Genomic DNA, 72089 nt, shown 5'->3' with positions numbered 1-72089 from the left:
CAATTGAAATTAATATTAAAGAAGTTGGTGATCTGTGTAGACAAGCTAAAACATATGATGGTCACCCACAATTTTCGATATGCCTTAATAAACTGTCAAAGGAATTGCTTTTGTTTGAAAAACAGACTAAAGAAAAAAAGATTAAAAAATTCAACAGAGATATTACTGACTATCAGAGGGGCAAACCCTTTGAGGCCACCAAAAATGTTAGGTTCATGGAAACTGGCCAGAGGACTGGTAGATATACCAACCCCAAAAAAAGACCTAGATCTATACCCAAGGGGTCTCAGACATATAGTAGCACCTCAGGAGATGATTCTTCGACAACTGATTCGGAGGGTATTTGTTCTGGTGAGTCTCTAACTCCCAAAAAGACTAAAAGCCAAACGCATTCTTTAAACTCACTAGGAGGAGGGGTGGGGGAAAGCATAGGAAACACCAAGATAGATACAACTGAAGCACTTATGCAAACATTCATGACACGATAGATGACAATATTTTGAATATTTCCCAAATCGTCTTGACAGAAGATCAAAAGAAAGTGTTAAATAAAGGTTTAAACTTTGTTCCAGGGTTTTTTGTGGATGAATTTCATATTGTCAAAGATGTTAACGATTTTTGTCGCAGAATCAACCTTAAATTGTTTTTTGGATCCAGGTCTGATTCTCAAAGATCCACAGAATTCAAATTCCATAAATCCAATTTTGTTCCACCTATGAATCGGAATGTGGCTATCATTCAGCAAGCTGTACTCAAGGACATACATTTTAAACTAGATCACTTTAAACCTCTGAAACATAATCTCTCTACCCCTGAACTACAGGCTTTACAACAGCTCAGGGACAACAAAAATATTGTTATTATTCAGGCTGGCAAGGGTGGGGCAATAGTAATCATGGATACAGATTATTATCTGGGGGAGGGAAATGGACAGTTAGCCAACCCATCCCACTACATGAAAATGCCTTTTGACCCCACCCCAAACTTTAAAAGAGAAATTGACAATTTTCTTGAGTTAGCAGTTTCGGAGGGCATTATATGAGACACAGTTAAATCATAATTAACGGTACGGGACCCACAACACCAGATTCTTTATTTACTACCTAAGATACACAAGTGCCTGAACAAACCACCTGGTAGACCCACTGTGTCTGGTATGGGGTCATTGACAGAACCCCTGTCTGAGTTTTTGACTTCATACTTGAAACCACTACTAAATTTGATTCGAGCAAGGATACAAGACACCACCCAATTCTTATTCATTATAGATGATGACCAATTAGAACCTGAGTGGTTACTTTGTACATTAGATGTCAAGGATTTATACACCAATATACCACATTGGGCTGGACTTGAGGCCCTCAAGTTTTGGTTAGATAGAGCCAAATTATATCCAGTTGGTTTCAATATGCTTTTGATTTGTATGGCGGAACATGTTTTGAATAAAAATATTTTCTATTTTCAAGGTGAATGCTATTGGCAGTTGAAGGATACCGCTATGGGAGCCTCTTTTGCTCCTATATATGCAGACTTATTCATGGGCTACATTGAGGAGCAACTCATTTATGATCAAACACATAACATCTATCTTGAGGAGCTGGATATTTGGCGATGTTATCTTGATGATTGTTGGTTAGCTTGGCATTCCGATGAAGACTATTTGGCTGATTTTGTGTCATACCTCAACAATAACAAATGGGGTATTGAATTTACTTCAACTTATCACCAAAATCAAATCAACTTTTTGGATGTAACAGTCATCAGGAACCCAGATGGTATTTTACGAAGCAAAACATTTCGTAAATACCTGCAATACAATACTTTATTACATGCAACTAGTATGCACCCTAGCCACATCATCCGGAATATACCCAAATCCCAGTTCCTCAGGATACGCAGGATTTGTTCCACAAAAAATGACTTTGAAGAATCACAACAAGATCTAACCAACAGATTTAGAACCAGGGGATACAAGGAGCCTGACATTCAGTTGGCACGTCACTTTGCAACCAATTCCACCAGAACTTCCCTTCTCAAATATTGTGACAAAAATAGGGATGCACAGGATGGAGGATTACGGTTTATTACTACCTATGGGTGTAACATCAATTTGATTAGAAATACCGTGATGAAACATTGGAACATCCTCACTGCCAATGAGGATATTGCCTCCTTAGTCGGTAACACTTGTCAATATGGTTACCGTAGAGGGAGAACACTAAGTTCATTTTTTTCACATTATAAGAGGATAGGTTCAGGTGACATTATACATCAACAACTTACAATGACTGGTGACAAACTTTGGGGCACTTATCAATGCGGCCATTGTTCATCATGTTCATTTATATTCATATCCAAACAATTTTCCAGTAAAAACACTGACAGGATTTTTAACATGAAATTTTTTGGCAACTGTAATAGTGATTGGGTGGTATATCTTGCGACTTGCACATGTGGTTCATTTTATGTGGGTCAGACATCACGGGCGTTGAGATTACGCATGTCGGAACATCGTAGTGACATTCGAACCAAAAGAGAAACCAACGCTCTGTTCAGGCACCACACATAACATCATACCACTAGATTTCAATTTTGTATTGTAGATAGAATTTTGGGTGACAGATCCAACAAACAGGGATGGCATTCCATTCTCAACCAAAAAGAGAAATACTGGATTATCAAGCTAGGGGCTCTATTTTCTCCTGGTTTAAATGATCATTTATAACCAATTAATATATCCAATATTGAATGTATTATCATACTTATGTTTTATTTCCATATTTGCTATTTGGATCATCTATTTTTCACTTGTTATTTTTTATTTTCTAGTTTGTATTTTTCCTTCCAGTTTTTCTTTCAGGCAGTATTATGGGCATGCCTAAAATCCTTTGGAAGCACATCATTGGTCTATGGACCTTATTTAAACCTGCATTTGTGCATCATTTCCTGTTTGTACTTTTTTTGTTCCACTGAGGAAAGCCATGTTAGGCTGAAACCGGTCTGGATTATTGAATTGTTCGATATGTATTAAAACACTTAAGTTTTACCTTAGTGTTGCTGTAGTTTTGTTGCTGATATATACTGAGTTTTGTGCTGGCATTTTTTCAGTTACTGATAGTTTGTTTTGCCTTGCACTTGGATCCTACTTGCAGGGCTTTTCTCTTTTTCCTTTCTATTACAAGCCTTAGCCTTGTACTGAAACCTGGTGCAATCCCCCTGTGGCAGCCTATGGCTGTAACACTTCACAAGGAGTGCCACAAAAATCCTGGACTCCTCAATACCCCACCTGTGTGCTCTAAATTTAGTAACATTTTCTCAATTTCCAGTAATAAACATTTTCTCCATTTCCAGCAATGTCTTCAGAAGTCACACTAACAATACATGTCTGCATTGTTGTCCATCTTGCAAATTGTTCACAAGGACATACAGCCTTGCTAACTACATTTGTACAATTGGAAGCATATGGATTCTTTGGAAGGCACATTGGCAGTACTTACATTAAATAGCAAAAAGGTGTGAAACATGACAGTGAAATTTGCCATGTATGATGCTCAACCTATTGGCATATGTTGCATCGTTCAACAATGAAATGCTCAATTGCTTGGCTTGTAATCCTTGATGTTTGGAAGGATTAATAGGATGAATTGTGACATATTTTGATATTGGGACTTGCACACTGTTAAAACTGTATTTTACTGTCTGGGAACTGAACCCGTGGGACAAGGAATGCCAAAATCAAAACTTAGCTTATTAATTCTCACTGCCCTAGGGGTATTTCATTTTAGGTATGGTAATTAGAGATATAGTAATTTCAGAATGAACAGACATATACTTTAAGGAAGTCTGTATATGTGTGTGTATTCTTATATAAATGGAAGTTTTTTTCTGTTTATAAGCATATTTCAGATGGATGGACTTGCAAAACTTGAGTAATACAGGTTTGGGTATGCTACTACATGCTTCATAATGCATACTGTCCTAAACACATAGTTAGTCATGATGATTATAATAGCACTATTATGCCCATCATAGATATGCAAGTACACTTTTAATGAAATATAATGCTTGTCGTGTTTAACAAATTGTGCAGACATTATCTTGAGTTTATATGTTAAGCGTTAATTGAAAAGTTAAATGTAGATGTACAGATGCTGCTGCTTGCTGAAACCAGTCTGGTTAATGCACTGAAGTTTGCAGACTATAACATTTTCAGCACTATATTATGCGCAGTACTAATAAAGTAACTTGTCTATATAACAGACAAGTACGATATTGTCACAGTTTATAGCTTTTACTGTACCAGATTTATCTTCTCAATGCAAATATGAATGATACCTCAGAACAAACATGTTCTTACATGTACCAGATCTAACATCATACACTTTTAATGTCCTTTATATACATTTTCTTGTGCCATTCGGATCTTGACCATGAAATAGTCTGTTGATGTTAATAATTTTGGAATTCTTCTGATGTCATGCAATTTGTTGATAAGCTACTTTGTGTTCTGTTTCAGGGTGAATTATGTGACAACTTTAAACTTTTAGGGAGTCTTTTCTGCTGTGAATGTTTCTGTATGAAAGCAGTCTTCCCATACTCCCAGCACCTGGTTTCTTACCTGTTTGTACCAAGTACCGGACATTCTGTAATACATTCAGTTGTATGCCATTCAACTAAGAGAAGTTTGACCCTTTAATGTATACATGCTAGCAAACAGAAATGCACATGCATCTAAGTGACTATATTTTCTTACATATGCTCTAGCAAACAGAAGTGTACATGCTTTGTTATATTTTACTACATATATATTTTAATAAACAGAAGTGTATTTGCACTGTTATATTTGTCTAAATATATATTTAACATTAATGACATATGCTTAATAGAAAAGTTTAGTTATGTAAGTATTACTGATACATTTCTTGCAATAAACATATTTATCATTCTCATTTGTTTTACACTCCTAATCAAATTGCTGTGACAAATAGAATTCTGACACCATTTGTACAGGTGTCTATTAGCTGGATTCAATTGTTTATCACCTATGTTTGTTATCTCTACTCTCTGCTCTTATACCTTGTATCACAGAGCTAGTTATGTGACAAGTGAAATTTCTCCACTCAGTTCTGGCCAGAGTACTGACAAAAGTATGCCGTTAACAGGTTTGTTTACAGTATAGAAGACAGCCTAAATTACATGTTTTCCTTTTTTTTTTTTCCTTAGGAAGACTGCAAGGCAGAGAGCAAATGCAAAATGCATTAAATATAACATTTAAAATATGGCACAGAAAAGAAAAACTTAACTCAAGCACAGGGTATACCTAGCAATTACCAGAGCAAGAAATGCATCACAGTGACACATTCATCATTCCCACAGCACCTTACAACATCAGAAATGCAGTTTATGTAACACATTATCAGACAAAGTTAATGACAAATAATATGAAAGTGGACAGAAAACAGCTCACATGCTAACAATACAGAGAATAGTTGAGTTTTACACAATAACTCAGTGATTAAAAATGTAAATATGTATTCTGATCCCCTATGTAAAAATTAAATAAACAGCAACACAGTTCTATCACAAAACATGGGTAAATATGTATTCAGATCCCTCCTTTTTAAGATTTGCACATCACTGGATTAGAACCCTGCATCAGCTGTTTTCTTTTTCTAAGTTCACTGCACTTATACCTTTTGCCATAGAGAAAGTTACCATATAGGTGCATTTTCTTCACTGAGTACTATCCAGGCTTCTGATATCTGCACACCACTGTCAGGTTTGCTGTCCAACAGAAGGCAGCCTAAATTAAATTTTTCACTTTTTTCTTGAGGTATAGAACTGTAGTTCACTGCTAGGATCATTAACAGTCTAGAGTGTGCAATGCCAAAATGTGCACAAAGGAGGTAAAGAGAGAAAGAGAGATAAAAGTATTGAAATAGAGGAAACATTATGAAAAATAGCTAAAGTGTATAGTTTGATATTTCCTCAACTTGGTTGTTTTTCAACATGAATATATTCTCATTAAACATCATTTATGTTCACAGAAGCACTCCTGTCTCTAAATTAGAACTCCAGGACATTCACAAGACAGAATTCAGATTCTTATCACTATATGCCACACATATATGTGAAGATAAAAAGACTTTACTTATACTCAGTATGTGACATAGTATCAACTGATGTTACTGAACGTGTCCTGTGCAATTTGTAATTACTATGTGGCTGACTGTGATACTGGTAGCAGGGCAGATAATTTTCCACTCCGCAAAGTCTGCTCTTCAATTTTTCCCTTAGAACTAGTCTAACTCTCAAAGTAAGCACTCTACCTTCCTTCTACAGCCCAGCACTTGCTCAAATTCCTCAGTAAGCACTAAACAAATTATAGCACTACACTCCCTTATATTATCCAGAAGTACAAGGCTCCCTATTCGTCCATTCCGGACAATCAATAAATCAGTTCTTTAAACTATCCAGGCATGTCCAAAGTGCAGTTTCAGGTATACTCTCCAGTCCAGCTGGTGAATCTGGGAATCTTGAGGCAACATAACAATTGCCTTATGTACACAGACAACCCTCTCCTCCTTTCAACAAACTCAAATGTATGTGAGAGATGCAACTATACAGCCAAACTGGAGGCTGAGCTCTCTCAACCCAAGACTGACACAGTTAGTCAGGAGGAGAAGGAAACCACTCGCACCACACAATCAGTCTCACATAGACCAATCGTATCAGCAAACAAGACACATAAACTCACAAAAACATACTCGGAGGCTCTAAATAAAAATCTGCCAAAGAAGCAGAGACCTCCAAAGCAGACATCCAAGCAACTGCTACCCCACAACAACTTTCACGTATCACATACTTCACAAAGTCAGTGTGCCACACAGTTGCAGCCCTAAAGGCTAAATAACACACCTAATACACTAGTAATAGGAGACTCTATTGTCAGGCACACTGATGTCCCGCTCACCAGACTGAACAAGGAAAAGGTCACTGTAAGCTGCCTGTCGGGTGCCAGGATCCGGCACATAACACAAGCACTCAGGTCACTCCACAGCAGGTACAAATATGACTCTGTCATTGTCCATGTTGGTGTGAATTACCTGAGACGTGCCTCCCTGGACTACATGAAAAGAGACATAGAGGAGCTCTCTGATCATGTAGCCCAGGCCGGTATGACCCTGACCCTGAGTAGCATCTTGCCCTCACCAAGAATGATGCCACAGTATAAAGACAAAATGATAAATTTTAACGATTGGCTAAGCTATTGGTGTCATTCAAAGGGGATCCATTGTCTGTCAGCCTGGGACTACATGCTCAACAAGCTACGTTGCTTCACCAGGAATGGCTTGCACCAGTCACCCTTAGGCTTTTGAATACTGGCTAAGGCTCTTGCCAGCCCCATAGTGCCTTTTTTAGGAAAGACTCAAAAGACAAATCCACCTCCATAGACAATACCAGATACAAAAAAACGAAGGGTAATGCTACTCAACTCCAGAAGTCTAAACCTCAAGATGCACGCACTCGAGGCACTCCTCAGTATGGAGAAAATAGATATCTGTACAGTAACAGAAACCTGGTTCAAGGCTCCAGAGAGCACTCCAGCACTACCAGGATTCAACTCATACAATACTTTTCAGCCCCAGAACTTGGACCGAAATACTAAAGGAGGGGGAGTATCCATCTTCATCAAGGATACCCACATCTCCAGGTTAGTGGCACTGCACGAGGCATCGTAGACCATCCATGTGCAACTAACAGTGGGCAAAACTGCTTTTCAGTTTGTAGCCTGCTACAGATCACTCACTTTGTCTCAGGACCCCCACTCAGCATTCCTGAGAACATTGGAGAATATGAAGGTCTCACCAAACACCATGATATTGGGGGATTTCAACTACCCGAACATTGACTGGGAAAACTACTCAAGTCCCAACTCTTTTGCCCAACGGTTCCTGGAGTTTATAAACTCAAACACCATGAAACAACTGGTCACCACTCCCACAAGAGGGGACAACATATTGGACCTGGTCATCACCAACATGGGGGCTCAATGTTCCACACCAGAGGTAAACCTCTCATTGGTAAGATCAGACCATAAACTAATCACAATGGGCATCCACATCCCGACCCCACCCCCAGCCAAGGAAACCACTGTGAAAAATCTCTCAAAAGCAAACTTCACAGTTCTCAAGACCGAGGTGGAAAGTTTCAAAGCCCCCAGGCTAATGGAAAATGCTACCCAAACCGCAGAATCCTTTACAAATGCACTCTATGAGCACCTACAGGAATGCATGGATCGTGCCATCCCAAGTAAAACCAAGACTCACTCCTCCAAAAACAGGAGACCAGTCTGGTGGACCCCAGCCATAAATAAGCTGTACAACAGAAGAAGGAAACTATTAAATGATAGGGCAAAATCCCAAAAAGGGAAGGCTTCCCTGATCAGTATTAGCATGAAACTTCACTCCCTCATAAAATCATCAAAGGCTAGCTTCGAAAGAAAAATCATCAAAGACTCTAAAGATAATCACAAGGCGTTCTTTAGCTACATCAAGAATCTGGGTGGCAACTCTCTGATCTGCTCTGAGCTGGTGCAAAATGGCACAAAATGCACTGAACCCACTGACATTGCCAACATCCTGGTGGACAGGTTCAGTGCAAACTTTACCACCCCCCCCCCCACAAAAGGGCCAGTGTCTATCCCAGAAGAATGCAGTCCCCCAGACATCACAGACACACAGGTGAAAGTAGCCCTTTCCAAAGTAAAAAACACAGTATCAATGGGACCAGATGGTATCCCGGGCTGTGTCTTACATGAGCTAATGAGCTCCAAAAAGAACTAAACCCTCACATAAACTCACTGTTCCAACTCAGCCTCACCACAGGTTATGTACCCAAAGAATGGCGTACAGCAACAGTAATCCCTCTCCACAAAGGTGGCTCCACAACAGATCCTGGGAACTATCACCCTATAAGCCTGATGAGCCTGGTCTGCAAGGCTATGGAGCACATCATCATGGATCTCACAAACAAAGACATTGGGAACCTCCAGACACTGGACCCTACCCAATTCAGCTTTGTTAAAGGCAGATCTTGCCTCTTAAACCTAGTTGACTTCTTTGAAACAACTACCAAAGCCATAGATGAGGGAAAGGTAGTCCACACAGCCTACCTGGACCTTGCAAAGGCTTTCAACACAATACCCCACACTGGCATCATAAATAAGCTTACCAGCCTAAATATCAACCCATATGTCACCAGATGGGTTGCAAACTGGCTCAGGGATAGAACACACATGGTCAGAGTTGCGGGTGCCATGTCCGACTCTAAACTGGTTACAAGTGGTGTCCCACAGGGCTCAGTCCTGGGACCCCTCTTGTTCGGTATATACTTCTATGAGGTACAGGCAAGCAAGCATGGGAGGACTGTGGCTGACAAAGTTCGCAGATGATTGCAAACTGGGAGCCATAATCGACTCTCCAGCTGACACAAGCATCCTCCAGAAGGATCTTACGGACCATGATACCTGGTGTCAGAACCATGGCCTCAAGCTAAATGCCAAAAAGTGCATAGTCATCCCCTTTGGGAAAAACAAAGTGCCCACAAACGACCACATAGGAGGTAATCCACTAAGTACGGAAGACGTAATTAGGGATCTGGGGACCCAAGTAGATAGTAACCTCTTCTTTGACAATCACATTGCCAAAGAGGTTAGAAAAACCTTCTATATAGCCCACCTAATCACAAAAGAGTTCACATCTAGATCAAGAGAGGCCATTGTGCCCCTCTACTCATCGCTCATCAGGCCCTTAATTGAGTACAATGCCCCATTTGTCTTACCCAACACCTGCAACAGCTGGGGAGACCTCAAAAGTGCCTCACCAAGAGGATCGTGGGCCTCAAACAGATGCCCTATGCAGCTCGACTAAAGAAACTCCAGCTCTACTCAGTTGCCTACCGCCTACTCAAAGTTGATCTCTGCCTGATGTACAAGGCCATGTCTATATATACTTGATGGACATTATTGTGCAAAGTCCATAGGTGGATATTGTAGACATCACAGCCGTACATTATTATTAACATTACTGTATACAGGACAGAGATGCCATTATAGGGACATATAAATACTTGCATATGGAACTAAGCAGTTAGGTGAGTTTTTTTCCAAGTTCCACTCTTAACTTAGGCCTCAGATGTGGGTGGAATATATTGCATATTTACTATACAATTTCTATGTCTAGCTGGTTTTGCCGTACAATTTTCTATGTTATTCAGTCTATAAGTCAAACAGGGTCTAAACATGCTTCTTACTCTTGACTAAGGTCTGGCAGTAACAACAGCAGTACCCTGATTTAAAGCCTGTTGCACATACAGCATAATAGCAGCAGCAGCCCCTAACATTTTTCCTAGCTATAATTGTGCCTATATTCCAAAGGGTTTTAGAGTTCAAGGCAAAAGTGAGCAGTGACTGTACATGATTGCTTTATAGCTTCCTGAATAGCTTCACCATGCTGGATTGTTAATTAGCATGTAATTCAGCTCATTATGCTTTCATTAGCATATTCTGCTATTTCTCTTTGTTTTGATGCTCTACACCACATGTAGGGCCATTTAATGAACACAAAATAACACTCTATTGCCACCAACATGATAGCAGCACTTAATGTAGCTATTAATAAATCAGGTCATTGGTCTTGATAAATGTGTGAAAACAGCATATAAGGAAAGCAGCACCATCAAGACAATATCAACCTGGTACAGGAATTGAAAAGAACATGAGCAGGAGGGAGAGTATAAATATTTGGGAATTGATGAAGGACCATCAGTAAAGTGTAAACAAATACAAACAAAGGTCAGTAAGGATTACATTGGAAGACTAAAGCTGATATTGAAAATTGCCTTGAGTCTAGGAATAATGTCAAAACTATAAATTAATGTGCTCTTCCTGTTCTAACTTACAGTTTTGGGATGAATGACTGGTCACAAAACGTATTGCATCAACTGGGCACGACAAAAAGAAAAACACTTCATGGTTATCAGATGCTATATCAAAATCACTATATTCCAAGATTATATATTCCTCACTCTGAAGAAGGTATGGAACTCCTCAAAATTGATGACGTACATAGATAGGCAATTGTGGGGTTACATACATATCTGCTGACTTCATAAGATCCAAACATAGTGAAAGTTTTAAAACATGAGAAGAACAAGTCTAAGATGACCTCTTTGCTTAGTTTAGCAAAAGCATTTCAGTACCGAGCAAGAATGGAAATCTAACCAGAAGCAGACAGCAACTGAATGTACTGTTGAAAAAACACAAACAGCACCACAAACTGCAGAAAAGATAAACCAAAGCAGGAACAAGCAGAACCCCAAAAGTCTTCAGCTCTTCAGCTCTTTATTAAAAATAACTTCAGTATAAAACTGGTAGCAAATCGCAAGTAGAGTTAAGCGCTTTTCAAATAGTTTAGTAACTACACTTCTTCAGACAACAAACAGCAGCTCAAATTCACTTAAATACACTCCCCCCTTCTTTCTCCTATTAACTTAATGACTAGTGGTGTATATATGGTTTAGTGCAGGGTTTTGTGAAGTGTGTGTGGATTATTTATTTTGGTGTGCTTGTGTTGTGTGTATGTTTGTCGGAACAGCAGATTTTTTCCCTGGGAAAAAATTTGCTATTCTGACTGTTCGGCTCTCTGGTGTTTCGCTCTACTGGGCTCGATATTATAACATTCGAAGTTGTAAGACTTCAATGTTATAATATAGACCCCTCACTTCAGGTTTAAAGTTATTGATCATATCCCAAAAGATGTAAGGGGTGGACCAAGATCTCTAATTTTAGAGAAAAAGGAATTAATGTGGCAGATCCGGTTGGATGTTTGCCACTATCCTGGCATCAATGACAGTTGTTCCATTCAGTACCTCTTGAGACTTAAGAGCTTGAACAGGTAGTTTAAAATGTAATGTAATATGTAAAATACAACAGCATTATTAAGAAAGGATGTAGGTAGGTTATTTTTATTTTTACCCTTATGCCTATCTTACTATTTCTTCTTAATATTCTTTATTTAATTATTTATTTTTACTTATTATAAGATAAAATACTTTGTTAGGGTTTGTAAATCTCCTTTGTACAAGAAATTGACTAATTATAAACACTTAAGGTTAACAATTACTGCATGTTAGTTTTGTATTTAACTAGCATGCTGGAATGTAAAGGCTGAGTATGATTTATTTTGCCTATCCTTGTAAGTACAGTGGTTTATTTTATTTTATTTCATTCTATTTTATGTTATTGTATTACATTTGTATGATGCACTAACTAGTAGCATTGATTGTTAAGTTATGCTGCAAAGTTTAAGATCATTTATTATGTTTAATTTGTATATATTAAGTAATTAAGTTAATAGGAGAAAGAGGGGGGAAGTGTATTTAAGTGAATTTGAGCTGCTGTTTGTTGTCTGAAGAAGTCTAGTTACTCAACTACATGAAAAGTGCTTTACTCTACTTGTGATGTGCTACCAGTTTTATACTCAAGTTATTTTTAATAAAGAGCTGAAGACCTGAAGACTTTGGGGTACTGTTTGTTTGCTTTGGTTTGTCTTTTCAGTAACTGAATGTACTAAAAAAAAAAAAAAAAAAAAAAAAGAATATAATAAGAAAGATCAGATGAGAAGGAAAGAAATGTGGAACATCCATAAATATAGTAGCAAGCATAGAGATCTCTTGGAGCAACTGCATGTGGATCAAAATTTGACAAAGGAGTAGTTAAAGAGAGATGAATTGCAACGAAAAGATGAAAGGTTAATAATGGAGGCCCAGGGCAGTGGACTACGTACTCATTAATTTACAAAATCCATTGAAAATGTGGGAGAAACAGACAAATGCAGGTTCTGTAAACAAGAACTGGGAACAGTGGTACATCTTATTGCTGGGTATGATAAATTCAAATCAGAGGCCTATATGCTGAAAGGTACAATGATGACGTAAACTGTTGCATTGCGGATTGTGAAACCACTGCAATACAGAAGTAGATGAGAACCATTATTATAAAGAATTATGAAGTATATATCACATGGGATCACCCATTAATAATAGTTCAAAACTAGATATGAGTAAACCAGATGTAGTAGTCAATGAAAAAAGGCAAAAGTAGTATTGCTCACTGAAATTACTACACTCAGTGATTATAGTGTCTTACATAGAAAGAGACGGAAAGCCATAAAATACCAGGATTTGCAGACAGTAACAAGAGCAGCTTGGAAGAAAGCTACTCAGACAGTTCCAATGGTAGTAAGAGCAATGGGTCGAATAACCAGACTTTACAACTGTACTTAGATATGTTATTAATACAAGTAAGCCTGTATGAATTATAGAAGGAAACAATTTAGTTTACATTACAGGTGCTGGAAAGAGCCCTCTTGGCTAATATCAAAGACAGAGACAATACAAATTTCATGAACTCTATCCTTGCTTAGGAAATGGGATCTATTCCTGTCATGGTGTTAGAAACCTAAAAGCGCTGAAGAAATTAAACCTGAAGAGAAAGAAGGAGGAAATATAAGGAAAAGAGTTCGGACATGGAAAGAGTACTGGCTGATATCCAGGGGGATATGAAGTTACATATCAAGCCTGTTGTAAAATGCTCCCAGAGATGTGCTTTGAATACTTAGTAGTTTTTTATCTGTTTACAGTTGTTGGGAGGGCATTACAGAGCTTTACTACATAGCTGGAGAAAAGTGAGTCTCCATCTCAGTTCTGTGATTTTATGAATGGAAGCATTAATTTATCTTTTGAGTGGAAAGCTCTTATGGTGGTACTGTTGGACCATGTCTTTTGATGCCTAATATATTCCAGGGCTATATATTAGATTATGGGCCAGCAAGAGTTGGTTATAGCAGAGATGATAAGGGAGTTCTGTCCAGTTTAGACTGTATATGTTCTTAAAGATGTGGCATATATATACTACATTTTTCTTTCTATACGGCTATAACATAATAAATAGCAGTATATTAACTTCCTATTTCTTTGGACGCAGTTACTTTTTTTGTAGAATGTTTTTAGCCATTTTTATTTCCTTCATATGATTGAAGACGGGAGGTTTACGTCATGTGAATTTGGCAAAACAGTGCTTCTTTAAAAATGTAGTTTTATACCATGGCTTTCATGATGTATTCTTGGCAGTGACTCTCTTAAAACAAGAAGGTGGACCACACTGTTTCTGCATTGCTTTGGGAAAGACTATCTACCGGGTCCTTTTTGCATTTCCTAGGAACGTTCTGCTGTGGGATTAATTCAACTATTGATGCATTGCTGCATAATGCTTTTCATGTCATTACCATTGCAGACTACTACAACAAGGTTTTTAGCATCTAGATCAGACTGTACCCTTCTCTGTGTATAAACTGTGAGTTTACATACTTTGGGTATATGTTTCTTTCTTTCTGCTTACCAAATAGGACCATTTTAGCCCTTTCCTGCAATTATGTTATTAAATACTGCAAGAAAAAGCTAGCCAAGCTACAGTTTTCACTGTGTGATACATTAAACCTCCTGTAATCCCATGAAATTTATACAAATAATCCCATAAGGTCATCAGGTATTTCACCTATATACTTTCTGAATGTCTTTTTACTTTGCTTTTTAAGTCTTTGTGGATACTTTCAGGGGAAAAAAAAAACTCACTAGCTGTGGCCGTGCATGTTTCAGCTTTCCTATGACCTTGTCAACACAGCATAAGTGGACTGTTTGGCTATACTTTAGAAACACAGGCTGTTTATAACCCAGCTGATGTTCATAACCATTAAGGTGTCTGCAAAATATTCCAACTATCATCCAAACCAAAGAGTAAAAATGTCATACAGACACACCAATTAGTAAAAATTACAAGAAAAACCTAGCCAAGCTAGAGTTTTCACTTCAATTATTAGTTATGAAATTGTTATTAGGTGGACTGGCAAGAAAGGACGCTATTTCTCCTTATTTGATATCCAGCTACATTCATTGTATGCTTCACTTTACCTCTAAAAATACATTCTGTCCAGTCATATATCTGACCTAAAATTATTCCATGTACAAATCATCACATTTATAAATAAATGTTGTCTTACACTCTTAATATACAGGTCATATCCAAGTAATCAATCCAATCTGTTCCTTACTGACTCTTCTAAAGTCTTATACATCTTTCCACATAATAATGCATTTTAAACAATTAATATATCTGTACTCTTATAGCTGGGTCTGTATTTGAGACTTACAAATTCTCTTCACAAATAGTATGGAATAGTTTTGGAATGATTCTGGTTGCTTCCTCTGAATAGCCTCGGTATTAGTATGCATGTTCTAAGGTTGAAGTACTTCCAGTCTCCTCTGTATGCTACTGAGTTGTTTTCTGTGCATGCCCCTTCTGATTGTAGAGGTTTGGATCTCTATGATGATCACTATCATATCCCTTTCACATATAGGGATTATTATGGCATGCTATTTTAGGTCTTTACAAATAAATTGTCCACTTTACATATATTTTTAATTTTTCAGCCCTTAGTCAGAGTTGCAGATCAGTCTACTAATATAGCCTCCCCCATCCCCCCCCCCCCAAATTTCATTCTTAAGACCTCCTACAAGAGTATCCAGCTTGTTAAGAGCTTTTGTATAACCACAGTAAATTCTTGTAAATTCTGAATTGGCACATACCTTAAATGTTAGGAGAACTTCAGTCAGAACAGAACTCCACAGGTGTGCCAAACAGCCCTTATAAGGTGCAGATTAATGATAAAATGTCTCCTTAATCCTAGAGCTCTTGTCAAGGACCAGCAGAAAAATGGAACAAAAGAAGGTTCCTAAGGAGCAAATGTGAAGAAATTAACAAGACACTGAATAGAAAAAAACAGAAAGCAAGATGGCAACATTCAAATATGCACCTCAAGAGGACTACACATTTCATTCAAAGCACCAATGGCAGCCATTGAGGACATAGGTACAGTGAAAAAACACAACAGGCAGTCAGCAAATTGAAGTGGAAAAGCTAAAGGAAAAACAAAATCCAAAATCTGAAGGGTGATACGACAGTGTTGACATCAGAAGTGAGGGAAAACAGCAATGAAGCACCAGATAGATGCAGCATATGATACACTAGTACTAGTGAGACACTGGGTAGGTGCAGTGTGCAATGCACTTCTAACAGTGAGATGCCTGGTGTGAGCAGTGTATGATGCACTGGCAGCAGTGAGATACCAGGTGGGTGCAGTGTATGATGCACTAATAGCAATGACATGCCCTGTGGGTACATAGATGATGCACTAGTTGCAGTGAGATACCAGGTGGGTACAGTGTGTGTGTTGCAGTAATAGCAGAGAGACACTAGGTGGGTGCAATGTATGATGCACTAACAGCTGTGAGACACCAGGTGGGTACAGTGTGTGTTGTACTAATAGCAGTGAGACACTTGGTGGATGGAATGTATGATGCACCAACTGCAGTGAGATACCAGATGGGTGCAGTGTATGATGCACTAGTAGCAATGAGATATCCTGTGGATACATTAGATGATGCACTAGTTACAGTGAGATACTGGGTGGGTACAGTGTGTGTTGCACTAATAGCAGTGAGACACTAGGTGGGTGCAATGTATGATGCACAAACAGCAGTGAAATACCAGTTGGATGTAGCGTATGATGCACAAGTAACTGTGAGATACCAAGTGGGTGCAGAGTATGATGCATTAGTGGCAGAGAGATACCGGGTGGGTGCAGTATATGATGCACTAATAGCTTTACGATGCCAGGTAGGTGTAGTGTATGATGCCCTAGCAGTAGTGAGATACCAGGTGAGTGCAGAGTATGATGACTAGTAGCACTGAGATACCTGGTTTGTACAGTGCATGATTCACTAGCCATAGGAGATACCAGATTGGTGCAGTATATGATACACTAGAAGCTGAGAGACACCATATGGGTGCAGGGTATGATGCACTAATGGCAGTAAGAAACCAGATGATTCTAGTGTGTGATGCACTACTAACAGTGAGATACAGTGTAGGTAAAGTGTAAAATGTACTGTTAGTAATGAAATACCAGGCACTGGTGCAGTGTGTGATGCATTAGCAGCAGTGAGATACCAGGTGGGTACAATATATTATGCATTAACAGGAATGAGATACCAGGTAGGTGCAGTGTATAATACACTACTAGCAGTGGGATGCCAGGCGGGTGGTATATATGATGCACTAGTTGCAGTGAGATACCAGGATGATGTTCAGTATGATGCACTAATAGCAGTAGGATGCCAAGTTTGTTCAGTGTGAGATACACAGGCAGATGAAGCAGTTATTAAAGGTAAAGACCCCAAGGTATTATCTGTAGAAGGATCATTAAGTAATGTTGTGAAATGTCCAAAGTTTATGATATTCTGTGAAGAATAGCTATGTAAGTTCACTATTCCAGAGTTCTTCCACAGAAATAGGTCATTGAAGGTTTTTAATTGAGTCCTGGGGCATTGGGTTTGAAAAGGCAAAAGTGACTGGTAAAAAGCTAGTGGATGAATTAGATGTTGAACAAAGTGCGAAACAGAAAGAGCAAGAAGCTCTTCAGTTATGAGACAGGCACATAAATTTAAAGTTGAATTGTTCAATATAGTAATTGCTGCTTTGCTGTCACCAGCACAGCGTTTACAGAACTTGCTGCTGATAGTGTTGTGTTTGGTTTCTATAACTACACATCTGAAATAGTATCAGTTAATGCTGAAACACTAATATTCATATTAATATTCAACAATATTCCTGAAAATGCATCCCTTGGTTAGGGATCTGGGAGACTATGTCAACAATAAACTGCCCTTTGATCATCACATATCTGCAGTTGTACGAAAGTTCTTTTTCCTTTCATACCTTATATTTAATGATATGACATCCAGATCCAGGCATGTAATGTTTTCACTGTACTCAGCACTCATTAAACCGATCATTGACTATAATCCCTCTTTCAGTATATACCCAACCGTACACTTGTCTTAGCTGGAATGAATAAAATGCTTTCCCTCTAAAAAGATCCAGGGTCTAAATTGTAAGAAATATGTAGACCATCTCAAAGCCTAGTGTCTCTTGTCAGTATTTACCTTGTACATAGAGCTACAATAGGCCCTGTCCTGTCAGACATATTACACATAGCAAGTCCAGTGGTATCATAACCACTCATTCATGTGATCTCAATCTCTTTTGCAAAATCAATAGAATGTGCTGGAGTGATAGCTTTGTATCAGAGAGAATGCAGTTTCTGTGGAATTGCCTTGTGCTCCACATAAAGGAAAGAACTTATCTTACCCTACTTGGATGATTGGATGGGTAGCCACAAATTCACCCCCATTTTAGCACCCCTGTCCCTCACGGAGAGGGGAAACATGTAAATGTCCCAACATATCCTTGCTTTGCCTAACTCTGAATTATTTATATATAAAATACAAAAGCTAGAAACTACAGTGGCAATGTACCTAAGTCTAGGCTTCTTATGATCCTGATAGATCAGTAGTCTAAAAGTACCTATAAATATATAATAAAGTTCTGTACAACTTTACTGATCATGTTAATTCATAATGAATCTGATGACATTGATGGAGCTTACCTCTTTTTTTTTTCTCTGAGTTGTTTTTATTGAAAAGTTTAACAGCAAAACATTAATATATGATAATAGAAACATTATAAAGCAAATATAGATATCTAAAAGAACAATAATAAACATCTAAAATAACTATTTACAATGGTGTCTACTATAAAACAAAGCTTTTTAAGCAGAAAAAGAAACGTGATAAGCATAGTTGTCAGTTAATTATTAAAGTCTGTTTATCCAGCACTTCTTTGAATTTCAACCATATATTATATGAATAAGAAAGACAAACCAAGGCAGATGGATGAAAACTGATTAAACACAAGCCAAACAATACAAATAGGAGAATAACCAGTCAACACAGCTGAATCCAATAAAGTTGCAGTTCCAAAGTTAAAAAAAAAACAGCATAGAAATGTTAAATAAAACAGCATAAAAATACTAAAACATCCAAGAGAAAGACAAGCGCTTTTACACCTATCCAGATGCTTCTCCAGATCTAATAAAACAGGTAAAAATGCTTTCGGGTCTACCTCAAGATCACATGACCTGAGCAGTGGTCTTAAAGGAACATAGTCATTTAGACCCATCCTCTATTACTTTGTAATTCTAACATCCATTTAATTTCAATACATTCTGTTTCAGTGCTGATGTCAGCAAACTGTGAAACTGTGTATTTAAACAGCATTTTATACCTGTTTTATTAGATCTGAAGAAGCACCTGGATAGGTGTGAAAGCACTTGTCTTTCTCTTGGACATTTTTAGTATTTTTTATGCTGTTGTATTTAACATTTTTATGCCATTTTATTAAACTTTGGAACTGCAACTTTATTGGATTCAGCCATGTTGACTGGTTATTCTTCTATTTGGATATTATATGAAGAGGTGATTCTAAATATTCTTGTCTTGATCATGATCAGTTCAAGATGACAGACTTCAGTTTCCAAGGGTACAAATTCCCTCATAGTAGAAGTAGTCTGATTCTGCCATGTCTTGGTGATTACTTTTCTTGCTAATGTTAAGATACTCCATAAAAGGGGGTATTCTACCTTTTTGAAGAGGTTGCAATCTTTATTATATTATTTCAAATGACTTGGTAGTGCTGGATGTATTAAATTTCATGCAGAAGAAGATTTAACAGAGATATTGCCACAAGCACCGGTGGGAGTATAGATTTTATTAGCTTTCACAGTAACACCTCAAGAGAGAAGCTTCTATAAATTCTAATTAATAAAGCATGCCTAAAGGAGCACCATGCTTCAAGAAAGACACTGATTTAGCTATGATTTCAGTTTCTAATAAAATGTCTTCTGTGCTATAGTATTCTGATACAATGATTCAATCTGTAGAGTGCAAGGCATGACAAGTAAGATTGTAATTGGTACCTATTCAGTACACAGTAGAAAAGATGACGACTTAATGGTAAGATTGCAATTGGTACGTATTCAGTACACAGTAGAAAAGATGATGACTTAATGGTAAGATTGTAATTGGTACGTATTCAGTACACAGTAGAAAAGATGGCGACTTAATGGTAAGATTGTAATTGGTACGTATTCAGTACACAGTAGAAAAGATGACGACTTAATGGTAAGATTGTAATTGGTACGTATTCAGTACACAGTAGAAAAGATGACTTAATGGTAAGATTGTAATTGGTACGTATTCAGTACACAGTAGAAAAGATGATGACTTAATGGTAAGATTGTAATTGGTACGTATTCAGTACACAGTAGAAAAGATGATGACTTAATGGTAAGATTGTAATTGGTACATATTCAGTACACAGTAGAAAAGATGACGACTTAATGGTAAGATTGTAATTGGTACGTATTCAGTACACAGTAGAAAAGATAACGACTTAATGGTAAGATTGTAATTGGTACATATTCAGTACACAGTAGAAAAGATGACAACTTAATGGACATTAAAGCAGAATTCTAAAACATTGCGCCATGTTATTTGAAAAGATTCATCAGTTAAATTTCCTAACAGGCAATGACTTATAGGTATTTTACTCTCAGTTTTTAGCAAGATACATGCCCTGTCACATAGTATATGAAGAAGGAAACTCCTGAAAGGTACCTAAGGAGCACTGTGCAACTGGCAACATTTAAGTAGCAGTGCACTTCAGCTTGCTTGTGGATTTTTTAATTCTTATTTGCATCTATGTAGTCCTGCTCTAATTTAATTTTGTGTACAGCAACACTGACAGTCAAACATTATTGGTATATAATCGACTAGCAACAGGACTCTGGTTGCTCTGTCCACTCAGTGTGCTTATTTTTGAATAGCAATGAACCTTTACTGTATAATTTGCATACGTTTACATTCCAAACATTTACTTTGCATTAGCTTCAGATTCAGTTCACCCCACACATATATGCTTGTTCAGCCATGGTTATGTCTTTGTTTTTCTCAGTGGACTTTTAGCAGGTCACTGTTAACATTGTCAACTTGTTGTCATTGTCATATGAAATGGTGGATTGCATCATCATCTTCTTTTGGCTGTTCCTGTTAGGGTTCGCCACAGTGGATCTTCTGTCTCCATTTCTTCCTGTCCTCTGCATCATGCTCTTTCACACCAGCCACCTGCATGTCCTCTCTCACCACATCCATAAACCTTATTTTAGGCAGCTCCATCCTTAGCATCCTTTTCCCAATATACCCAGCATCCCTCCTCAGCACATGTCCAAACCAACGCAATCTCGCCTCTCTTGCTTTGTCTCCAAACTGTCCAACCTGAGCTGACCCTCTAATATATTGATTCCTAATCCTGTCTATCCTAGTCACACCCAGTGCAAATCTTAACATCTTTAACTCTGCCACATCCAGCTCTGACTCCTGCCTTTTTGTCAATGCCACTGTCTCCAACCCATATAACATAGATGGTCTCACTACCCTCTTGTAGACCTTCCCTTTCACTCTTACTGGTACCCGTCTGTCATAAATCACTCCTGACACTCTTCTCCATCCATTCCACCCTGCCTGTACTCTCTTCTTCACCCCTCTTCCACACTCACCATTACTCTGAACTGTTGATTCCAAGTACTTAAACTTATCCAGCTTTACCAGCTCTACTCCCTGCATCCTCACCATTCCTCTACCCTCCCTGTCATTTACACACATATATTCTGTTTTAGCCCTGCTGACCTTCATTCCACTCCTCTCTAAAGTATATCGCCACCTCTCCAGGGTCTCCTCAACCTGGTCCCTACTCTCACTACATATCATAATGTCATCTGCAAACATCATAGTCCACGGGGCCTCCTGTCTGATCTCATTTGTCAACCTGTCTATCACTACTGCAAATAAGAAAGGGCTCAGAGCTGATCCTTGATGTAATCCCACCTCCATCTTAAACGTATCTGTCACTCCCACCACAGTCCTTACCAATGTCACACTACCCTTGTACATATCCTGTACCACTCTTACATACTTCTCTGCCACTCCTGACTTCCTCATACAATACCACAACTCCTCTCTAGGGAGCCTGTCATATGCTTTCTCTAAGTCCACAAAGACACAATGCAACTCCTTCTGACCTTCTCTGTATTTCTCCAACAGCACTCTCAGAGCAAATATTGCATCTGTAGTGCTCTTTCCTGGCATGAAACCATACTGCTGATCACTAATCATCACCTCCCTTCTTAACCTAGCTTCCACTACTCTTTCCCATAACTTCAAGCTGTGACTGATCAATTTTATCCCTCTGTAGTTACTGCAACTCTGCACATCACCCTTATTCTTATAGATAGGTACAAAAACACTTTTTCTCCACTCCTCAGGCATCCTCTGACTTTCCAAAATTTCATTAAACAATCTGGATAAAAATTCCACTGCCATTTCACCTAAGCACCTCCATGCTTCCACTGGTATGTCATCTGGGCCAACAGCCTTTCCATTCTTCATCCTCTTCATAGCTGACCTTACTTCCCCCTTGCTAATCTGTTTCACTTCCTGATTCACTATCCCCACATCATCCAACCTTCTTTCTCTCTCATTCTCTTCATTCATCAGCCCTTCAAAGTACTCTGTCCATCTACTCAACACCCTCTCCTCACTTGTGAGTACGTTTCCCTCACTATCCTTTATCACCCTTACTTGCTGCACATGGTGGATTGTATAATATTATCAAACTGCCTAGTTTTTTTTTGACACCAGAAAGGGTAGCCTGCATAACATTAGAAAAAGTGCGCACTGTATATTTTTCAGTTCATTAGTTCACCACATATATTGTCTTTACACCTATGGTAACTCAAATTTGTGTCACTGAATGCAACTTAGCAGAGGTAATCTAAAATGCATATTGTTGTAAGAATACCCAGGATTTTGCAAAATGAAGATGTACTGCATAATGGGTGGAAGTTATCCATATGTAGATATAAGTTATGTAAACAAAGTGACCAGGCAATACATTGTTTGCAGCGTTTATGATTTAACATGCATAATATGTTGGGAATTTTGTAATGGATAAAATCCATGATAAATGCAAAAAGTATGTAAAGTGTCTGCTTCAAGATTATATTAAAAACATTAAAATGTAAACTGGCAGACACAAACATTAAATGGTTTGGCAATATTTCAGATTTGGAATTTGAACAGATGTATAACATAATGTGGGACATTAGAATGTTGACTGCTGGGTAAAATCCATGATAAGTGCACATAGTATATACATTTTCTGTTGTGTAATGAGTAAAATCCATGATAAATGCAAGAAGCATGTAAACTGGCTTCCACAAAAGTTTGTTTTAAAAGTTTTAAAATATAAATTGCTTGCTAATGTATTTTGAAGTCTTTGTTACATGAGCATATATATAATGTGATGGAAAAAATCCAAATAAATAAACACTTTTAATTTTCAGAGCTTTCAGATGCAAAGCAGCTGCCACACAAAATCTTTATTTAAAAAATATCATTTTAAAATGCATCCTGATTTTACTTATTATTATGGTATTCATTTTGACTTTAAGGTTGCACTGTTAGCTTTAATTGCAGTATAGAATTACTCACATGGAATTTAAAAAAGGTTTAAGATACAGCTTAAATAATTATTTGGGATTCTTAATCTAACATTTGACAGTTTTCCACCATAGAAAAGTCTACAACAATGTAACAGGAGCAGCAGTACCTGAGACAAGAAGTGTAAAGATCATCTTTTGTCCATAACTGATGGCAGGCACTAAAATATAATGAACTAGACTTCTGAGATTTTTGGGAAGAAGAATTAAGGTACACATCTGATATGTACTTTATAAATTATATTTCAGCTTCAGAAATAGAAAGAAATGACCTTAAACATATGTCAAGATACATGTGTACTATCAGCAATGCTGTTGCATTCTGCTAAGACACTTTCCCCTGTGTTTCCTGTGTGGCGTCAATCTGTACAACACATACAAGGGAGTGTGGAACATATTTGTAGAAAAGGAGTGATGTGACCAGAATAGGAAATGCTTTGTGGTACAGAAGAACACATAAGGGCATGCAGCTTAACTGCTAAAGCTGGCATGGGACAATGGTGGGAATGAGTGAAGAGTAGGGGAAAAGGGTGGGTAGAAGGAGCAGGGGGAACTTTGAAATCTGTCACTTAGGGTTCCACTTCACCTAAGGCTGATCTTGAAACTAAAGTACTGGGCATGCAACCCATCAAGCTACATCGACACAAACACCTATAGCCTGTTGTCCAAAAGAAATATCTTCAAATGCAACAATCTAGGATGCATTTCTGCTTCTTTCCCTATATCAGGATAGATAGCACAAAATCAAGATCTGTCCTGGGTCATTAAAAACATGCATAATGAGGTTTTTCACTTAGGATACTTTAACATTGACTAGAATCAATCTACAGATGAGCATTTACTTCCAGCTGCACAGCTGCACACCACGAACAGTACAACAGATAATTCATCAAACAGAGAAGTACACCAGAGGCCATAATAGTTTCTGAGCCTAGCACCTTTACCACATCAGATTCTGTGTTGGACACTCTCAGTTTTTATTCTCCCATACTTTTCTGTAGAAGCAAAATGAATACAATAAATAACATCCCCATTTCTTCCATGACATGAACAAAAAAAAAAAAAAACAGGGAATATTCATTACTACACTGTATCTAATAAACTAGAAGCATCTTTGGTCATTTGAGATAGATTCCACAACCAAATTCCTTAGTGTCACTTTTTTCATCTTACTCTTTCCATGGTAACTGCATGATAAAAAACAGATACATCAGAAAGCCTGGGATAACACTAGGCAGAAAGACAAAAAATGAAAACTACAATACCTAAGAAAAATGTCTGCAATTCATATTCCTTCTAAGCAGTTACACTGCATGGCAACAGAAACAGCAGTTGATAGTAAGAAAACATATTTTAGTTTCCAATTGCTAAGATGTAAATAACATGCTAGGCAATTGTAGTACATCATTAATTCCTGCTTTTTCACCTTGATTCATGCACCTTCCAAATCTATGTCCCTCCTCTACCTTAATTCCAAACACAACTAAGCTTTGTTTTTTTTTTGTCTTTCATAATCATTCAGATAAGTCTTCGCTTCCTATCACTAAAAGCAACCACCATAATACCTACAATATTTCAATTAAAGCTACAACAAATCTCCCCACTGGAAACATCAGTTGCACAGAGACTGCTTACGATGCTGATGTCATTATTCTTATTCAACAATGAACTCCCACCAAAGTTCATTAACCATATTCGGCAATGAACCACCATCAAAGTATATCATACTCAATACAGCTGAAGTAATTAATGTTGTTCCCAAATTACAATGAGATCTACAAGAGAAGGTTATATGACAAAAACAAAATCATTATTAATAGTGCCCCAGCATAAAGGTGGCACACCCAACAACCTCAAGTCAATTTTGCCCTGTAGCATTATTACCAGCCTTCTCTAAAATTTAGCAAAACCATGTTCCTAAGCAGTTCATGAAAGACCTGAAAAACAATGACCTAGTGACTCATATTCAACATTGGTTCAGACTGGGACATGGAGAAGAAGCTGACATTCTCATTCATTAACCACATCAGTAACAAATAGACAGCATTACTTCAAATGCTTGTGCCTTGTGTCATTATTAGCAATTCAGGATAATGTGGCTAGGTAATCTTAAATATGCACCATGGGTGGCATTTTGTCAGAAATGGCATCTCTTTTACATAAAAATAATCATGGGAAAAAAAATGCCATTCAGACCAGAAAACTGCACCAAATCACCACGAAGAAGACATAGAACTCACAGTAACCTATTGTAAGAGAAAATAGCTGTTTTATTTCTAAATAAAATCATTTCGATGAATATCAGCCACACAGCCTGAAGTAACTGAACGTTTATTGAAAATGTCCAAATTTAGCTCAAAAGAACTGTGCAGTAAAGTGAAGCCATTTGTGTTACCATCAATGAGGCAGATGTTTGCACATTTTCAAATTGTAGCCAGACTTGATAAAGAAAGTGAAGAGATCAAGGGTTATAAGTTCATAGGTAAGTGCTAAGCTAACTGCCCTTGAAGGCCATTGTATGCCTAGCCAGATTTCCTTTTTGTGCTTGAAATAATCTATCCCATTTAGTTATAGAATGGCCTTACCCATTCCATGGTTGATAATTATATATTACCAGAGATAACTCGAGGGGACTCATGTATGTACCGTATACTACTCTCAAAGAGATGGAATCCACTTACCATTTATTTTAATTTTCTGAGGGGTCAGAGTGTTACATAGCAGTCAGTAATTACTAAGATCAATGATCATTTTGTGTCAAAAAGAAATATTATCCATGAAAGGACACAATTCCACATATGTGTCCAAGAAAAAAGTTTGTTGAAGGTTTTGTAAGGTATTTTTATGAAATATCTGAAAATTGTGTATTAGATCAGACTAAGGATGGATACATTAGAAACAGAATTGTAATTGGGCTGACTGATATCGAAGTATCTCAAAAGTTCCAGCTGGATGTGACTTTACTTTTCGGAAAGGGAATTAAGATTGTTAGACAAATTGAACTAGTAAAGAGATAAAAAGCTAATAGGAGTACTGCAAATGTGTGTCTGGTAAAATACAAAGAATTTGAAACTGTAGTAAAAAGTTTGATACAGGTCAATGTAACAATGTTATACCTAAGAGTTGATTCATTAGTCCATGATCTGGGAACATGTGTAGATAGCAACCAAAATGTTTCCGAGGTAATAAGGAAATCCTTAAATGTTGCTCAACGTATAAGTAAGGGCATGACATGTAGGTCCAGGGAAATTATTGTACCACTGCACTCAGCCCTCATCAGACCCATCATTGAGTTTAATGACCCCTTCAGTAAGTACCTGGCCAGACACATACAGCAAATAAAACTTCTGCAATGGTTCCTTACAAACAGAATCCAGGGTGTAAACAAAATGTCTTATGGGTATCATCTCAAAGACCTATCTCTATACTTGGTCTCCCACAGATTATAAAGAGGTGATCAATGCCTGGCATACAAGGCATCCTTGAACCAAGCACTGATGAACCTTTTGCATATCACCAAAACAGACAACATTAGAACTACCAGATCTAAAAACTTACATTTTGCTTGCATGTTGAAGAGCAAGTGATACATGTATCTCAGAGAATTCCCATTTCCTGGAAAAGGCTCTCCATCCAAGTGAAACAAGGTCCATCCCTAACCCCTATTTAAGTGTAACTTGGACTACTGGATGGGAAATCAAAAATACATCACTGGTCTGGTGCCTATGTCTCTGATGGACAGAGATCAAAAGATATGCAAGTGATGGATTAACTTCTGGACACAGAGCAAGCAACTGTATCTATATATATATATTTCTATATCAATCTATACCTGGTGGGAGGTTGGCATAAAGGTTAAGGTGTTCCCCTTATAAACAAAAGGTCCAAGGGTTTGATTCTCACATGGGGTAATTGGCTAGGCTTAAAATGGCTTACAAGAGCAATTGACCTACTACTAATCTACTAATCTGTGGATATACACACACACACACACACACACATATATATATATATATATATATATATATATATATATATATATTCTATACATACTCTACAGGGTCTAAAGATTACCCCAGAATAGGCTAAACCAAAAAGCATTGTTTTTCATGGGACATCTGGTCTTCCTACAAGGGGATGACTAAGGCACACAGAATGAGAACACTGGGTTAATTCAGGCTGGTGTGGATACCAGTACTTTGTTACACTTTCACCATCCACACACAGGTGGTGCAGACATTCAATATTTTCCTGCCATTTGCAGTATTAGGGCATGTATACCTTCATATGGTAAACGTCTTTCTATATGTTTGAAATGTTTCCTTATCAGGTACTTTGTCGATATCCACTGTGCTACCCTCAGACCACACAGCACATGGTAAGTGTGGACATCATAACTATAATACTAATTCATATGTATTTAACAAAATGAGTTACTCAGATAATTATGTATTTTCTCAAAGGTTCAGACACCCCCACCCCCCCAAAAAAAAAAAAACTAACATGTTATGCTGCAGTGCTACTACTAGTAAAGTCAGGACAGTGACACAGCTGAAAAGTTTACTGTCCGGGACCTGCACCTCTAAGTAGGTTGATAACTCCATAATCTGTTATGAAGGCTCACACATTGTGCATAATGAGGCAATGTCGTTAACAGAAGGGAGTGAATCACTTCAAAGCTCATCACCACATTCATCTGGACATCCTGAATCTCTGGAAGAAGACACAGTGATGTCTGAGGTTTTGTTATCCACTGTGCAACCTGCACACAGGTGTACCAACTGAAGACATTACTTACTAGCTAGCTCCACAGGCATAGAGGACTTTGTACAACAAGAAAACTGAGTATCTTCATGGACTGAAAGTGACTAAAAAAGGCACAGATTCACTTTTTATTATGCAAATGTGAACTTTGTACTTGCATACCAAAAAAGAATTCTGACTTCCAAAACGCAGTAAAAAAGCTCACCACAACTTATCAGAGAGTCGGGATGCATGGCTAAGCTTAAAAAGGGCCTTGTGATCATTAGCTCAGTAAACGCTTATTGAACACACCTGTTTTCCTAGCTATATTACATGTTTTACACTCATTTCTCAGTTGCATCTTATTATGTACTCATTTACCCATGAAGCTCTAAAGAAGTGCAACCTCTTTCTCTGAATCAGTCCTCGTTTGTATTTTTTGCAAGGAACACACATGCCCTCTGCACTCTTGTATAATGGATATGAGTACCACCCATAGTGCACAAAGGGGTTTCACTCCTCTCTGCACTATATGGCTGTGAATACCAGGGCCCATTTGTAGCCAACGTGTGCACTTTAATACTGAAATACTTTCATAAACATTTGCCTCTTTATTGCCCCTAAGACAGCGGAGTTGATTCAGCACTATTTTCATTCTTTCATGTGAACTGTCATTAATTTAAGAAGCTTGTATCATTATTTTCCACTGTTTTGCCCTAACTGCCCCTATTATAAATGGGACAATTAAACCACAACATTTTCAGCTGCCTGCATTCAATCTAGTAAGCATAGGATGCTAGATGAAAAAAATCTGATACTACCCATGTAACATAAATTGACATTAAATCCCATTTCAGAAAAAAATACAAGATCAAGGGAAATAATCTCTCCTCCTGTTTCAGGTACAGACTATTAATTTTAAATTAAGTTCCACTGTAGTCTGGGGCAGAGCAGGTTACCTTTAGATAAAGCTGTCTTTCTTATTATGTTGCTTAAACATTTCAGTTAAATCTTGTTGGCAAACAATCATCTGTCATGCAGTTAAAGATTCTCTGGGTTTAGCTACACATCTGTTGCTGTCTAAGGTAATGCATTTCATTGTCAGCTTGGCTGGAAATCACCTGACTATGTTAGCATGATGTAGCCAAACTCCTGCTGAAACAGATTAAGTCTTATCCTGGTGCACATAAAGATTAAATTCAATGTCAGTAAAAAAAATAATGAATTTTTGCATCTTTAACTAGTTTGTCCAATGCAGAACATTTCTGGAACAGCAACCATCTCAGATAAGAAAAGCAAGTTACATCCCAGTATTGGTACAAGAGCTGAAATAGTTCCTTGGTCTGGCAGTTAGTGCAGAGGATTCAGGCTATGAGCTCGTTCCTGTAGCCCATATTTGCATTCTTTGTGATGCTGAGTAAGTTGCATAACTATACAGTGCTACAGGGAAATTGGTCTAGGCTCCTCATTTGCACAAGCTCCTTGTTTATTGTGTCTGTTCTGACATTTTTGTACTACAAATGCAGGTGGTATAAATGTACAAAATCTTCTACCTAAGCAGAAATGAAGCTGTGTGATTGATGATGATTATTATTATTATTATTATTATTATTATTACTGTCTTGAAACAGAGAACTCATTAAAATCGTGTTTACATTTGAGCCATCTGGAAAAATAATTTCATTCAATTCTACTTTAGAGACTAACTGTTTCTCCTAAAAAGAAATTGGTCAGAACCTGTCTGACTGTTAGTATGCTGGTGTCCCAGCTTTTATGGTTATTTCAGATAAGTCTGAAACATCAATAAGTGTCTGTTAAAAATCACTTATATTTGAACAGGAGCATGAAATGAAGTGAAACCAAATCTCAGAAAAATACATAAAGCATAGACAGAGGTAAAATAGGCCTTGTTGAATTGTGCTGTGCAAAATAATTCTGGCTTTGCTTGCTCTCATGACTTTGACAAATAGTACTAGCTATAGTTCTAATCAGCTCTTTGAAATGTTCCTACTGATACTTGAATGGTATTCTAAGAAAGATGTCATACAAGATCTGCATAAATGCTAATTCTCTGTGATCCTCTGATTGCTAAAGCACTTGCTCATGCTCGGTGTAATTGCTGAAATAATTTTGCAAGTTAGTTCATTTAAAATAAATGACTTGAGAATACCCAGTTGGAATGCAAATAGGCACATAAATTTAAATATTTTGAAGAGTTAATACCAATAGCTGCCTCTAACTGAGGGCCAGTGAAATCTAAATGGATGTTCTGTACTACAATGTATGCTTATGATTGATTAAAGACAGCAAAACAAATTCCCTGATATAACTCATGCAGTCTGGTAAGTGATATAAATCTGAACCATTGTTCAGTCGATCATTTCAAAGTTCTTTGGTTTCCAACTTAACACAGTTGGATAATCAATGTCATTTAAATAAGAAGATAAGAGTGAACGCTGCACGTATATGTATATTGTTTTTAATTACATGTTGTTAGCATTAAGAATTTTAAAGATGCATTACAGCCAAGACTCAACATATGAGACCTATTTTTCAAGTTAGGTTTATTGCTATTTAATAAATTGGTCAGGGAAAATAAACATTTTTAAATGGAAAAATCATATCTACATTTACTTTAATAATAAAAACTATGAAATTATCTCAGCTGTCAACTATTTCTGGTGGGATGTAGACATCTCTTTTTTTTAAGTCATTCAGTTTGCAAATTGTGAAAAAAATATACATTCCCAAAGTGGAAATGTTTGTTTATACAGGAAATTTAGAAAAAAAAGGTCTATGACCTAACAGTGACAGTTACATAATTATTGTAGAATAATAGAAAGATAATAGATCTTCCAAAGGTGGCAAGGCCTAGACGCAATCTGTTCTATTTTGTCCACCTTATCAGACAGTATTGTTTACATAGATTGAAGCCTTAAGGATGGCAGAGCATAGCTAATTCTAATGTACTCAGCCCTTCTTTAGTAAAAGTCATGTTTTGTTTACTCCAGGGATAGTACCAGATTTTCACTTTTGTATTGTAGCTTTTTGTGTAGAAGTATAATTCGACAAATAATCTTGCAGTTTTGAACAGTTGCCTCTGTATTACTTTACACGTTTATGCAAATTCTACTGGACAAGAAAACAAATTATTCTATTTATGTATGATATCACATTTTTTCTATGATTGAATCCCTTAAATGTTTAAGTGTTTGGACATGTAGGAGGAGGAGAGATGAAAGGGGTGGGATCAAAGTCCTCCAACTCCATGGATCAGTGTATGTGACTGTATTAACCAGTTAAAAAGATAGTGTACTTGGCCACAGTTTACCTAATGCTGTACAGAACATTTGGGAAACAGAATGATTTTTCCAGCATAATTTTAATAATTATTTAGAAGTCCCATGAAAAATTGGCAGTCTAGTGCAATAAATGCCATACAACATCAAAAAGGTTCCACCTTATTTGAAATCTATTTACTCCACTTTATTTGAACTCTATATGATAGAACCAAGAAGTTTTGTTTGGAAAGTATTGCCAAGAAATGATTTAACCATTTAAGCACTTTAAGGGTGCACAACTATTTTGAACTAATAACAATGACAGAATATTAGGTGCAAAGATGACTCACTTTTCCTGGGCTTCTTTTTTAATTATAGAAATTTAAAAAAATGCAATACATTTTTTTCCACCCCAAAATAGTTTAAGGTTAAAAATATAATTAGTACAATTAACATACTAATGAAATGATTTCCCTTACCCATGTCCGGGTACTAGAATAGAGAGGGCAATGGATTAGAAACATAGATGTCTATTAATCACCTTTATGTATTCCAGTGAGGTGTTGATGCATGGTTTTATGTATTCCAGGGAGGTGTTGATGCACGGTTTGATGTATTCCACGGATGTGCTGATGCATGATTTGCCACTGTTGTAACTATTCTTTCTTCCCTGGTGACCATCTTCTTCAGCATGGGAGAACATGCCTCTCATTGAAGAAATGCACATTGAATGTTATACACCCTGTCCTTGTACTACTACATGGTATGCGGTACAGTCATTATAGACATACAAAGGCACATGTTCTTCTGTATTATGAGTCCTCTGCAGTTTGCAAATGTGATAGTATGGCACTAAAAAGAGGGTACATCAACCAAAAAAATGCCCTGTTATATAGGTTTCACCAAAATACTTGGAAGGTGCAGTAGTTTGCATTGTTGCCTCACAGCAAGAGGTTTTCTGGTTTGATTCTTGACTGGGGTGCCTTCTGTGTGGAGTCTGCATGTCCTCCCTGTGTTCATGTAGGTTTCCTCCAATATTACAAAGACATTCATCTGGGGCATTGCTCCCTGGGCCTTCCCTGAAAATTGGCTCATTCTAAGTCAGACTTTCCTGGTAAACAAATGTTAAATAAATAAATACTTTATCATGGTTACAGCATCATGTGGTAGTGCATCAGTCAAGTATCTAAATGTTTCTCAAATGTCCTTACTGGGAAAAAATGCCAAAAGAAACAAATGCTTCAGTCCCAGGATGAATGTGGGTTTGAACCTTAAGACCTTAGTTAGCCCAGTGCTGCACCTGACAAAAATCTTCCTTGTAATAAGTCAAATATATACCCATGGTAGCAAAACTTTTAAAACAAAAGTGGATGAAAGCGCTTGATCCGTTTGTAGTTATGAGAATTGTTTTGTTTTAAAAGTTTTTACTTTCACTGTTCTGTGCAGTCACCTTCAATAAACAGGACGTATTATTGCTCCAACTGCGTGCTGGTTCCTTCTGGATTGAAATAGTGATATCTTCCCTTTTCCTAGACTTATCCAAAGCTTTTGATACTATCTACCATCATTTTCTTCTTTCTCATCTCCATCTTCTATCACTTGGTTCTTGAGTTATCTTTCAAATAGATATCAAGCCGTCAAGTGGAAAAATTCCATCCCTGCTTTCCTTCTTACTCCGACAGGAGCACCCAAAGCCTCTATTCTGAGTCCCTTACTATTTAATATTTTTATTAACAATTTCCAGCATTGTTTACCAAATGCTAAACTTGTTCAATATGCTGATGACTCAACTATTATCTGTTCTTCCAAATCGCACACAAATTTCATGCATGTAAGTCAAAATGCCTTTACTAGTACTGAGTCTTGGTTGTTAAACAATCACCTATCTCTCAATCCATCCAAAACTAAGATCATGATATTCACTCCATCAAGACACACTAAAACTGACAAAAACTCCTTCTTGATAGTCAGTCAAAACAAGATCCCCATCAAAATAGCTCGCCATACTAAGCTACTTGGTGTTATCATTGATGAACACATAAAGTTCGACATTCATCTGCACACTAATATCAAGAAAACCCATCAAAAGCTCGGAATGTTGCATCAGCATAATCGGTTTCTCACCCATTCAACTAAACATACCCATGCTGTTACTTACCTATGTCCCTCTCTTATGTATGGAGCTCCTCTCCTTACTAACCTGCAATCCTCTCTAACAGCAAAACTTGAATCTTGCTACAATAAAATCTCTAAGTTTGCTACTGGTTTCAAGTCCTCATCTCACCACTGCAATTCCCTACACTCCTTAAATTGGCTAGAACTTCCTAACTATCTTTTTTATATTCAACTTTGCACCATGCATAAACTCTTCTTTAATCACTCTAACTGTCCTTCCCACTCTTCTGTCTTCATCCTTCATCTTCTTGGAAGATCACTCAGATCTGAAAACCAAAATCTTCTTCAGGTTTATAAACCCATATGTAGTCCAGAACAACTGTTATTGTCATTTTCCTTAACACACAAATGGAAGTGTCTTCCACCACACATACAGACTACTCAGAATCACTCGAGTTTTAAGACTTTACTTCATTCCTACCTCTCATCTAACTGGGAATGCTCCTGCTCTCAACCTGCCTAACTTTTATTTATTTTTTTCAAGTTTCTATTAGGCTGCAGAAGGCCAACTTATTCCATGTAATCCTAGCATGTTTTGTTATGGCATATGCCACATAATGCTTTATTATCATTATTTCTTTGTCAATTCTATTTCTTTTTCATCTTGCAACTTTGATATCATTATTCAACATTGTAATACTGTATGTGGAGCTTTCTACCTAGGCCTGTATTGAAAAAAGGTTCTTTTTGGCCCAATGGACTTTTTCGGTCAACAAACTGTAAATAAATAAATAAAATAAATAAATAAACTTGTTTGTGATGCTGTCCAAATTCAAAATGTTGTCACTTCACAACCTGTTTCATAGGTTCATAGGTTCATAGGTTCATAGGTTTATACTAGGCTATCTGCCCTAAGGCATTTATAAGCCTAGCCCAAATTATTGTGGCTTACGCCACCCCTTATATGAAAAAATACTGTGCCCATTAGTTTGTTGTGCCTCTGTCCAGCAGTGACCCAGAGATGATTCCTGGGGTAAACCTACGATCTCCCAGCCACAGGTCTAGATTTCTCTTGAACAGAGTCAGCGAGGTGCTCTGCCTCACATGGACCGGGATTTTATTCCACAGCATAGGGAGTCTCTGAGTGATAAATCTATCCCTCCAGCACGTCCTATTTATATCCGTGCTAAGGTTTAAGTCGCTTGCTCTAGTGGTTTTGGTGGATTTGGATTTTTTGAGGTGGAGCATGTCCATTAATTCCGGGTTGGACATGGCCTTGTATGTCAGGCACATGTCACCTCTGAGCAGACGGTATGCGACTGAATAGAGCTGGAGTTTCTTCAATCTGGCAGCATATGACAGATTTTGGAGTCCCTTTATCCTTTTGGTGAGGAACTTTTGGGGTCTCTCCAATTGCTGCAGATGTCGGGTGAGATACATCCCGAATGGGGCATTGTACTCGATCATTGGTCTGATAAGTGAAGAGTACAGGGGAACAATGACCTCACTAGATCTGGATGTGAATCCCTTCATGATCAGGTGGGCAATGTAGAAGGTCTTTCTAACCACTTTAGCAATGTGAGTGCCAAAAGAAAGGCCACTGTCAACCTGGTTCCCTAGGTCCCTGATAACCTCTTCTGTGCTTAGTGGATTGCCACCTATATGGTAGCTTGGGGTTACCTTGTTTTTCCCGAAGGGTATGACTATACATTTTTTGGCGTTTAACTTCAGGCCATGGCTCTGGCACCAGCTATCTGTTTCAGTGAGTCCCTTCTGAAGGATATCCGTGTCCGATGCACTTTCCACTATGGCGCCCAGTTTGCAGTCATCTGCAAACTTTGTCAGCCAAAGTCCTCCCATGTTGGCCTGTACTTCTGAGAAGTAGATGCCAAACAATAGGGGGCCAAGGACCGAGCCCTGTGGGACACCACTTGTGACCGGCTTGGAGTCTGACACAGCGCCAGCAACTCTAACCCTGTGGGTTCTGTCCTTAAGCCAGTTTGCAACCCATCTTGTGACATATGGGTTTACATTTAAGCTGGTAAGTTTTTCTACAATACCCGAGTGGGGTATTGTGTCGAAAGCCTTTGCAGGGTCAAGGTAGGCTGTATGGACTGCCTTTCCTCATCAATGGCCTTGGTGACTATTTCGAAGAAGTCGACCAAGTTCAAAAGGCATGATCTTCCCTTGACAAAGCCAAACTGGGTCGGGTCCAATGTCTGCAAGTCCCCTATATCTTTGTTTATGAGCTCCATTATGATCCTCTCCATAGCTTTGCAGACTAGACTTGTTAAGCTTATGGGGCGGTAATTACCAGGGTCCGTGAGCGCCACCTTTGTGGAGTGGGACCACAGTTGCCGTCGCCACTCCTTGGGCACGTATCCTGTGGTAAGGCTGAGATTAAACAGCTGCCTTATGTGTGGGTTTAATTCCTCATTTAGCTCGTGTAGCACACAGCCGGTGACACCATCCGGTCCCATTGATGCTGTGTTTTTAGCTTTAGAGAGAGCAGCTTTCACCTGCGCATTTGAGATGTCCGGGAGGCTACACTCGGCTGGGATAGTTATCTCTCCTTTGGGGGGGGGGGGTGAAGTTTGCACTGAACCTGTCTGCCAGTATGTTGGCAATGTCTGTGGGTTCAGTGATTTTGTATCATTTTGGACTAATTCTGAGCATATCTGTGAGTTTCCACCCAGGTTCCTAACATAGCTGAAAAAGGCCTTATGATTGTCCTTTGAATCCATGGCAATTTTTCTCCCAAAATTGACCTTAGTTGATTTTATGAGTGCTCGTATTTTTTTACTAATAATGATCAGGGGTGACTTCCCTTTTATGGATTTTGTTCTATCATGTAATAGCTTTCTCCTCTTATTGTAAAGTTTGTTAATGGCTGGGGTCCACCAGACTGGACGTTTGCCCTTTGTGGAAAGAGTCTTGGTTTTATTTGGGATTGCCTGATCCATGCAGTCCTGGAGGTGTTCATAGAAGGCATTTGTAAGGGCTTCCGCAGCTTGGGTTGTGGTTTCCTCTGACTCAGGGGCCTTGAAGGATACCACACCAGTCTTGAGTAGTGTGAAGTTTGCTTTAGAGAAGTTCTTCACTATGGTCTTTTTGTTTGGGGTGGGGGCGGGATGTGGATTTCCAGTGTGATTAGTTTATGATCAGATCTCACCAATGAGGGATATACTTCGGTGTGGAGCATTTTGTCCCCATGTTTGTGACAATGAGATCTAGTATATTTTCTCCTCTCGTGGGAACAGTGACTAGCTGTTCCATGGCATTTGAATTTATGAACTCCAGGAACCGTTGGGCTAGAAAGTTAGGGCTTGAGTAATGTTCCCAGTCTATATTCGGGTAGTTGAAGTCACCCAATATGATGGTGTTTGGAGATACATTTATACCCTCCAGTGTCTTCAGGAAGGCTGTGTGGGGTTCCTGAGTTTGAGAGGGTGGCCTGTAGCATGCTACAATTTGTAGAGCAGTTTTGCCTATGGTTAGTTGCACCTGGATGGTTTCCGAAGCTTCATGCGTTGCCACCAACCTGGAGGTGTGAGTATCCTTTATGAATATGGATACACCCCCTCCTTTTGTGGAGTGGTCCGGGTTTTGGGGCCGGAACGCATGATATGAGGTAAAACCTAATAGTGCCGGAGTGCTCTCAGGAGCCTTGAACCAGGTTTCAGTTGCAGCACAGACATCGATGTTCTCCATACTGAGAAGGGCCTCGAGTGCGTGCATTTTGAGATTTAGACTTCTGGCATTGAGCAGCATTACCCTCAATTTCTTCCCATTTTGTTTTCTAGGGTGGTAGGTTTAGAATTTGAGCCTTGCCTAAAAAGGCACTATGGGGTGGCAAGAGCCTTAGCCAATATCCGGAATCCCAGGGTGACAGGTGCAAGCCGTCCCTTGCTAAGCAGCGTGGCTTGTCAAGCATGTCATCCCAGGCAGACAGACACTGGATCCCCTTTGAATGACACCAGACATTAAGCCAATTGTTAAAGCTGATCATCTTGTCTCTATATTGTGGCATCATTCTTGGTGAAGGAAGGATACTGCTCAGGGTTAGGGTCATACCTGCCTGGGCTACATAATCAGAGAGCTCCTCTATGTCTCTTTTCATGCAGTCCAGGGAGGTACGTCTCAGGTCGTTCACACCAGCATGGACAATGACTGTGTCATATTTGTACTTGCTGTGGAGTGACCAGTGCTTGTGTTATGTGGCGGATTCTAGCGCCCGATAGGCAGCTTACTGTGACCCTCTCCTTGTTCAGCCTGGTGAGTGGGACGTCAGTGTGTCTGACTATGGAGTCACCTATGACAAGTATGTTTGGTGTTGTATTTGGCCTTAAGGGCTGTGACTGCTTTGCACACTGCTTTTGTGGTTTATGTGTTGCTTGTGGGGTGTCTTGAGGTAGCAGTTGTTTGGGTGTCTGCTTTGGAGGCCTCTGCTGTTTAGGTAAATTTTTACTCAGAGCCTCTGAGTATGTCTTTGTGTGTTTATGTGTTTGATTCAGTGGAGTGGTAGCATTATGTGAGGCTGGTTTTGTGGTGTGTGTAGTTGCCTTCTCCTCCTGTCTGGTCTTGCCAGCCCTGAGTTGAGAGAGCTCAGCCTCCAGTTTGGCTAAATAGCTGCATCTCTCGCAAGTATTTGTGTTATGTGGGAGGAGGAGAGGTTTGTCTGTGTACATGAGGCAGTTATAACATTGCCTCAAGATTCCCCCTTCTTCTTCTAGACTTAGAAAAATGTTTATCATCACATCCCTATCCATCCAGACTTTAAATGTTTCTTAAGGTTTTGTGTGTCTGGATCACATTTTCAGTTCTCTGCCTTACACTTTGGACTAGCCACTGCACCAAAAGTGTTAACAAAATGTGATGCTCTAGTTATAGCTTATAGCAGGCTATGCAGTATCAAAATTTTTCCATATTTACTTGACTTGCTTATCTTTGGAATGTCTTTTTCAAAATGTCAGGCATCTCTTTTTTGAGTGAGATATCTCTTGTACAAGTTGGGATTGCAAGAGAACATTCAACATTTTTTCTTGACTACCTCACTCAAGATTGTGCTCCTGGAATGTCAATTAGACACCTCAGTTCAATGAGCTTTTCTTCCACGGGTAAAAATAGATCTTTATCTATGTCTGTTTCTAAGGTTTTCACTTTCCACTCATACATTGGCCACTGCAAGGGAATATCTCAGAATTTTGGGTCTCATGGCATCTATGATTCTCATGATACCCTTGATAATACTCCACATGAGAAAGATATAGTGGTATCTGAAATCTCTTTGGTCTCAGCATCAACACCCCTAATCTTTTCAGATCCCACTACTGGGTTTTGTCAGAAGACAAATGTTTTGGTGGAGACAACAGATATCCTTAAATCCAGGTCTCCACTTCTCTATCCCTGTTCCAAAGCAGTCAGTCACCACAGATGCTTTGAGCTTTGCTTGGGGAACAGTTTTAGGAGGGATAAAAGTGCAGTGGGTGTGGGACACCAAGGATTGGTGAAAACGCATGACTATCAAGGAGATGCTTGCCCTGATCAAGGCACTCATTTTTCTGAACCATCTTTGGTCCCTGGGACCTCTTCAAGTGTTTACAGGCAATACCTCAGTCATGTATTACATCAAGAAGCAAGGAGGTACCAGGTCATACCCCCTTTGCCAACTAGCTATGTTAGCTTGGGATATAGCTTCACAGCACAATACTTCAGAGGAAAATTGTGTGGAAGACAAGCCAAACAGGACCAGAGTAGTCCCCCATGAATGGAAACTAGATCAGAGGGTCTTCCAAGGTTTGATCCATCTGTGGGGAGTTTCTCAAGTAGCCCTCCTTGCCTTCTCTTTGAACAATCAACTTGCAAAATACTGTTCCTGGACTCCATGCAAGAAGGCCTGGAAGACAAATGCTTTTTGTTTTCTTTGGACAGTAATGTTCCTGTATGCCTTCCTTCCCTTTCCACTAGTATTCAAGGCACTTCTGAAGACTCAGGAGGAGTCCCACAAGATCATTGTGGTGGCTCCCTTCTGGCCCAGGCAGCCATGGTAGTCCCATTCTTTTTCAAATGGCCAGGGGCAATTACCAGAAGCTTTCTGTCAGAATGGATCTACTCACACAAAAACAGGGGTGTTTGATACACCCCAACAGCAACCATCTTCAGTTGATGGCATTGATGATAAGTTTTCTTTCCTGAATCTAAAAATGAGGGAGAAAAGATACTCTATACTGTGGATGTTGAAATATAACTCAGGTACTCTTTTGACAGAACTAAATCTTTCAGATCTTATGATTAGTTTTTCATTTCTTGTGAAGGTAAGAAGAAGGGGTAACCTGTGTCAACACAGACTGTGTCTAAGGCTAATACCTTTTGTTATATTAACCATGATAAATTGAATTCAGGCAGGGTTAAGGCCCACTCTACTGGGGCCTTGGCTTCATCTATGGCTTTTTGGAAAGGGTTGTATTCTAGAAGTATTCTAGAAGTTGCTATTTGGCCCTCTGTACATACCTTTACAAAGCACTATAAGCTGGATTCCTTCTCTAGATCTAGATCAAGTTTCACTAGAACCATTACCCAGGTGGTTCTGGACTCTTCTTCTTCCTCTTCCCAAATATGGTTCGCTATGGTGATCTGCTCATATAGCCACGGCTATTCCAGCAGTGATCAATATCATTATCATAGTACAGTTGTGTAGTTAAACTTACCATAACAGTAGATGTTTGAATAATCACTGCTACGGCAGCTCCTCCCCCCTCTATCCTCCTTGCTTTTTGGTGTTTTTTTAATGCCAGAGTGTGGACATTTATATTTTGTTATTCCTAGCCTAGTCTTTTCAGGTGTCAGCCTCCATCTCTCTTCTGGCAAGGAAGCTCTGAATAGTTTCATACCCAAACCTCTCTTTAAGTCAGCTCATCTCAAGTTGACAGTTTGGGGGTGTGCATGTTACCCTGACACTTTGGAAGCTGGCACTCTGTTATATCTTTATCAGGAAATAACCCATGTAGCTAAGGCTACTGCAGCAGTGATCATTCAAACATCTACTGTAAGGTAATTTCAACTTACACAAATGCACTTTTTGTAATAAAGAACTCTTAACACTTTTTCATAAATGCCATGGGATATTTTACATCCAACTGTGCCACCATCACTTCACACATATGTGTACTTGATTTAACATCTCTCTTTTTTATTTTTCACAAATTTTTGAAAAATATTTTCTGGAGAATTGCTGAATATAGTATAGTATAGAGATGCAGGGCCATATTTTTATGAATGTCCTAATACTAAGGATTTTTGATACAGTATTCCAGATTCATTGTAATTGTCTGTAATAATTTGCAATTTATTATAAAACAAGCTATACTGTTTAATAGCAGTATTTCCTCATACATTTGTGTGGTCCAACATAGACTATATAGATGCAGTTAGCCAAAGCAAGAAAAATATAACTTGAAAATGGATTAATGCTGAGGATTCATGCCATTATGAACCATGTCATCATCTGTCAAACTTGCTGTCCATATTTCAGCAAAAATACTTTTTTTATGCAGAAAAGATTTAAGAGTATTAATGCTGATTATTGACAAGGGCCTAAATTAAGACCGAAACAAGGGCTTCACACAACTGTTTTTTAATGCTGAGCTTATTATTTTAGTTTTTCTCATATCAGTTCACTATAACCTTTCAACACCCTACAATGTTTCAAAGTCAATTTGCTGATATTTCTGTCTTTTTTTTTAGAAATAAAGAAATATCTTCTTATACTGCATAGCAACTAGAAATGTAATTGTCATGTTCCATTTTAGTAAAGAGACAACACACCAAACGGACCTTTGATGAGCTTTTATTGAATTCATAAGCAACATAACTAATTGCATCATAACTTTATTTTTTATTGTAGCATTTCAATTTATTTATTAATCACCGGGAAATATCCTTTATCCATTCATCAGGGCAGCATACCTCTGCTCACCTTGCTTGAATAAACAGAGTCCTCACCTCAGCTCACTTATTCTTAAATATCAAGCAGCATCCAACCACTCACTTTCAACCCAAAATCCTAACATCCATCCAAACACCACGGGTGGAAGGTGCATCCAACCATTTTCATCCCTAAACTTCCTTACACAAAACCAAATACCAGAGGGGGAAAAGAAAAGGAACAAGCCTGCCCCTCTTCTCAACCTAAGTAAGAGGGAGGAATAAATGGGTAACAAGATCATGTCAAAATGTGCTCTCTAAACCAACTACCCACAGATAAAACTACTCTAACCCTCACCCTACACCTACCTCACTTCCTACCTCCTTCTTTCAATAAATTAACCCTTCCTTACCCAGTCTTAACTCTTACTAAACTTATAATCCCTGCTTAATCTGTTCCCCAACCGCAACCTACACCCGCACTTGCTAACATACCCACACATTTTCAAGATGTCTCAAACCTCATTACCTGTGATGTAAATATAACAGGTACTATACTGAAGTTTGTAGCACATTATACTGGTTAACAAAGACAAAGGTTGTGTCTCATATGTAAGTGATATGCACCTGTGCAGTGCTATTTTTAAAAGGATCACTGTCAATCATGTATTAGACATTGAACAGCACTGGCAGTCTAAACAAGGAATGCAAAATCTGCAGAAGGGTAGTGCTAATGGAACATGTCACATTAACTGCATTATGGATGGATAGTGCTTATGAAGGACATATGACTGATGTGTTGGATGTCACAATGAAGACAGGCTAGAGCAGTCATGTCAAAGCATGTTTATGAATACAATATAGCACTGCATACATGTATCTCCTGCTCATTCAGTACACGAAGTGTAATATAACAGTTAGATTAGTGTGGCAAACCTGTCAACCTACAATCTGGACAAACAGTTGTTGAAAAGTAGGTACATTCGGCCAGAAATGCGGATGTTTAATTAGCATAACATTTGTAGACAAATGGCATTACTCCTTCACCATCCAGAAAGATTGTGATATACCAATCAGAAACTCAAGTTTAAAAAAATTGCATCTACCAAAATCTATATTCTAAATGTTCAGATATCCCCAGCATTATTCACCAGAAGCAATTGAATACAATAGTCTCTTTCTGATAACCTCTGAGTAAGCTACTTCGCTCATAAACAACTTCACTCATATAACTCCAAGTATGTAAATATTGTAAATATTACAGTATCTCTATTGTCAGCACAACTGCTTTCTTTATTTACCTTTTTAACTATAACATATGCATGCCAATCGCCCACCTTCTAATGTAAAATAACAACTGAAACCTTAAATCCTTCCACTTCTCAGTCGATCATACTGTGCAGAATGGAAATACCTGTAACCTGTCTTGCTATTATCTGTTTACTAAGTTTTTTTAAATGTAAAATTTATACAATGCATTTTCCAACTATATGATTTTATACTTGTATTTTTACCTTTAACAATTTGTAACCAGTATTGAATCGTATTGTATTTGCTTGTGGAGCTTTTCTCCCCGGGCCTCCACTGAAAATGGACACGTTCTGGCCCAGTGGACTTCCCCGGTAATCAAACTGAAATAAATAAATAAATAAAATGTGCAGAGGTCAGTTATGTGCAGCTATATACAGAAGCAAAATGAGAACTGGACACAAAGACACAAAGCATAAGTGTTGCTCTTTAGTATACCTTTAGCGTAATAAACAGAACTTCAAAAGTGATCAGTTTTCACTGGCCCATCAGGTAAAAGTACATACTACTAAGACAAAAGTCTAGTTTAAGACTACAAAATACTCATGTTTATTTTTTGCTTAGTAATGATATATATATATATATATATATATATATATATATATATATATATATATATATATATATATAGTTGTAAACTGTAAATTATCTAGACTATGTGCATACTGCGATACTACATAATGTCAGTAGAGAGCTCTTATACACACACACACATACACACACACACACACACACACACACACACACACACACACACACACACACACACACACACACACACACACACACACACACAGACACAGAGTAGGCACTTGTGCCTAAAGATTTTCCTGGCTAACAAATGATTTACATAAACAAATATTAAGCTCTACAGGATTTCTCTGTAACTGCCAGTAAATGCTTAAAAAGTTTCCTGTTAATGAAATGAGATGTTCCATTTCTCCAGCAATGTGAATCTGTTGAAATGGAAATTTGTAACAGTACAACAAAGAAAATTAAACCTCCCACATGGAATTCAGAGAAAGGCTCACTGTGCACAGTAATTGCCATTTGAAATTTGATGATTTACTGTGGCAGTGAGAAAATGTGAATCAGAGTTAACTATGGCCACAATGAGAACAACCTCATTATAGGCTCATTAAGATATCTCTGAATCACAAAATACCCAACACTAGTGATCCAAGACCTGATGATGTATTATTCTCCCTAGTCACATCCATCATACTGGCAAATCCACTTCCATGCTGTAAAACAAACATGGACACACACACACACACACACACACACACACACACACACACACACACACACACACACACACACATACACACATACACACACACACACACACACACACACACACACACACACACACACACACACACACACACACACACACACACATCCAGACTCTCGATTCCCTACTGAGCTCCACTAGTGTGACCACCCAGGCACACGTGCATGCACAAACACACACAGACACACACACACAGACACACACACACACACACACACACACACACACACACACACACACACACACACACACACACACTGACATCCCCCACTGGTTCCACTGTTTACCATACAGGTCTGCCACTGAGACTGCCTTCTGTGCATTGACCTATACAACTAGAACATCTCAATGGTAGGGTAGTCTATGTCTAAGAATCAGAAAGGCTTACCACAAGGAAAATAAAATGGCTATGTTAAGGCCTCCCTCCCTGCATTGTAAACCTTTCTAAATTCAAGCCCAAGGAGAAGAAGTAGAAAGTGATACCTTTTTTGAGAGCTCAGAGTACCTGTTGTATTTGGTTTGCTATCAAAATTGCACAAATCATTTTTGCGAAAAATTACTTACTTGAACTGAAATGTCAAAAACGTGTACACTGTTTGCTCACAACTCCAAACACAATAATGTCGGTATGTTGAATTCAACCTTACCTGGACATCTGAGATATTCTACTAACATTTTGCAGGGGGGGCAAGCCTCCCTGCACCCCCTGTTAATTATATATTCTAACTCAGATTGCATTACAGTGAGGAAAAAGGTACTTTTCCCTGAACCCCATGGTAGTGCAATCCAATTGAAACAGGAATGCTTAAAACCACAAACACAAGCTATGTGTCAATGTTTTAGAGGTGACAGGACTTCCACTCGCAATTTTAAACTTTTGCACCTTTACCCTCAACCTTTTGAATGATGGTACAGAGACTTTCAGACATTTGATTGCAAACCATTGTATTTATATCTTTCCAATATATATCTTTCATAGGGAAATGCACAGAATAACTTAGGGGGAATATAGCACAACAAAATATATTTGAAAAAAAAAATTGTATAGCGAAACATCTAGCCTTCAGAAACATTGTCTGAAAAAGGAAAAAAAGGGACACTGCAATGCAAGCAGTTACATATAATGAAAGATCTCCTCTATGCAACTAACAGTTTATTAAAGAATCACAGTTACGGACACAAACGATGCAGTGTAGAGACATGGCGAAGGACTGGTTATTTCCATAACGATTACGCTAACAACTAAAAATGTTTTTAAGAATAACTGTGCATTTCATTTTCAGGATATTATTTTCAAAGGTGTATATCAGCTCTATCCATGCTCTTATCTGCAGATAGTTCAGAGACATTCATCTTAAAATGGTTGCTGTGGATTAGCCCTAAAGTAATGTATTTTGGGTCATACTCAGAGACATAACTCCTGTTAAATTTATTCATAGATTTCTGCATAAAGTGATGTTAAAATACAGTTATTTCAAGGCAACTACTTATGGGAGGAGGGCTGTATGTGCCAAATTCTGTAAACCCTGGTCTCCAGTTCAGTATATACATACAAAGACACCATGATTTTTTTCTAATGTTTAAGGTATGTTTTTTTTTTAATTTTTACTGGCCATTAGAGTATGAAATTCATTCTGTGAATATTTGATTTTTAGTAGCAGGTGGTAAAGTATTCAAAAGAGATGGGTTGCTAAGAGTATTTAATGGAAAAATTAACAGCCTGAATACCATCACTGTGGACTTGCCAATAAAAGTAGTGAAAAAAGGATTTTATAAAGACTCTCCCCCACTCACAAACATATTTAAAAAAAAGATACTCACTGTTAAATGTCTTCAGACTGGCTGGCATGACTAATGTTATTATAAAGAGAAACAAAGTAAAAATGTTTACCATCATGCTTGTACCATTGCTCTGTGTCTACTTATTTCACTTTTATTCAAGTCATTGAGGTAGAGTGAGCCAGTAATAAAACAGCAGTCAGTACTACGTGCATGTGCAGAAATTTGCACCAAGTACCAAACCTGCTATAGCCTCATACTTCCTCTGACTTGTTTTTGTCTGGCCCATGCCCTGCCCACCTTGACAGCTGAAGAAAAAAAAAATTATGAATAAAAGGGATCACAGTGTAATTTCATGCCAGACTATGACTTAAGGCTCAAAATCAGTATTTTCTGCAAAATACCATAGAGTTGAAAGTTGAGCACTGGAGAGCTCCACATCAAAGTGCCAGCCCTATTCATTACACAAATGAGGAAAACATTGGTTAGATACGAAATTATGATACAGGATAATGGCAAACACAATGAAGCACAAAACAGCAACTGTGGGGTATGAATGTTGGGGGGGGTGACTTTTTTTTTGAAAAGGGCACTTTTTTCATATATACATAAGAAGGCTGGAGAAGTTATGTATCTACAGTGAGATTACAGGTACCTTGGGTAGACAGACAAACATAAAACACAGACTTAGGACAAAGTTAAAACACAAACTTAGACAAATGGGTCTATATTACATGACTGAAACCTTAAATTATCAAACACCTAAAGGTCGATCATGAAATATCAAACCCTTGATATCGGAAACGTCCATTTTCACATAGGGAAACAATGCCATTGGCCAAATAAAAAAAAAAAGTTTTAAACAAAAATGAAGTGGGAGCCTTTGCCCCCCACACCCCCCTAACTAAATATATCAACTCTGAGATGCTCTACAACGGATAAAGAACAAAATCCGTGTAACGGTCAAATGACTAATTTTCCGGTGTGGAAACAGCCGTTCACAATTTTCAGACTTCGACATTTAGTGATCGACCTTTAGGTGTTCGATAACCTAAGGTTTCGATCATGTAATAAGGAACCTAGACAAGCAGGGGTAGTAGACATACAAAAGATGTGGAAGATCATTGGGGGAAACAGACATATAGATTGTGTAAACATTGTGATGGGGGCATTGGACAATGAATAAAGACAGAGAATTACACATAAGGGAGGAAAAACACCAGGATGGGAATAGGGTAGAGTCTTGGCATGATTGTATGACAAGATGGCTCAGAGGGCAACAATCCCAGGTATCACTTGCCTTTATTGCCCATGTTAGGGTCTGCTTGGTCCCCTGGAAGCCAAATGGGCATGGGTATGATCTGCTATTTATGCAGCTCTAATAGCCACACCAGAAGGCACTCCCTATTGCCAAGACTGGCATCCAGTTGACACCACTTCTGAGGTAGAATCAGCATCCACAATTGATGCTGGGGACTAGAGTAGACCACTCTGGACAACATTCAGTAGAGAACCTTTCAATTCCCTCTCACAAAGTGACCACAGAAGAAGCCACATACTCCTCCTTGTCAGCACTGGTAGTCACCAATGGTGACCGAGTGCAAGATGCTTGGGGCAGCACAGATGAAGAAAAGGGTTGGCTCACTTAATCTTCCTCCTTCTCCACTACAACTGAAGTCACAGAATGATGACATAATGGTAACACTATTAACATATAGGTTACAAGATAATAGCAGTTATACAGTGGACTGCATCAGCTGGCATACATATGCTTTTAGTGACATCCAGCCATGTTCAGTTCCCATTATTCCATTACTGCAAAACAAAATGCATGCAAAATACGTACAATATCAGGAGAAACTAGCATTGGAAAAATGCTAACAATACATCTCTGACAGTCCCTCCTGACCTCTGCCTCCCATTCGTGAAGAACATCATGTTAATGCCATTTCAGGTCACTGTAGTAACACTGCACTATTCACCACAACACATGATGACAATGGCATCATTCACCATTCTGGAAAACTCACATCAGACCTTAACCTTCTAGAAGGGACCATCTCACTCTGGACATCCTTGTGCAGGATGAAGAAGAAAATATTGCTCTCCTTGCCACACCATGCATGAGCTATGCATTACAAATCACCTGAGGTAGTCATAGCCATTCAGTCAGACCACATCTTGGAGGAAAATGGCAGCCGGGTGCATGCTGGTGCATATTTTAGAATATGTATCATGCTCTGTACCATTGCAGTATGGTACTGCTAGATTTCTGTAGTGCAACAGAATAGCACTACAGCTAGTAGTGAACTGCCGGAGTGAACCAGTTATGTGCCTTGTGGTCACCATGATGCACTCATCTGCACTCATCATATCTGAATAGGTCACTGTGCTAACAGTAGAAATTGAGAAATATTGGTACTGTGTAATCTTACTAGAATAATTACCACTCTAAGTGTCCCTTGTTAATGCAATATAAAGCATTTTGTTATGCCACCCACATAAAGGTATAATAACTTGAAGCTATTTTTTATGGGAATTTCACATACATCTTAATTGTCCAGATTTTTGCAGAATGTCTGGATTTTTGTCTCCTGTTTTTGGTCTGCTCCTTGTAAAATGTGTGGTTTTCTGAGAAATAAATGAGTATTGAAGTTACGAAATAATAACAGACATTTGAGATTCATAATTCATATCTTTCAGAAAACAAATGCTAACACAAAATCTGTTATTCTAGCAACTTTCTAAGTTCATAAGAGCACTAACTAAAATGTGTTACAGACTTTGGGCCTTTGACACCCATGAATTTTGGCTGTGTCCAGAATTCTTGAGCTAAGAAGTTGACAGCTATGGAATTTCATGAGATACTCTGTAAACTTACATCTTTAAAGAATACAGGAAGGAGGAACAGGGATTAGATAGGAGTGCACCTGGCACATCACCAAGGATAATAAATCCTGTAGTGGATGATAGTCACACTGAAGTAGATGGTGTGATGTACAGACCACAGGACACTGGCATGACATTGCACTGTTCTTTCTTGGGGGAGGGAGCAGGGCAGCTGTATACAGTGGAAACATTGTAAAGGTTTGTTAATGGCTTACAACTATTGGAGTCACATGGAAATGTTTTTGCAAGGCTATAATCTGTAAATGGGGAGGTCTTTGCCTAGCTCTAACACTGACTAATGAACAAGTGCATATATGGGTTCAGTAGCCTGTGGCCGAAGGAACAGTTCGGATATGGTGGAGGTGAGGACATTGTTCAAAACATCAGTGACAGGATATTCACATGCTTCATGTAAGGAATTTTGTACCTTTGATGAATAACACCTTGTCAAATTACTGTTGTTTTTGCTATGTACTATTATCACACAGTTACTAAGATCGCAATTTCTATTCTCCTTAATTAACATAAATAAATCTTGTTTCATTACATTTGTAAATGAGAAAGAGAGTGCAAACTAGCAAAATAATCATATATATATATATATATATATATATATATATATATATATATATATGGATTTCTATTACAAGAACGAAAGTTCACTACTTCGAACTTGTAATAGGAAGCCTCACTTTGATTAAGTGCACTTTCACTGCAGTGAGCATTCCATGCACTATTTCGAATTAGTGAAAATTCGATCTAGTGTATGGAACCCATATACATATATATATATATATATATATATATATATATATATATATATATATATATATATCCACACACACACACACACACACACACACACACACACACACACACACACACACACACACACACACACACACATATACACACACATATATATATATATTGTGAGGGAGACTGACATTTGTCATTGTACTTGCCTGTAGTTAAGTGGTTTAGTGAAAATGTGAAATGAAGTAGTTCCACAGAGGTACTTTTGGGAAGAGTATGAGAGCTAAAAGGCAGCTGCATTAGTAGTTGGTAAGGTTGAGGAAGTTTAATGGGAATGATAGGTGGCACATATGGGATAGTGGGAGAGGATGGACTCCTGGAAGGAAGGGGAGTGATAACTTTATTAGTAAAGTCGTATTACAGGAAGGGTTATTTGCTTATTGTGTTCTATGTCTTATTGCAGGGAGACTGTAGTATTTAGTAAGTAAAATGAGACAGAAATAGATGTAACAGGCATAATGTAATATCAGGTAAGTACGACCAAAGCTAAAATAAATCATAAAACAAGTAAATGACAAATGTACTGCTTTTCTTGCTATGCAAATGTTGATTCTTGTCAGGATACAATTTAAAGATTTGTCTCATACTGACAATAAAGGTTGTACATTGTGCATTCAGGAGGTGGGGAGTTGGTGATCATGGGAATTTCCAACATGTCTGTTGTGCCTCATGGTAGCAAATGTACTGCAGTGTCTTAAATTACTGCATAAAGGCCTATAAGAAGGTCTGAGAGATCCCCTTGGATTAACACAGACACACTTAGAGTGTCTCAGCTGTATACTCCTATCAGAAACATGGAACATAAAAGATCATGTGGATCTTATCATGTTCTGGCACAAAAGTGACATTCACTAACTATTAACTAAACTCTTTAGACTATGAACGTCATTGTTGTGGAAAGAGAAAATTAATTTCCAGGTGAGGACAGCTCAGAAATACTTCCAGCTATCTTTCTTTGTAATAGCTCATCAATAGCACTTTTGCACCCATGCAGACCATTGGGAAAGTCAATCTGAGAACCATGCATAGCTCTTTAAGTTTATTGCCATCCTACTGCTAGCAGGGAACTGCCCAATTGTCTTATCACTAGTGGAATATTTCAATATAGGTTTAAGGCATCAAAGGTGTCAAGTGATTTACTTTGTGTTGAAACCAGTAGATATGTTACACAGAAAAAGAGCTTTAAAGGGATCCAGTACAAGTACTTGAGTCCCAAGCACTCAAAGGCTACTATCTCAAGCACAAGAATGCAACCATACTGTACTTTGCACAGACTGCCACTCACACTTATACTTGAATATGAGTTTGGGCCAGCAACCACTGCACATTACCAAAACTCATTATTCAAATGTGAACAAGGTAAGTGTGGCAGATGTGAGGAGGGTATGAAGAGTATGTTAGTGGAAGGAAAGGTGATTTAGGATTAAGGGTCAGGATGGTGATTTTATGGTTTAGGAGTAGGAGGGAGCTTTAGGGTTAAGGAATGGGAGGAGAGTTTACAGCTAGGGAGTGGCAAGGGAGTTTTACATTTAGAGATCAGGAGAGGGGTTTAGGGTTAGAGAGCAATTGGAGAATTTATATTTGGGGGGTTGGAAGTTTAGGGAACAATTGTGGACTTTAGGGTTAGGGATAGTGAGTGGAGTTTCAGGTTTAAGGAGTGATTGGGGATTTTAGGTTTAGGGAGGGGAGAGTGGAGTTTTAGGGTTAGAGAGTGAAGACTCTGGTAAAAAAAAACAGGGTGGCAGGTAAAGGATTATACTTGGGGCTCTGCTATAGCTATACAGTTTAATAAGGTTGGGTATTGAGAAGGCTAAGTATTTAAGAAACAATAGGCTAGCAGGAGTTAGAGCATTTGCCTTTGGCAGCAAACAGGTGTATTTCGAGCTCTTAGCACATGAGTACTTATAGTAGGACCACTTTAAAGAAGTGCATCACATATCATAGAAACCATTGTCTCCTTCAGAAATACATGTCTTTCTGGGGGTCTATATTAGTTCATTGAAATAGATATTAATCAAATAAGTATTCATCAACAGTAAACAGCAAATTTCATTACAGCAATGCACTGGCCCTCTAGCACTAAATCAAACCACTCAAGTGGGGGGTTTCACCCCCACACCATCCCTCTAACCATATATATACCAACGCCAAGATTGCACTACGGTGGGGAAAGGGCAAAGTTATGGCGATGGCCTAGTGTTTCCTAACCCTGGGAAAAATTCCATGTTTCATTGTAAAGAATTCCACTGTTTAGCTGTCGATGAATTCGTATTCGATGAACACATATTTTGATTAACTAATATAGACCTCTTTCTGGGCATATTATTCTTATCTGAACTGCATAAGAATCCAAAGTTTTAAATCTACTCATCAACAATCCCCATTTGGTTTCAACATTGACCTTTTGGTCTAGTAAGCAGAAATTGTTTCCTATTTACAGTAAAATTCCTGCACTTTAGCAGCAATGAGAGTTCTAGTCATCTCAAAAAATAAAATATCTATCCAGTCAAATGTTTCTTACGTATCATACATACCATGGAACCATATTTCTACATGAGTCATGTCTCTAAAAAGACACGATTGTTTTCAGTTTGCATAGTCAAATGGACATCTCAAAGGTGTGGTTCACTGAGACAGGTAAGTGGGATTTAGAAAGAGGTGAGAGTGTGCATGTGTTTAGATATTAGACTTAAGGTCAGGGTTAGGTAAGAGGATAAATGTTATGTTTAAGGTAAGGTGTACAGTTAGTGTTGGGAGCAGAGTTAGGGTTAGGGTTAGCATGTATTAATAAGGTTGTTTTATTTAAAACATTAATAGAACCACAAGTTTTGCATCAATCTACATTTTTTTGTACAGTAAGACAAATAAAGTGTCTGACATTATTGAATGACTGCATTTCTCAGTGGTTTACCAGAAAATCCAAAAAGTTGAAAGATGAGGCAAAGATATGTGGCAAAATCAGAGACAGTTAAGAGGTATGCCCATTACTTCTCTCAATACACTTTTTTGCTTGGTGTTTATGGGTCACTTTCTATTAAAAAAAAGAAAAGTAAAAGAAAAATGAAAGGGGTCTAGTGGCTAATGTTCTTACATTCCTGAAGCTCCTAGCAAGTCTCACAGCTACTTGATGGTTGGTTGTCTGCAGCACAAAAGCAAAAGAAAAACGTAAAGCAAAGAGCAGAGAGCAGACTTGAATGTGTAGTGCTATAGTCAATACATGCATATTTTACAAAAGATGATTTTGCCAAGCATGTTGACTGGCACTATGGGCCCCCCTGAAGGCATTGGCCTCTGTTGGCCACCCAGAATGCCTGTATTATAATCCACGATTGATTTTTTTAGCAGCACATACTTTTGAAAAGATCTTTATTTGGAATTAAGATGTTTCAAGAGCCATAAAGTATGTTAAAGTTTTGATGGCATCTGCACTAAATGTTATATCTAAAATGTTATTGGTATTGTTAGGAAGTAGTGTTACAATCATAGCAGAGCATAATACATCTCTGTATCTGCCTGGCAACTATACTAAGAGTAAAGTACTACCTCAACAGCAGTCCATGCAGAGTTAATGTTGAGTTTTCATGCTGAGAGGACAGACATGTGTTGTATTTACTGCCAAGTTGCATTGCAGCTTAAACTTGCATATATATATATATATATATATATATAGATATATATATATATATATATATATATATATATATATATATATATTGCATTATATTATAAATGTAGTCAACTGCATTTTTAATTTGATTTCCCTTTTTATTTTACTAAAGGGCAAAAGTCCACAAATTAGAACTAAACAAACTCTAACAATTCCAAAATCATTGTTTTGGAAATAAAATTATTTTCAAGATAACAAACGCAAAAGCTGTAACAACAAAATAAAAACTCTATTATAATGCTAGGCTCAAAGTATGTGTGTATTTATGAATAAAAATTATATTTTCTCTCATTCCAAAGCAGTTAGGATTAAAAGATGGCATACATTTATTTTTTCCATTAAAACTGAAGATGCAGTTATTCCGTTATCCTTAAAGCTTTGTGTAAATCAAATAATTTAAGCGTGCCCTGGTGTTATTCTATTTCATGAGAATATGTCAAACAATTTAATAGGCTGGTGTTCTAGACAGGTAGCAAGCATAACCTAAAACAAGTACAATCAGTACATACCCTTCTGGAAAATGATCATTTCTAAATTTTTTTTTAGAAACCGTTTTTTCCACTTTTTATTCCAGTGCTGACTGATAGTTTGTAAATCAGTGCTAGAAAGTGTTTTTTTCTTTTTCTTTGAACACATTGTTGACCTCAGAAGTAATTTGTATTAACATTTGAAAACTTGCAACAGGTTAAGAATTTTCTGCAGAAAGTAGTTATTACAAATGAACTTAATAAATTTCCAGTAACTATTTGAGGGGGTCTGGCTTTGGATAAGATGGTATAGTGTGCCCTGGTCCATTCCATTGATATGACTAGCACACCTCTTGCCCCTATGAATTTTGACTTGGATTTACTAAACTTGCACATCTGATAGGTGTGTTGCAATAAGTTACTATCAGTACCATTATACTTCAACAAGTCAAAGTAAATAAACAAACAAATAAATACATTTAAAAATTATAAATCATAAATATACAACAGTTATATCAAATTACATAAGTAATAATTGAGTATCTCTCTGGCTTAAACAAAAACATGCCACAAGTAACTGAGAGAAAACATGCGAGCCATACTAATTCTAAGAAAAATAAAGAAATGCATGCAATGCCCTAGGGCTAGCATTGTTAGAACACTATCCATTCCAGTGCTAAATCTTGGTAACACCAAATGCATCAATGCTATGTTATAGCATATCTCAGTAATAATGCAAACGACAAAGGGAAACAATAGTTTACATAAATAGTAAAAGGTATACTTAAATCAATATCAAAAGCCTGCAGAAATGTAATATTTTTCTTAAATAGGGTCTTTCTTCACATTAATACTATAGCATTACTAATTAACCATGTTTGCTGTCATGAAAATCAACATGCCTGAGCCACAAGAATTGCATAATAATAATTTCTTTCTAATGAAATTCATTGGGATTTCACCATATGCTATTGCATTTAAAATATTATAAGCATTTGTCTTCCTTACTTGTCTTTATTGAATTATTTGGTAATAAAAAGTTTTATATTGCAAACTGTGTAGTACATAATAATAATTTTGCAAAATAAAGAAGAAAACATTGTATTGTTTTTACTGTAATAACTTTGCTACCATAGAATATGGGAAATATTAGATTCACATATACTGACCATAATGTGGAAGAGATGTACTATTTGAAAATTTTGAAAAAGTAATTTAAAATTATATATGATCTGGGGTCTCAGTTTATGCTTTAGCTCATTTACTGGACATCTGATTGCCACAGAGTCTTCTCATATCTCTTTTCTTTGTATTATTTTAGTTCTTTCACTGTTTTTAACCTCCACATTATTTACTATAATGCAACAAACCCAAGACTCTCTCAGTTTGTCAAATGAAAAAAAAATTTGTTTAAACACCAGGCTTGTCAAATATACATAAATGTATTATGTGAAGGAGGTTGCAACAAAGTACATGTTTTTGGTTTCCCACCTCAAAAGGCAATCTCATGAATGTACAGATTGTATTCCTAACCACTGTTGTCAGTCATCTGCCCTGCATACTTTCTTTTAACATAAAAAAAATAGAACACTAAGGGACAATTAACTGCCATATATAGCATACAAGGTCACAGCATATTGCTATAATGTTTAACCTTCATGCCAGTGCACTGTCTGCACTGAGAAATTGGCTCTGGCAAGAACCAGCTCTTGACCTCAGATCAGTCTATTATCAATCTAATCAATGTATAATTCATTAACAATTGTTGTTTAATTGTGTCATCTTGCAATGCAGTACAAGAAGATTATAATGCATTTATCTATGCATTTATTTAAGATATCACAATATTTAAGAGTGACACATTTTATGATTCATTATCGACGGAGACCAAGCAGAGACTACTTTTCTCAATCTTATCTAGCAGAATCTAATCTGACAGGCCAGTAATTGTTTTAGGTGAAATTAATAAACAGAATTTGAACCAACAGTTTATGTGGAAAGCACTGTCTATCCTTATATCATCATCTCATTCATTACAGGTCGACAATAACCTACACACGCACACACACACACACACACACACACACACACATGCTACTCCAGATTCTTTGCTTTGGTACTTATTTTGACTAGTAAACTGGTATTGTTATAGAGGGATCTATTGTGAGCCTTTATGTGAGGAAATGGTCAACAGACTCACTTGCTTTGCTAGGGATAGCCTGCACCTTACACCCCTTGGTGAAACCTTCTACTACCCCACAGTGTCTTTTTAAGGCCAGTTTCATGCAACTGACATCCCAAAATAGTAAACACCAGTCCTGATAGTATGAAGCTGGCACTGCTTAATGCCAGAAGCCTAAAGAAAAAAAAAATCTCTGAACTTGCAGCCTTCTTCACCATTACAGATATTAGAATTTGTGTAAGTACCAAAACCCGGTTCCAGTGTCATGACACTAGGTCTTGTTTTCTAGTTACAGTACTGATTGTGCACTTAGATTGACCAACAACTGTGAAGGAGTATCCGCTTTTATTCATAATCCACAGTCTCTCATTTCTCAGCAGATTTCACATTTTACAAATCTGGAACCAGTTGAAGTCCTAGCTATACTCTACAAAATTAGTTATTGCATTATTGCCAATTATAAAATCCATTCAGACCATGCAGAATACCTTAACCAGTTAGAAAAATGAACAATCAAGTCAAATTATTTCTTCTGGGTGACATCAACTATACACACATAAACAAACATATATTTTCAACAACAAATACTGTATGCCCAGATAATTCTAAACCAAATAAATGTCAATACACTTGACCAAATTGTTCCCCCTCATCAGATGTGTTAATCTTCTTTTATTTTGTCTTCAAAAATCTTTCCACTAATTAGCCCAACTTGCTTTTTACCCCATCCCTAGTGAAATCTTACTATCTCACTGTGGTCTTCTCACTGAATACCAGCTTTCTGGCCCCTAATAACTGTGCTTCATTAAAGGATTACGCCAGTACAAATTATTTGCTTATTGATAATCACAAATATTATATCTCCAGAGTAAACCCCAAACCTGAAGCTGCTACTTAGCCCACAGAATTGTATTCACTCTTGATTAGGTGCATTGCGGAATATGTTCCTCTCCAATATAAATATGATGGCAATTTTAAACTGAAGCCCTTATGGTGAAGCAAAACATTAACAAATTCTAAAAGAAAAAAATAAGGCTCCTGGCTAACACTAAATGGTACTCAGTTCATTATTATAAAAGGGATTTGAAATTTGCTAGTAAGTCCCTCAACCTTAACATTGGCATGTACAAGGCTGACTATGAACTTAAGATTACAACTAATTCATAATACAATTAGTTCTTCTTCAGCTGTACTATGAAGCTTAGAAATAACCATTGATTTTTACTGAATGTATTGCTAATGCTGCCTTCTTCTCTGTGTGTAAGCCCATGAGTAATACACCAAGCACTTGTCTGGTCTAGTATTCATTTAAACATTTCAGTATTGATTATATCTTGTGGACAAATTCTCTTTCCAGCTTCACCCACCCATCATCCCATCTGCCACCTCAATCTCTCCTTGTGCCCCATCCCAAACTCAATTTGGACCAAGTAATTTTGGCACTTTCCAAAATTTAAAAAAAAAAAATCTGCTCCGTGGGTCCTGACAATATCCCTGGGTGTCTGCTTTGAAGTGCTAAGTCCCGCTTAAAGAAAATCCATTTTTAACTGTTCAGCCTGCATTTCTGCACTGGTTGTATCCCTGGGTTGTGGAAAACAGCTGTTGTTGCACCCTTGCATAAAGGTGTTCTGTCTACTGACCCTGTGAATTACAGTCCTATTAGTTTCACTCTCATTATTTGTAAGGCTATAATATATACTAAAGATGAGCTAATAAGCAACCATGCAGGTGAACTTGTATCTCTGGTTACATACCACTTTGGCTTTGTAAAAGGCAGATTATGCTTGATTGTCTTGGCTGAGTTCTTCCAAAGAGTTACTAGGGGCATGCTTAAAGAACATACTGTCCACACTGCTTACCTGTAACTTGCCTTGGCCTTTGACAGTATCTCCCATGCTAGGTTGTTGGCAAACTCTCCAAACTCAACATTAAAGCACACATAATTCTCTTAGTAGTATTTTTTTATCTGACAGAACCTATACTGATAAGGCTGAAGGTATTTGCTCTAGACAGAAAAATATCACCAACAATATCTTACTTTGTTCTAACCTGGGCCTTCTCCTCTTTGGTTTTCATTCCTTTGAAGGCAATTCTAGTATCAGTTGGCTATGGTTAATCTAGTTTGCTGATGACAGCAAATTAGATGTAGCTATCATATCTAATTCTGATATTTGAATTTCCCATTGAGGGCAGGGCCAAACAAATGCTTCTTTTATTCCTGGGCATATCCTAAACACCAAGAAATGTTACATAGTTTCCTTTGGTAAATTTAGCATCACCACTGCTTACCATATAGATAACTTCCACTTAAATCTACTGCAGTTAATAGGGACTTAGATGCCTATGTTGATAGCAGACTCTTTTTTTGACCACCACATCTCTGAGGTGGCCAAAAAGTCTTTCCACCTTGCACCACTTATCAATCATACTTGATCCTCAAGGTAAACGGAAGTTATAGACTCCCTTTATTCATCCCTCATTTGGTCATCATTGAATAAAATCTCTCATTTGGCCATCATTGAATACAATCCCTGATTTGGCATGTACATAAATAAGCACCTAAACCAGCTGGAGAAACCTCAATAGTTTTTCTTCAAAAAGATCTTGGGTCTCAATAGCCTTAGCTATTCTGGTAGTCTAAAAGCCTTGTTGCTGTACTTAGATTCATACGCACTTGTGGTAATCTCTGTTCAGCCTTCTGAATTCTGACTGACCCAGCATTTTCTGAATGTGTTCCCCTAAATGGAACCAGCCTTAGATCAAATACCCTGTCTAGTGAAGTAAACCATTATTACCACATTAACAATACCAGATAGTATGACAGATACTTAACCCAACGTCTCTCCCATTTCTGAAAAAGACTGCCCTTGTATATTAGCATTTCTCTAGCAATTTTTAAAAAAATAGTCTGGATGACGGGATAGGTAATTACAAATTATATTATATTACAATTAGGAAAAATCTACTTCTTCTTCTGGTTAGGGGTCACCACAGTGGATCACCTATCTGCTCATGATTGGCAGTGGAGTTTTACAGTGTCGAGTTGCCAGCCCAGAGCCCAACCTTCCACAGAAGACACACACATGCACACACTCACACCTAGGGCCAATTTAGAGTGTCCAATCCACCTACAGTATGTCTTTGGGATGTGGGAGGAAACGGGAGCACCCAGAGGATACTCACGCGACCACAGGGAGGACATGCCAACTCCACAAAGAAGGCACCCCAGCCAAGGATCGAACCAGGAACCTCTTGCTGTGAGGCAGCAATGCTAACTGCTGCCCCACCGTGGCCGCCCAGTGAAAAATCTATTTAATGGGGGGCATTATTAGTCTCTCTTCAGTACTGGGTACCATTCCTAAGCTTTTGAATGGTCTCTTTGGGTGTAAGAACCTATGAAACAATGAAAGAGAAACATTTGGTTCTCATATGGTCAATTCACTGAAGTATATTTGATCCAGACTGTTAGAGCAACCTGGCATCGGAAGAAGTTGTGTTCAGACTGTCCCCAGAAGCTTTGTATTAGTTATTATTATTGAGAGATGAGAGATATGTAGTTATACAAAGTTATTGGAGGCAAAGCGCTCTCACAAAGTCATAGCAAGCATGCTGTCAGTACCACACAGTCCATATCTAAACAATGCACTTGTGGCTCAGACCAACCACACAGACCTACATATGCTGAGCTTTTAAATGTAATCTACCTACCTAAATGAAAAAGCAACCTAAGAAGCAAGTATTATCAGCCAGAAGTGTAGCCATCTGTTCTGCAACTTGGTATTCTCCAGTAATGTAATCCACACCAACTCTAAGTTAAGAAATAAAAACAAAAGAAACAAACAAAAAAAAAAGGTCAGAATCTCTGCTCAAGAAAAAAATATTTAAATTGCTACAGTTTCTGCAACACTTGGAGTGATAAGTGCTTCAGTTTAAAAAAAAAGCACTATGATTTGAACTGTAGCAAATTGTTTACTGCATTTATAGCAAGCAGTTGCAACAGCTTATATCACACAAGGAGTGCTGAAGTGCTTCAGATATAAAATATTTCTTCTCATTTAAGTGTAGCAAATTGTTTACTATAATGTAGTAAGCATATGTAACAGTGTATGGCACACACAGAGTAATAACAGCTTCACTTTTGCCTACAGATGCATTAACATCATATGAGTACTGAAATGGAAGACTAACCAGCATCTGCCAATCATGCCACCTATTACTTTGCCCCACAGCAGCTGCCCCTTCACCCCATCCCAGCTATGTTAATGACCTTAACAACCTCATAAACTCATATCGCAGGCAGTATACACCGTGAAACATACATCTAAGAGTAACACTGACTCAGTTTAACAGCCAATAAGGCAAACCTCCACACAATCCAGCATCTTAAACATATGTGATTTGATAGTGATACACACAAATGCACCATTAACCAGGCTGTACAAAGAGAAGGTCATGGTCAACTGCCTATCATGTCCCAGCATTCATCACATCACAAAAGCAGCATAAGTACACATACGTCACAGTCATAGCACAAGCAGCTGCAAATGACATAAGATGTACCTCTGTAGACAATATGAATAATGACATGACAGAGGTCTTAGAATATATGTCTTAGGCTCATGTGAACCTAGCCTTGATCGCCAAGAATGATGCTGCAATATTAACAAAATATTATTAATGATTACAATTGTCTTACCTTCTGGTATCACTCAAAGGGAGTACATCATATATCTGCCTGGGAAGAGATGGTACACAGTCCCAACTGCTTTGTCAAGGTTAACCTGTACTTTTTCTTCCAGGGCTTTCATCTGTTAGCTAAATCATTGTCCAACCTCATAGTGCCTTTTTCAGGCAATGTCAGTCTTGGTGCTCAACACTTGGAGCCTTAAAAAAAAAAAAAAAAAAAAAAAAAAAAAAAAAAAAAAAAAAACTTCACTCCCTTAAAACACTGCTTACCCTGGAAAACATTGCAATATAAATCATCGTGAACTAAAAGCATACATTTGGTACAGGCTTTCAATGCCTATCACACATTCCAGCCCAACACATTAGATGAAGGCACTAAAGGTGGTGGTGTCTCCATATTTTTTAAAAAGCACTTCAAATCCAGACTTGTTAGATAAGGTAATGAGCTATAAATCTTAAAATATCTAATTTACTATTAAAAAAAAATAGCTTTCTGTAGGTCTCCCTATATATCCCCCCCTTGGTAGATACCTCTTGCCTAGTTGTTATGGTGTCCCTGTGTACCTAGCCAAACACCATTCTCCTAGGAGACTTCAGCTATCCCCCATAAACTGGAAGGTTTCTACATATTCAGACATGTATGTCCAGAGATTGCTGGACTTCATCAATAGAAACTCCCTGGACCGGTTAATCTGTACTCCAAACAGGGGTAATAAAATTCAGGACGTAGTCCTTACCAATGTAGGGTAGCTTTGCTCCTCACCAACTGAAACTTCCTCCCTGGTTAAATTCTAACACAAGTCAATCAAATTTTCCATAAAACTGTAGGCTAAAGCATTTTTCAATACCTTGGTATCCAGGGATTACGCAAAGGTTAATTTACTTAATGTGAGTGTTGACTTTGCTAAATTCAAAAGCCACTTCCATTTTGATAACCCTGATGCTTATGCAGAATCCATCACTGCCAAACTCTGTGCACATGTAAGTAGATGCAAAGAAGCATCTGCCCCCCCCCCCAAAGATAAATACAATACTAAATTCAAAAATAGTCCCCAGTGGTGGAACCCAAATAAGTGCAGGTTATATAATACAATAAAAAATCATTGCATGCAAAAATAAATGTAACACTCAGGATGCCAAAAATGCTATTGTTAAACTAAACAAGGACCTCCAGACCCTAATTAAATCAACCATAACCAGATATGAGGTAGCAATAGCGATCCAGGTGAAAAATTACAATAAAAGCCTTCTTTAACTATGTTACAATTTCAGAAACATTGCCTAGCTCAGAATTCACCCCCTCTCACCTACAAAATTGTTAGATCACATACCCACATCTACACCACCAACAGGTTTCCAAGATACTATCTAAGGCCAAGAACATGTTTATAGGCTCAAAACAGGGTCCTTGCAAGATGAATGGAGGACCACAACAGTCATTCTCTTGTACAAAGGTAGGATTTAATGGACCCAAGTAATTACAGACCCTTAGGCCTGACCTATCTCATCTGTAAGGCTATGGAAATGATCATTATGGAATTAATAAATAAGGATATTGATAATCTATATACTGTCTCCCCAGCCCAGTTAAGGTATGTCAGTGTCAGGTCCTGCCTAATTAACCTGGTCAACTTCTTTGAAAAAGTTACTGAAGCAATGGAGAAGGGCAGAATAGTGCACACTGTATTCCAAGACATTGAGAAGGCATTTGACACAATCTCACACTCAGCTATCTTAGATAAACTCTCACAGCTAAATGTCAATCTCTATGTCACTCATTGGATATCAAAGTGACTCACAACTAGAACCCAGAAAGTCAGGGTGGATGGCTGTACCTGCTCCAAAAGACCTGCCACTAGTTGTGTACCCCCAGGGTTCAGTACTTGGGTCACTCCTGTTTGACATTTACTTTTCGGAAGTCAAAGCTAATCTAATTTTCAGGGGTTGTGGCTGACCAAATTTGCTCCCCAGAGGATGCAAAGATCCTCCACAACGGCCTGTCTTAACAAATAGCTGGAGTCAAAATCACTGACTAAAACTGAATTTGGAGGGGCTTCTGGTCTGGTGACTTTATGATCAGTAGCAGAAAAATCAAATAAGTGTGTCAATCATCTAGAACATATTAGTGGAGCTAGGTTGTACATTGCAAAGACAGTGACCAAAAGTCTGTCAAGAATTAGGTATTGTTGAATAATTCTCTCAGGGCAAAATGGAAGAAAGACAACAATCAGCAAATACCTTATATTTAAATGATACTCAATCAGTCCATTAGAAATCTCTAACCTTAAAACTGCATTTGCCATTTATCTTTCCTCACATATATATTATAAAATGCCAACAATTTTGCATGATAATGTTTTTTGTTTGTTTTGTGCTGTTGATCTATTTCTTCTATTTAAACTGAAGCACTTATTTAAAAATAGGGAACAAAATAGATAAATAAGACAGACCTAAGAAGCAGCAGATGATATCTGAGTAAAGAAAATAATAAAAATATGGGAAGAAGTGATGAAGGGATAAACGAGAGTAGAGGAATGTAGCTGGAGGATCAGGTATGAAGCAGAAAAGAAAAGGAGAGGGTAGTTTACCTACAGGCAGAGAAGGCAGGATTGTTTGATGGTAGCTGGAATGAAATGTGCTAATGGAATACAATGGCAGACAGTCAGTAAGAAGGGGAACATAAAGGCAAAGCCATATGGATAAAAATAATGTATAAAACCATAACCTCAATACACTATCAAGGAGGACATGAATTCTACATTAAAAATCAAACAGTCAGTTGGAGAAGAGCACAATGGAAACAGCTGTAGTATAGGCAAAGGACAAAACATTTCCCAGACAAAGTGCTGAAATGTAATTCATCAAATTTCTTCCTAAACTAAATACAATGCTCAGAATATGTTTTAATCAGGGCTTTTACTGGTGCAGGCAAGCCATCCACAACCCAGGTAGGGATCTCTGTATCTTATTCTCTCAGATACACTGTAATCCATTTTTAAGTCAGCATATATCAGGAAAAATGCAAAGTCCCAACATGCTGCCTCATTAGTTATGCATTGTCACATGTGTACACCCTCAGACAGTCTGACCCACATTATACATTGGTAATTTTGTTTTTCAAACATGCTTATTGAATTATCAGTTATGACACAGGCAAATTTACATTCATATAAAAGTACATTGGTAATTTGATCTGAAAACCAGTTTGCCTAGGTGGGGAGATGCATGAAATTATGTTACAGCAGTTAAGATTAGACAGTGAGGTCATGCCAAAGGTAGTATTAGTTGTAAGGATGGCAGACACAGTTTGGACTTCAGCACAGATGAGAAGTTCTTCATATAAGAGGTAATGTCTACTGCATTAGTTAACTCTGTCAGTAAGGAAGTTTAACAATCTGCTATGGAAAACACTAGAAGAATCTGTATCTGTTCTTCTTGTAGTCATGGAAGCAGGTCACATATTAGAGGTGCCACAGCTGAGAATACATTCTTTCCCTGGAGATTGTTTGAGGATTGACTGCATCACATTCTGCTTATTTCATCAGACACCTCTGACTCTGGCACTCATTTCAGAATTTAAATATTTAACCTTTGGAAAGATCACACACAATGGATCACCAAGGAGAGTGGTTGCAGCCAAGATGTCTTAGATGCTTCTTTCCCACTGTTTACAATCCCTGAACATCTCTGTTTATTACTCTTCAGAAATGTAGTCATTTGGCTGAATCTCTCAAATATAGAAGTAAAAGTTGGAAGACCTCCACATATTGCATAATCCTGTCCTATGTCCTTTTTTGGACTTACTGCAGATGTGACTGTTAATGGAAATGATCTCATGGACTGTGAAGTTAACCCCTAATAAAATCACTGCATTGTTGATAGATGATGCCTGTTGGACGATCTACTGAGTGTAGAGATGGCATAGAGAGACAGGTCAAATTTGCACTCCATCCCTACTACTATTATATATGAATGGCTGACAATCATTCTTTTCCTTACCATAATGTTTTCCTTTGGGTGTTCAGTACGTATTTGTGTGAGTTGAGTTCCCTGAGGATATTTGCTTGTCATTCTATCTTCTCCTTACAGTTTGTTCACTACATGTTATTGTGATGCATATAGCACTGCATTTTAACATGTGTGTTACTCCAAGATCAAGGCATCTTGTAGAAACAATTTTTTGAATTATTTTTTAATATTTGCTGTTCTTTTTAGAGTCACAGAATTTGTTACATTATTTTAGGACTGTGAGGGCAAAGCCATGTGTATGAGACAAGAGGTTCTGGGGGTTTCCCCAAATATAAAAGGTACCAGTTCAAACACTGTGCTTTTACCTCATGAAAGGAAGTCAAACTGGTGAGGCCTCCTGTATAAATATCATGTTTATGGTTCCCTTGTGTAGTAGGGTCACAGGTCCATATGTTTAGTGAGCAATTCCAAGGCCAACTGACAAGTGATGAACTTGTTGTCACATAACCTATGTTTAGAACATGTAGGTCCCTTCAATAATGCAGCTCCTTCTTGAAGGTATGAATTGATGAGATGAAATTTAATTAATGGAGGTTATTTATTGCCTAGGTTCTGGCATCTTTGATGGATGAAGCTGCCATGTTTAGTCAATATTATTTTTATTGAGGTTAAATGTCATCTTGTGGTTAGGTCACCAAGGAACTAGTGATTATGATCTTACTAAGGTGTCAGCCACAGTTTACTACCTCCACTGGTTATTCTTTAGAGTCAGTAGTATATTTTTGACTGCTATATTCTGTTATTTTGTTTATGTTCCCCTTTCATAATATGATGGTAGAACCCTATATCAACACGAGATTATTTATATATGTAGAAGTAACATCTTCATACCACATGTGCCATCTTTCTCTCCAAAGGCTATCACTGACTTTCATGTTCAGATGTTGATTTGCATTTAACTCAAAATGATCACATTCGACACTGGATGTTGATCTGGACTCTAAGATGGCAGTTTGTGTATGAGGAGCCCTTTTGCTAGCTCTTGATTTTCTACTCATTCAGCTGGTTGAATCTGCAACAAAACCTCCATTTCCTGTGTTGATGTGTACAACTTTGCTTTCTCTATAGGGTGCTATCATTTTGGTTTTGAAGCAATTGGAAAACCAACATACCTCTAACTGACTTCTTGAGATACTATTATGTGTCAAATAATAAGAAAAGGAAAAAAATTACAACATGGATTATCAAATTGCAATACAAAAATTCTCTCAAATTACTGTTCCTGAAAAGGACAATATGCCTAAATTATGGAGTTTTAGAAGGCAAAGAGAGAGAATCTTATTTTTATGAACCTCGAGTCAGAAATGAATCTTCCTTTGGAAAAACTGAGGGAAGATCTTTTCCCATTTCAGCTTTGTACTCAGAAAATGTTTACATAACTCCAGTATTACTGACATAACGAAAATAACTGGGCAAGCTGAAAATGGTAAACTCCAAAAATGGACATACCTTTCACTTAAGGTAAAGTCCAGATGGTCTTAAAGCAAGAAATTACAAAAATATTACTTCTTTATCGATTACTTGAAAAAAAATGACTTGGTAAATCAGCTAGAAACTATTCATGAGGTATTACTTCATATTGTCAATGAATTAAAATTGTTGAGAGACCATATAAATAACCTCAGCTTCAGGCCATCTGAGGCCATTCAGTGTTAAACTTTTTAAGTACTGAGGTGCTGTAAATATTGTCAAATGCTGAAAGAAAATATCTGACTTTACTTGGAATGGTCATAAGTAAAACATTGCTCAGTATTATTTTATCAACCTGCCTAAAATATTGAACATTACTACCAATTTCTTGTAAGAAAAGGAATAAGATTTCAAGGGTTTTGTTTCCTGCAAAATTGTGCTTTACTTAGAATGATTACAAAACCGTGTTTGATAAATCCTCAGATGTAGAAAGGCTTTGAGTGATGTAGAACCTTTACATCAAACGGTTTCTACGTTGTGCTAAACATTTCTAGTTCAGAGAGAGGTGTTCCCCTTATGAAGACCTCATCACAAAAAGTAGTCTCACAGGTGAAGTTGCATGCTAATTTTGCAGTCTGTCAGAGTATCTAAAAGAAATTCATTGTCTGTTCCTCCCAGGATATGTTTGCGAATTGTGAATTGCTTTGCTGAGCAATTCAGACAATTGCTTGGCTGAGAAAAAAAATTACTCTAGGAAGAAAAACTGAATGCTGTCAAAAGATGGTGGTTAACATTTTACTCCTTTGGGAGTACTAGTGGTCCAGATAAGCACAGTGGATCCAGAGGGGGATGTGTGTGTGTGTGTGTGTGTGTGTGTGTGTGTGTGTGTGTGTGTGTGTGTGTGTGTGTGTGTGTAAGTTGTCTCTGAACTGGAATTTTTCATTATCATGCTAATTTACCAACCTGCATTGAGCAATTAATGGGGATTGAAAGAAATTCTTTGAATCATAATGAAACTTTCCTTATTTAAATCTGACAGTTCTGTTCTTTGCAGTTTTCTTCAGTTTTACTAGTAGATTCATTCATCCTCCTAAGTTTCTGATCTGTACATTGCTATGTATGGGAAATGTACATCTGATGTTTTATTTATTCTATTAACTGGCTACTTTTCTAATTACTCTAACATTTTCTTTATTATATACTTTTATAATCATCAACTGCTGCTTTTATCTGTATCATCCTTAATTATATTTCTCATACTGGGATTCCTCTATCTTTATTTTCAAACGTTCTTGAACTACAGAACAATTAACCGGTAAAGAACGTTAGCTACCTCTGTGTCGTGAGACGCTCTCTCTCAAAAGCAGTTCCAGATATTATCAAAAAATCTCGGCAAAGTCCACTGTAGCAATCTAATAATTTTATTATACAAATACAGCGATAATCCAACAGAGGTAGCTAACGTTCTTTACCGGTTAATTGTTCTTTATCTTTATTTGGTAGTTAGTGACTTCATTATTTATGCATGCATTTTTTCCAACAGTTTCTCAAAATTGTATTTTTTTAAGGCTTGGTAAATATAAATAAATGTCAAATTTTGAGGTTATTATATTTGTATTGTCATTTTCATTTCTATATTGTCAGTATTCATACAAACTGCAAAGCACAGCATGAACTGTTTCACCAAAATTGAGAATGTACTACTAGGTAGTGATTCTTAGAACCTCACAGTGCTGTAACATAACAAGCTGAAAGGCTTGGAAAAAGAGGTAAGCAAATTGCAGTCTAATGACATGCAAAGTAGTAAGTGCAGTGTAACAAGTGCAAAATAACGTGAACATGTGGATCAGTAAAAGCAGATTACAGTTTATAGTCAGTTGCAACTCTGCATAGGTGGTTGTGTTTGAGTACAAAGACAAAAAAAATGTTAAAATCTGTAGAACTGCACATGCAAATATACTTGAAGCGATGACAGCTAACATTCCTCGGAATTTTTGTTAGCACTATTAGTGTTCTCCTGGATGTATGACATGACCATCAAAAGTGAATTTAGTGAAGGCTGGTATTAAATCTGCACATAGACTAGTAGTCCCCAACTGAATTTTTATACAAAGAGATATTAAACAAGCTTTGATTGACCTGTATGGTCTACAGACTGGAAATAAAGAAATGTGTGAACTTGCCATTCAAATGGTTATCATGGTATGTGCATTATTTTATCATTCAAGCTGCCATGATCTTACAAAGATATAGAAGAGACACACTGCGTATGTTATAGGCATTGACTTGCACAAAAGGCATTCCTCAAGAAATTGCTGCTACATGTGGATAAACATATCTGCTTCTCAATATAAGAGGGCAGAAATAGAGAGACAGAAACTGACCCCACCATTTGTGGCTTTTATGATATCATTCACCTCCCTGAAGTGCTGCAACCCATAGATTGCATGGATATGACAATAAAGGCTCCACATGGCATCCAAGGACAGAGTTACTTTTACAAGAAGGGCATCTATTCCATCAGCTACTAGGTAGTATACAATTCCACAGGAATCATGATCCATATGTCTGCTTTGCACTTGGTAGAATTCACGACTGCTGCATATAGCATATGTAGATATGTATTGCCCCTTTCGGCATAATGATATTCTACAGGGCCACCTAGATGATAAATGAAAACATAATGGTGCATATACATATCTAAAGTCATGCACAATATGTAAACATCTCACTGCCCCAAGTTTCTACTACACTATATGTACCTAATGTGTAGCAGGTGATGCAGAATACCCCGTGATACTTGGTTGATGATACCAAACATACACAGAATGGCCAAACATCAATATAATTCTGTCTACACTCAACCCAGGAATTTAGTAGAATGTTTGTTCTGCATGTGCAAAATCTAGGTGACTCATCTGAGAGATACTACAGTATGCCCTTGCCATCACCTGCCAGCTGTTTGTAGGATAATGATTCCGAGGAAGCAGGCAACCCAGATGTCATTACTGGGACTATACACATGCAAAGACAGGAATGATTCAAACCACCAACACTGCAACTTCTAGCAATGTCATTGATGAAAGTGGACAACAACCAGAAGCCACACCATTCTGCACCTCTATGGCATTGTTCACAGTATACAGGAACACAAGTGAAGCTGCATCTCCTGACATATACACACTTGTAGGTCTGAGTCCCACAGAACTTTTTTTCCATATTCATCAATGACCTTCACCTTGCCATCCCCCAAGCTACATGCATACAATATGCAGATGACTCTACACTGATATGCTCAGCCCCCTCCCCTTCTGAACTTCTCTATCTTACCCAACAAGTATTTAACACAGTTGAGCAATGGTTCACACATAGATGCCTTCTCCTAAACCCCCAAAAGACTAAACTCCTCCTTTTCTCTCCTACTAAGAAATCCCCTCCATTGGATTTCTCAGTTAACTCTACCAATAAAACCATTATATCCCCTGAACCATCTACCAAACTATTAGGAGTCACCACTGACAATAATCTGAACTTTGACATCCATATTAACAATACTATAAAAACTGTAAACAAAAAGCTAGGCTCTCTCTATATGATAAAATCCTTTATCCTACCTTCAGCTCGAACCACTATAGCACACACTCATCTAATCTCTTCTCTTCTTTACGCCTCACCTATTTTTACTAACCAGTTTAGATTGTACTTGCATCCTCAGTTATGCATGTTTTCTGCACTGTACATTTTACTGTGATAACCTGTTATACATACTGTTAATAGTTTTTATCTAGCTCATATATCCTTAGATGTTATTGTGTTAATTTCATTATCCTAGCTTGGAGCTTAACTCCCTGGACCTCTACTGAAAATGGACATGTATCCAGTTGGACTAGCCCGGTAAACAAATGTAAAATAAAATATGGTAAGGGCAATGTTCTGTACAGGATATGTTGGGCAATGTATATGTTTGAGTCATACTGTGCATCAGACATCTCCACTTAAACTTCACAGTAAGGAGGGTGGTGTGTTTACAGCCATCATCATTTGCACATTTGTATAGGGATTCACATACACACAGCTATATACAGAATCAGAGGAAGTGTTGAGCTACTTGTCAATAGAGATGGACCTATGGGTCAGCTTAAGGAGGTTATGAGTGTCATAGATGATCTCAAGGTCCCCTGCTACAGAAGGTTTAAGTTATTACAAAGTGAACAATAGCTTGGTTGGATCTTTCTTGTGGTTTTTATAAGATCATAGGAAGTTACAAGGCCATTGGCTCTAAGGCCCTTATAAGCCTAGCAAAGAGTTTAGCCCATGCATAGATAAATCAGCACCCAATGCCCCTGTCCAGCAGGGACATGGGTGGAATCCCAGGGATGTATTTCTATTTCCCATCCAGTTATCCAGATTGCACTTAAAAAGGGTAAAGATGTACTCTGCTTGATGTGGAGATGGATTCTATTCCATAGATGGGGGTGTCTCTGGGACACAGATCAGTCCCGCCAGCAAGTCCTATTGATGTCACAGACCAGGTTGAGGCTGCGTGTGTGGGTTACTCGAGTGGAGTTTGACTTGCGGATATGCAGCAGTCCCATCAAGGTGGGGGTCCAAGATCACCTTGTATGCCAGACAGAGGTCACCTCTGAGGAGTCTGTATGAAACAGAGTAGAGGGATAGGGCTTTTAGCCTATCTGTGTATAGTAGATTTTTGAGGCCTTGGATTCTCCTGGTGAGGAACCTCGGTAGTCTGCCCAGCTGCTGCATGTGCTTTGCAGGGTACATGCCGAATGGGACATTGTACTCAATAATGGGCCTTATAAGGGAAGAATACAGGGATGTTATGACCTCCTAGTCCCTGGATGAGGTACCCTTACTTATGAAGTGGGCCATGTAGAAAGCTTTCCGTACAATGGAAGCAACATGGTGGTCAAAAGTCAGGCTGCTATCAATCTGGGTGCCCAAATCCCTCACAACTGACTGGGTGCTTAGAATGCTGTTATTAATGTGAATATTTGTGGAAACATCTCTCTCCCCAAAGGAGATGATGATGCCTTTTTTTGTATTCAGCTTGAGACCATTTTTCTGGCACCAGTCATTTGTTTGGGTGAAATGCTCTTGCAGGATGTTCACGTCACTAGGGGAATTGATGACAGCTACTAACTTGCAGTCATTTGCAGACTTGGTCAGCCATAGCCCGCAGGTTTTGTCCTGTACCTCAGAAAAGTATATCCCAAATAACAGAAGCCCAAAGACCGAACCCTGGGGTATGCCACTCGATACAGGTGTACTGCTTGAGGTGGCTTCCCCTATTTTGACTAGGTGGGTTTTATCAGTGAGCCAGTTGGCTACCCATCTGGTAACATACGGATTGATGCCTAGTTGAGAGAGTTTATCTATTATGCCTGAGTGAGGAATAGTGTCAAAGGCTTTGGCCAGGTCCAGGTAGGCAATGTGCAGTGTCTTCCCCTCATCCATGGCTTTGGTGACTGTCTTTAAAAAGTCGACCACATTTAACAGACATGACCTCCCCTTGATGAAACCAAACTGTGTGGGATCGAGCTTTTGGAGGTTACCAATGTCCTTGTTAAGGAGGTCCATGATAATCCATTCCATGGCCTTGCAGATAAGGCTAGTTAGGCTGATAGGTCTATAATTTCCCAGATCAGTGGACACTCCACCTTTGTGTAAAGGGATGACAGTGGCTGTCCTCCACTCTGCTGGGACAAAACTGGTACTCAGGCTTTGGTTGAATAGGGTGCCCAGTGGTGCTGCAAGTTCCTGCCTGAGTTCATGTAGGATACAGCCTGGGATGTTATCAGGTCCCATGGAGGCTATATCTTTTGCTTTTGAGAGAGCAGTGCTGA

The sequence above is a fragment of the Protopterus annectens genome, chromosome 6.part0 (genome assembly GCF_019279795.1).
Source record: "Protopterus annectens isolate FY-2018-M chromosome 6.part0, PAN1.0, whole genome shotgun sequence".
Lineage (NCBI taxonomy): Eukaryota > Metazoa > Chordata > Ceratodontiformes > Protopteridae > Protopterus > Protopterus annectens.
This window is presented reverse-complemented; position numbering follows the sequence as displayed.